At 39.9% G+C, this 64475-nt stretch overlaps 1 protein-coding gene across 2 annotated transcripts; it reads left to right on the top strand.

The window, feature by feature from the left end:
- Nucleotides 1-33600: 33600 nt before the first annotated feature.
- FST (follistatin) lies at nucleotides 33601-38750 on the top strand (the record flags this gene model as incomplete). 2 transcript variants are annotated; one of them, XM_084233340.1, is made up of 6 exons in its annotated part: nucleotides 33601-33819; nucleotides 35665-35856; nucleotides 36281-36499; nucleotides 36824-37048; nucleotides 37694-37924; nucleotides 38668-38750. In XM_084233340.1, 6 exons carry the CDS (start codon nucleotides 33735-33737, stop codon nucleotides 38748-38750), a joined length of 1035 nt encoding a protein of 344 aa, XP_084089466.1. The 2 variants fall into 2 exon arrangements, with proteins under 2 accessions (XP_084089466.1, XP_084089465.1); XM_084233339.1 differs by having other exon boundaries at nucleotides 33735-33819; nucleotides 37697-37924.
- Nucleotides 38751-64475: the final 25725 nt, after the last annotated feature.

Here is a 64475-nt window from a genome sequence, read left to right on the forward strand (position 1 = left end):
AAAAAGCTTCTGTAAAGCAAACAGCAAAATTAAAAAATAGCCTACAGAAGGGAAGAAAATGTTTGCAAGCCATCTACCTGAGAAAGGTTAATATCCAAAATATATTGGAAAAGCACAAAATCAATAGCAAAAAATGAGCAACCCGATTTAAAAAAAAATGGACAGAGGATTGGAAAATTTTTTTTTTAAAAGATACACAAGTAGTAAACATATACATGGAAAGATGCTCAACATCACTAATCATGAGGAAATACAAATCAAAACCACAATGAGATAATCACATCACACCTGTTAGAATGGCTATCATCAAAAAGATAAGAGATAACAAGTGTTGATAAGCATGTGGAATAAAAGGAACCCTTGGTAACTGTTGGTGGGAATATAAATTGGTATAGTCACAATGGAAAATAGTATGGCAATTCCTCATAAAGTTACATTTAAAACTGCCATATGATCCAGCAGCCCACGTCTGAGTGTATATCCACAGGAAACAAAATCAAGATCTTGGAGACATACTTGCACTTCCATGTTCATTGTAGCCAAGATATAAAAACAATCTGAAGTTCTATCTACAGATAAATGGATGGATGGATGGATGTATATATGTAGGTGAAGATAATTCAGTCATGAGAAAAAAGGAAATGCTACCATTTATGACAAGTTTAGACCTTGAGTACATTATATTAGGTGAAATAAGTCAGACAGAAAAAGACAAATACTGTGTGATCTCACTTATATATGGAACCTTAAAGAGTCAAGCTCATAGCAACAGAGTTGAATAGTGGTTGCCAGGGGCTGGGGAGTAGAAGAAATGGGGAGATGTTGGTCCAAAGGTACAAACTTTCACTTCTAAGATGAGTAAGTTCTGGGGCTCTACTGTGTAGCATGGTGCCTCTACTATGGCCCCCATTTCATAAAATATGTGTATATACATGTGTACTGAATTATCTTGTCATACATCTTAGGTTTACCTATTATACATAAAATTGTACACCAATAAAACTGAGAAAAAGAAAAAAAACTTATTCTGTCAAAGAGTTCTAATCAAGGTGAGCTCCTTCCCAACATCCTTAAAAGCTATTAGAGGCTCTCAACAGTATGTTTCAATATAGAGAATACAGTCAGAGCACAACATAGCAGACTTTCATGGAAGAAGTTCTCCATGGTACCATTTTGAGAGTCTCTGGGTTAGAACATACTTGAAATACTGACTTGCAGGGTGAAACAATTCAGAGTCCTAGGTATAAGGTGTTTATAGTCATGCTGTAGTATGTAAGTTCAAAACATAAAAGGGAGAAAACTATACTAAAATTTCATTCCTGGGGGGCTCAGAGATTAACAAACTAGGGCCATCATTGTCTGTAGGTTCCTCAAACTCGAGAATTCTTATGCAAAACAGCAGAAGTTTGCAGCAATGGGAATAACTTATCCGGAGGCTGGAGATTTGTGTTGACACCAGATCCAGAACATATCAAATATCCATAATCTGTAATATGTGAAAGTTTCAGGGCCATTGGTAGGGCTTCCCCAGCACATGGTATGGTTGGGATTCCAAGGTTTTAATTCAACATGAAAAACCATGTACCTTCCAGCAAGCAAATTCCTTTGGAGGGCCTTCCCAGTGGCGCAGCAGGTTAAGTACAGTGCTATGAAGTTGTCCCCAGCCTCTGCAACATAGGTTTGATCCCCGGGTGGCCAGGGAGATGCCCACATGGAGGGGCAGACCTCTCCTGTCTTGCCCGCTACTCCCCTCAGCAGTATATTTCAGTAAGTCTGCCTGTTCTGTTCCCCACTCTGTCTCTGGTGAATCCTCTCACCCCCCACACCTCTGGACTGTACCCCAGTTCTTTTATAAAAATAAATACATCTTTAAAAATAATTTCTTTGGAGATGGCTTATTCTTAAAGGGGAATCACTAGAACACCAGTGCAAACACCACCAGGGTCATGGTCCTGAGACTCAGAGAACAGCATGCATATAGATCACTGCACTTCTTTCTGCTCATGAGTCACCTTATTCTTGGTCACATTCTTTTTTTTTTTCCCCTGAGATTTATTTATTCATGCGTACAAGAACCGGGGTTTTGGACAGATGCGAGGGAGGGTAAGAGGATTCACCAGAGACAGACCTGGGAACAGAACAGGCAGACTAACTGAAATACACTGCTGAGGCAGGGGTGAGCCAGGAGAGGTCTGCTGCACCATGTGGAATTCTTGCTGGCCAGGATCCGACTGAGCTGCAGAGCTTGCGCACAGCTTCACAGAGCTGCACTCAACAGCCTGTGCCACCAGGGGAGGCCCATTGGTCACATTCTTAAGGCTGGTATATCCTAATCTCCCACTTCTCTTGGGACCCAAAACCTAAGAAAAGTTCTACAAGTATAAAGGAAGAATACACACTCTGGGCTACAGTAGTATAGATAATTTGCATACAAAAATAATATGAATAATAATAGCTACCATGTATTAAACTTTCATTGTTATGGGTGTTGTGCTTGACATATTTTAGTATAGTCTAATTGAATGTTTACAGTTCTCTGAAGAGAGTTGTTTTCAGTGCTACCAAGAAGTATCAGAGGGACGATTCCAATCCCAGCCTGAGTGTAAAACCTCCTCTTCCTAGTGAACTCTAATGTTTCAGTTCAGGGGAGCCATTGAAGCACATAGTATGACTTGATACAGGAAATAATGGGAAGAAAAGAAAGGCCAAGGTCCGGGACCTAGGGAAAAGCAGAAGACTAGATGAAACAAAATCACAGAAGTGAAGCTACAAGGTCAACTGGCGATTTTGGAGCACTCACAATCAAGAGAATGGGACGTGTAGGTGACCAAGTGAATGGACTGGTAGGTTTTCGGAAGATAAGGGAAAGTGGAAACATAGTCAAGGAGATACAGCACAAAGAGAAGTTGGTGAGTGTCCCAGGGCTGGCTTCCAACATGACAGGCATACTTGGCTTGACAAACCGGAAAGTGCCTGAAAGAAGAAAGCCTGGATGGAGATGAAAGGAAAGAAACAGACACACCCACCTGCTGGAAAACAGAAATGGACCTACAGCAACAGCAGCTGATACCCCGCATTTTCAAGCGGGCTGAGCTCTAACACAAAGGAGTGACAGATTGTCAGCAACTGTTTTCAAAAGAAAGGCTGTGATCACAAGGCCCAGGACATATCTGGATCTACACCACATGTCAACTGGGGCCAGCACAAATGAAAAGCGTCTACCCCTAGGGGCTCAGTTAAGGGAGTTTATCTCGGAGAATTCTTTGTTTTTCATGCATTCTTATGGGTTAGCGTTGCATTTCCAAAAGAAGGTTTTTGAGTTTCCCATTCTTCTGGTGGGTGAGTTTAGCCTTAGAGCTACTGACCAGAGCAACACTAACTCTTTGAGGAACTGGCCCTGGGCAGAATCACAGAGACAGAATCTCAGCTTCAATCTTTCACTCCACCACCTGTCTCTCTCCTTCACCTTGACATCGTCTTTCCTCCCCTTTAGGTCCCTATCCTGTGTTCTCAACAGTTTTGTTCTCAGATTCTTTCAATTTTTCATTTCAGTGATTCTAGAACTTCACTGAGTCTAAGAATCACCCTGTGTCAACCATCTCTCCTCCCAGAGATTCTGTCCAAAATGGTCTGGGTCTTGAGTGGAGGGCTCTCAAGTCAGTGATTTAGCAGTGTTTAGCACTTCCTCAGGTGATTCTAATACAGGGGGCTCCCAAGTACCTTAGGGCATTTGTTGGTGATGAAGCATGTGTTGATACTGGTTTAGGTTTTAACAAAGAACTCTTGACCGAAAGTATGTAGAATTGAAGGTATGGTGGAATGTTAGCTAGAAAATGGATATTGGAAAAGCAGAAGATCCTCTCTGGTGCTCTCTTGTTTGATACCATGTATCCTATAAACAAGACTCAAATCAAACCCAGCACACACTTATAGCTACTCAGCTCACACTTTGGGTCAACACTTAAAACTCCCTTCTCATGATGCCAGTACATATTTCTTTCCTGAGTATCAGGATAAATTTATAGAATCATCTGAATACTTCCAAACAATTCACATGAGAATGTAATTATACAGAAAAAAGAATTTATTGGGTTTAAATTTAAAGGTATTGCCATTCTTTTCAAAGTCGCAGTCAAAACCAAGCATCAAAGCTTCACCACATAGTAAATTATCATGTCTCTATTCTTCATAGGTTTGATTATTCTACCTACATTTTTTTCTATTTATTTTAATAATGTGATTTTGGGTGATAACATCTTTCATACGTATTCATAACTACCTGGAAAACACAGGCCTTACTAACATGAGTTAATAATCAAAAAGAAAGAATAATAAAATAATAATACATATTCTGTGGATGACATTCTCCTCTGGAGCAGAATAAACTTTTTAAAAAATATTACTAATTTATAAAACCAGTCATGAATTATTAAACTGCTACCTCATTTGAATATAGTTAATTAATGCAAAGTAAAGTTGCCTGTTGTCATTTTTTTAAAAGATTTATTTTATTTATTTATGCATATAAGAACTGGAGTGTAAGCCAGAAGTACACAGGGTGAGAGGATTCACCAGAGACAGAGTGGAGAGCAAAACAGGTGGATCTACTGAAATACACTGCTGAGGGGAGCAGCAGGAGAGACAGGAGAGGTCTCAGCGCCATGTGGATTAGCTCCCTGGCGAGGGATCGAGGGATCGAGGGATCGAATTCATGCCACAGTAGCTAGCAATAGCTTGATAGTGCTGAGACTTTAACCCCTGAGCCACCAGGAAGGGTCCTGACTGCTGTCATTTTTAAATAATTTTTCAGTCGTATTCATTTCAAATAAATAAACTTGATGTCCTAATACCTGCCCCTTACTTTTTTTTTTTTTTTTTTTTTTTTTTTTTCGTATGTCTCTTTTTTTTTTTTTTTTTTTTTTATTTTTTTTTTTAATAAATTTTATTGTTATATTCCCCATACAATTGCAGCCCCCCATTCTGACCCCAATCCCTCCCCTCCCGCCCCCGCCCCCCTAAAAGTGTCTCTGGTTCATAGTTTTTTGTTGATTTTGATTTTCACTTTCTTATAGTTATTCATTTTCCTGGTCCATTATTTAAGTTTTCTAGATTCCTGCTATGAGTGAGACCATCCGGTATTTTTCTTTTTCTTTTTGGCTTATTTCGCTGAGCATGATCCCTTCCAGCGCCATCCATGTTGCAGCAAATTGCATGTGTTTATCTTTTTTGAATGCTGAGTAATATTCCATGGTATATATGTACCACATCTTCTTGATCCAGTCATCTATTTTTGGGCATTTGGGTTGTTTCCAAAGCTTAGCTATTACTTTTAAGAAAAGTTGTAAACATTAGTAGAACATATTCCTAGAACACACGGAGAATGATTTTTTTACAAATTCAGAGAGATGGGATTGTTTGGTCAAGTTAATAGGAAGGACAAAAGGTAAAGACTCTCTGAAAATTCTCTGTTCCTCCTTTTCATAGATTCCAAGGAGTTTGAACATGTAAAGTCTTTAAAGATGCTAAGATTCTCTAATAGTGATCTTATTTGAGAAGGGAAATTCTATGTAGTCTTCTCCTGCCAACATAGTACCAAGAAATCTTTAACATCTCTTTGAATTGAATTAGGGTTCATTCCTCATTCAACAAATATTTATTCATTACTTTCTATGTGCCAGAATGGTGCAAAAGAATCAACAACGCATTAATCAAACAAAATTGACTTCAACCTCATCCTCATTTTCAATTGGTTGGGAAAGAGATTGGCAATGTGATCAAACAAACTGTGAGACTAAATGTTCACAGCATTTTTAAAATGCTTTGTCCTCTTGAAGGTAAAATGAAATTCTACAATATGACTTTGTTTACGCATTGAATGCTTATAAGGCCATACCAAAAACTTCAAGTCATTTGCTGTAGAGAAAAACCACCTATGTATCCTTGGAGGTGTTATAAAAATGAGTTGAGACTGTTCTTCTAGCATTTGACAAGAACAATAAAGTATTATACAGTTATTCTTCCCAGTTCTCAAAAGTTTCCAACTTTCTTGGGGACTCGAAAGCACTTACCACCTGCTGCCATGTATCATGGCTCAGTATGCTGTTGTGATTCCATTTGCCTTTTATTGAGTGCCCAGTATAGGAGAACAGTATGGTGCAGTGGTGAGAGTAGGGTTTCTGAACCAGATTTCCAGAGTGGACCCCCATCTCTTCCTGAACTTAGCTTGTTTTCTTATTTATAAAAGAAAATTATAGTAGCCCTACCACATAGTATTGTGATGATTGAGAACACTACTATGAACTATCACTGCCAAGAAAAGTCTAAGAAAATATGGTGATTAAAGGTAATGTGTTACCCTGGTATGTGTTATCATAGAACTGGGAACAAAGGTAAGAACTAAGTAAATTCAAATAAAGTATGGATTTTTGTTAATAACAATGTATCAATATTTATTCAATAATTGTGACAAATATGCCATGCCTAACATGTAAGATGTTCTAATGGGAAATTGATTGCAGGGAATTTAGGACATTCTATACTATCTTCTCAACTTTTCTGTAAATCTAAATCTACTCTAAAATAAAGTTTACTTTAAATTAAAAATTAAAATTAGAAAAAATTTTAAAATGTTGCTGTAAAGCATAGAATAGTATATGGACTTATATATGCTATGCCATCTAAAATTACCTACAGATTCAGTGAGATCCTTATCAAAATTCCAATGGTTTTTTACAGAAATAAAAAATTTGTAATTCATATGAAAAATCACAGTCAAATCAATCTTGAGAAAGAACAACAAGCCTGAGGTATCAGACTTCCTGATTACAAAATACATTAGACAGTACAATAATGGTACTGACATAAAGACAGATACATCTATCAATGGAACCAAATAGAGAGCTCAGAAATAATCCCACACAGATATGGTCACTTGACATTCAACAAGTGTTTCAAGAATAAACAATGAGAAAAGGACATTCTCTACAACAAATGGTGCTGGGACAATTGAATATCCACATGCAAAAGAATGAAAGTTAACCTGACCTTTATCTTACACCGTACACAAAAAAAATCAACTCAAAATAAATTTAAAAGTTAAACAGAGTACCCAAACACTATAAAAGACTGCAAAACTCCTAGAAGGAGAAAAAAAAGTATAGGGGAAAAGATTCATGACAATGGTCTTAGTAATGATTTGACACCAAAAGATCAGGGAACAACAACAAACATACAAAAAAGTGAGACAACATCAAACTGAAAAGCTTCTACACAGCAAAAGCAACAACCAACAGTGAAAAGGCAAGCTGGGGATGGGAGAAAATATTTGCAAATCATCTATCTGATAAGGGGCTAAATATCCAAAATATACAAGGAACGTCTGACTCAAGTGAAAGAATAAAAGATCCATTTTTAATATTTTTTTTAAGATTTATTTATTTTTATACAAGAATTGGGGTACAGACCACAGATACGGGGAGTGAGAGGATTCACCAGAGACAGAGTGGGGAACAGAACAGACAAACTGACTGAAAAACACTGCTGAGGGGAGTAGCAGGTGAGACAGGAGAGGTCTGTCCCGCCATGTGGGTTTCTCCATGGCCGGCCAGAGTTCGAACTCATGCTGCAGAGGCTGCGGATTGCTTTATAGGTTGCGTCTTAACCCCTGCGCCACCAGGGGGGCCCCAAATTTTAATAATTTGAGGAAACTCCACACAGCTTTCTATAATGGTTAGACCAGTTGGCATTCTCATCAGCCGTGTAAGAGGATTCCTTTTCTCCACAACCTCACCAGCACTGATCGTTGCCAGTGTGAGGTGGTATGTCATTGTGGTTTTGATTTGCATTTCCCTGATTATAAGTGATGTTAAGCATTTTTTCATATACCTACTGGCCATTTGCATTTCCTCTTTGGAAAAGTGTCTTTTTAGTTCTTCTGCCCATTTTGACTGGGTTGTTTGCTTTGTTTTTGTTGAGTTGCGTAAGCTCATTGTAGATCTTTGATATCAGTCTCTTTTCAGTTGTATGAAGTGTATGAAGTGCAAATATTTTCTCCCAATTTGTGGGTTGTCTCTCCATTTTGGTTACTGTCTCTTTTGTTGTACAGAGCTTTTTAGTTTGATGTATTCCCAGCTGCTTATCTTTTCCTTCATTTTCTTTACTTCTGGGGATGAGTCCTCTAATATGTTTCTCAGATGTATGTCAGGGAGTGTTGTACCTATGTTTTCTTCTATGTATTTTATGTTTTCAAGTGGATTCCATGCCTAAGGATCTACCCAAAGGACACAAAAACACTAATTTGAAAGAAAATCTGAAGTCCTATGTTTATTGCAGCACTATTTACAATAGCTAAGATATGGAAACAACTTCAATGCCCAAAAACAGATGAATGGATCAAGAAGATGTGGTATACATATACACAATGGAATACTATTCAGCAATCAAAAAAGATTGCTGAATCAGGGCCAGGGACTAGGGGAAATAGCATTCTTAGCAACGTGGATGGGGCTAGGAGGGCTTATGCTCAGAGAAATAAGTCAGAAGCAACGTGGATGGGGCTAGAAGGGCTTATGCTCAGAGAAATAAGTCAGAAGGAAAAAGAAAAATATCAGATGGCTTCACTATAAGAGAAACACAGGGAAACCAAACAAAGGGTCAAAAAAAGGACAAAATTTCCAGGCAAGTTATAGACCTGAGGCATACAGCAGGGGAGGGGAGAAAAAAGGAGTCAAAACAAGGAAGGGAAGAGCACAAGGGACTTGGTGACAGTTCACAGGTGATGTGGTGGTGGCAGATTTATGGGGATTAGACCTGATGGAGAAATCAAATATTGTACAAAAAGGAACAACAATGTAAGAAAACTTTTTGAAAAGTTCAGTTTTTTAAAAAAAAGAATAAAAGAATAGCTTGATTTAAAAATGGGTTAAGGGCTTGTTTTCATAGATATTTCCCTAAAGAAGACATACAAATAGCCAATAGATATATGAAAAAATGTTCGGTGTCACTAATCACCAGCAAAACACAAATCAAAATCATAAGGAGATATCACATCACACCTGTTAGGATAGCTATTATAAAGGAAAAAAAGAAATATTAATGAGGATGTGGAGAAATTGCAGCCTTTGCACACTGTTGGTGAAAATGCAAAATGGTCCAGTCACTGTATGGAACAGTATAAATGTTCCTCAAAAATTAAATGCAGAGTCCAATGATCCTATTTCTGGGTATTTACCCAAAAGAATTGAAATCAGGATCTCAAAGAGATAGTAGATCTCCGATATTCACTGAGATATTAGCACTTGTATGCTCTTCCACTAATTGCAGCACTATTCACAATAGCCAAATTGTGGAAACAACCCAAATGTCCATCAGACAGAAGGATGGATAAAAAAAACTGTGGTATGTACATGCAATGGAATGTTACTATTCAGCATTTTACAAAGAAGGAAACTGCAATATACAGCAACATGGGTGAAACATTAAGGACAATATGCTAAGTCCATAAGCCAGTTCCAGAAAAATAAATACTACTTGACTTGATTTATATGCAGTATCTGAAATAAAGAAATGCAGGGGCATCCCTGGTGGTGCAAGGGGTTAAGACGCAGCACTATGAAGGTATTTGCAGCCACTGTAGCACAAATTTGATCCCTGGCCAGGGAGGTGACCCACATGTCGCGGCAGACTCTCCTGTTTCTCCCGCTGTTCCCCTAAGCAGTGTCTTTCAGTCGATCGGCCTGTTCTGTTACCCACTCTGTCTCTGGTGAATCCTCTCACTGACCCCATGCCTCTGGCCTGTACCCCAGTTCTTGTATGCATAAATAAATAAAATAAAATAAAATAAACAAATACATAGAATCAAAGAACAGAATGGTGGTTGCCAGGGGCTTGGAGGAGGGGGAAATTGGGAGTTACTTATGAGTGGGCACAAAGATTCAGTCAAGTTAGTTGAATAAGCACAAGATATCTGCTGTACAAATTCATGTCTAGAGTCAACAACAACTTATTGTATGCTTAAATTTTAGTTAAGAGGGCAGATCTCATGTTAAAATTTCTTTCTTTGAATGATTTTGTTTAACTTCATTAAAAATATATGTATATATGGTCCAAAGCAGGAATTCAATTAAAAGTAAATAGGAATAGTTAGTAATAGTAAAGGGAAATCAACAAAAACTTTCAAGTAAAAATGTTTAAATCTTATTCCCCAGATTTTTTGTTTTGTTTTCCTATTGTATTTAGGATTTTCTTTTTTTGTATATAACTTATTAAAACTTTATAGCTATAAACTATCATTCAATGTTTCAATTGTATTGTTCCAACATTATAACAGAAAAGGTTTAGATTGTAATGACTGTGCAGATTGTAATGTCTTCTGATCATAATCATATATGATGTGATGAGTTAAATAGGCAAGTTGAAATGTCAACAACACCTGTTTGAGAAAGGATGAACTTATTTCATTGGCTTTCTGTCTGTAGGGTGTTTTTGTTTATTTGTTTTTAATCCATGATCCTGTTTATATTACATGACCAGAGTAGGCAAATCCATCGTGGTTGCCTGGGGCCAGGGAGAGGGGGAAATAGGAAGTAACTGGTAAATATATGGGGTAATGGAAATTTCTGGAATTAGATAATGCTGATGATTGCACAGCATTGTGAATATATTAAAACCCATTGAATTTGTACTTTAGAAAGGTAAATTTTATGTTGCACAAATTTTATCTCAATTTAAAAACTGCAAAGAAAAAATACATCAAGTACTTAGGACAGGGTCTGGCCTTGAGTAAGCCCTCAATAAATGTTAAGTGTGATTAATACTAATATTTTCTGTTACTATTTTCTTCACTAAAATAAAGTATGTGTCTCTCAAGGGACTATGGTGACACTTTATGGGTGACGTGGTGATAAGAGATTTATGGGGATGACACACAAGGGGAGAAATCAACTATTGTACAAAAATAACAGTGTAAGAAAATTTAAAAAAAAGAATACGAACCCACAAAATAAAAAAAAAAATTCTCACCAACTTCTACATCCACTTCAGCCATTGGGAGCATGAAGCATATGTGGGCCATGGTTAATTACCACAGCTGTCATTTATATTGTATTTAAAGGTAGAGCTCAAAGTGGTTTCTGTCAACAGTACAATAAATTGACTAAAATTCTGTCTTGTCAAAAAGAAAAATAATAAAGTATGTGACTCCATTTTTGACATGTGACTACCAACAGTTTTTAAGCCAGGTCCTCCCTCTTCCCCTCCCACCCACATCTCGGCAAGCTGATAAGAAAGCCTGGGTGTTACCTCCTTTGGTGCCAGCAGGAGACTCAAACCACATGAGGTCCTGGCCCATGTGTGGGAATCCTCACATCAACCCCACTCCTTAACCACAATAAAAACTGGCCAGCTCCCTCCCTTGTTCCTCAGGACGTTTCAGACCAGCTCTCCCCAGAGACTTCAATTATACAATCAATAAGCCTTCCACATTCTCTTGGTGTGAGTGTGTATGTCATCATCAGTCTCCACATCCATACCAAATTTTGTGTTGAAGGAGTGGGGAGGGAAGGGAGTCCATCCTGTCTCTACAATCATCCTGGTTCTTATCATTCCATCACTCTGAGCTTGCACCCCCTTGTGACAACAGTAGATGGAGCTGAAGAAGTGTGCCCTCTTTACATAAAGAACATGTTCTCCAATTGGCCACAGACCCTACCACTCCCAATTACCTTACTCCTGCAATCATTTACTCTATCTGCCCATCCCTTCAGGGTTGCTTAGCAGTCAGTCATGAGTCTAAGAGAGAAAGTTGCCTAGAGACAAGCCGACAGTTGGGGTATGGTTTCTATTTACATTCTCAGAAAGAGGACTCCCTCCCCTTGCCCTGACTCTGAGAGTGTACCTTCATAGAGAATGCCGTGGTTATCCCTGGTCTGGAGTGACCCGCAGCTTCCAGCATTGCCCACTCTTTGTCCATCCCCTGTGGGCAAAACCTTGAGCAAGATGGTCATCGGCTCTATTTCAGCGCCTGAGGGCTTCACCTGTTTGTCTGCAGAATGCTTTGGGAGGCTGGGGGCCAGGGCCAGGACCCTTTGGGTCTTTCACAATGATGGGACAATGATATAAACCAACTTTACCTCAGCAAACATAATTGGGTGTATATCTAATTATGTATACCAGATAATCATTCACTTGGCTTGGTTGCTTTGAGTCCATTGCTGTTCAGGTCTTCACTCTCTGCCTTAATTGGACAATTCTTAAGGGATGAGATCACATCTATCTCTTTTGTTCCATTGTGGGTCAAAAGCACAGCCAAAGTAGCTATATATAATAAAATGAGTAGTCACATAAATATGAGCATGGGCAACCTTCAATCTTTCTTCAAATAATTTAATGCTTAGTGTTTATTCTATTCAATTTTTCCTCAGTATTGCTGAACTCCAAGACTAAGGGTTCTCTCATTTAACCAAGAAACTTCCAAATTTATCTTTTCTCCTTAGGCACCTAAGCATCCATAAAATGCTGCTTCATTTTACAGAGGACTAGGGATCTCACCAAAGACAGCAAAAGTTGCCTAACAAACATAATTTTTTTCTTTATAAAAATAATATACTGATTATTAAAAGTAAAAAAAAAAAAAACCTAAAAGAAGAAAGGCAACTACCTCCTTAATTCTCCAAAGTCAAAATGTATCACCTAATGAATGAGATGTCTCTTTTTCCATACACACTAAATGCTCCATAGGTATAAATTATATACTTTTTTCTAAATTTTCTACCCATAAATCAATCATATTATATCAACTACTCTACTTAGTAAATAATAGAAATCTTCTGCCTAGACTTCACCTCTTTTAATTTTGATCAAATTGTATAAACTTATTTGGGAAAAATAACAGTTTTGATAAGAAGTTAAATGTGGAATATAGTAAAGAAAACAAGAGTCTAAAAGTCACATCTGTTTTATAGACACACTTTTTTTCCTCAATAAAGCAAAGGGGACAAGTTCTGTGGTTTCAGAGACAATTCTCAAATGCACAGAACTTGGTTTTTGAACTTAAACTTAATCCTGACCCACTTTGCTTGCACATTTTTGATACTATTGGCTCAATGTACTTTCTTAGCCTAACTCAGACTCTTACACCAGATTCTTCACAAGTAGGTATCTTGACAAGAAAATTTTCCGTAACTCCTAAAATAATGATGAAACCAGCCTGTGAGATTTGGTGGCAGACATTACTAAAGCTATGAAATCTGCTCTCCACTACCAGTTGAATTTGGGTACATCTATTTGTGCATTGTGCTAGACAAAACCATGCTTCTAAAAGCCAGAATCAGTCTATGCCCAGCATTCTCTTAAAAATAAAGCCAACACAGAAGGCAGTAGCATGCAACACTGGTGCAATCATGCAGAACTTCTGTGTATTCAGTGACTGTACTTCTAAACCCAAAGCACAAGAATATACATGTGATTCCATGGAATTATGTCCTAGATGTTGCAAAATCATACCAAAGCTAAAAGTAATCCAAAGTCTGAGGTGGTATTCCCATCCTCACAAAGGAAGCTTCTAGAAATTCACTGTGGAGAACTAAATGCAAATTCTATCTTCTAGGTAGCTTGCTGTTCAGAGATGTATGGACAGCCTAAAAGAAACTAAGAAAAAAAAAAAAGACACTAGTTCAAAAAAGCTACCTTCTGGATTATACAAAGCAAAATAAGCCAGAAGGAGAAAGACAAATACTGGATGGTGTCACTGACATGTGGAATATAGAGAAACCCCCCCCAAAAAAAAATCAGATAAACTCAAACTTAAGACTAACTTTGTTTGTCTTAAAGTTAAAGACAAACTTAAAAACTTGAAAGCTGACTACAGAACTGAGGCATGAGGGGGTGCGGTGAAGACAAAGTGGGGAGGAAGTCCAGGGACCATGGTGGATGACTACGGGTGCCTTGGTGATGGGTTAGCTTGGGTAACTACACATGAAGGGTGGCGGGGATCCAATAGCTCCAAAATACTAACAACTATGTAAACCACTGGTAACACAATAAAAAATTTTAAAACAAAAATAACAAAGATCTCTTTTGATGGACATTATCCCAAAAAGATCTGGTACCAAGCTGTCAACTAAAGGGAACCTTTTTGCCCTAAGATCCTCTCCAAAGGAAGAGCAACAGTAACTGGGACCCGGCCTGCTTCCCCCAGCAGTCTCCACAGCATGATTCATGCGTCACCATTAACATCAGTGGAAACACAAATGTGGCAAAAACAAAGGGCCAAAGTGTAGTCACTCCCAAAACTCACAGGCAAACCACAGAACTGAGGCAGCAGGGGGAGGAAGGAAGAGAGGTCAGAACAGGGGAGCGGTGAGCACAAGGGACTGTGGAGATGGATCACGGGTGCTGTGGTGGTGAGAGAACTCAGGGGACCACACTTGAGGGGAGAAATCAAATATTGTATAAAAATGAACAACAATGTAAGAAAAAATTTAAACTACATAAATAAATAACAAAATACAGTCCTTCCAAGAGTCCTAGGCTCTTCTCGTTGAATCTCCACCCCTAAACACGGGCGCCACGCCACAGGAACTGCACCACCACAAGCCAAAGGACTTCATGAGAAGCAGGATCAACAAAAGAAGTGGGAAGGAAGTGTAGACGCCCCATAACCCAGCGCAGCCTTCCCTGGGACTCCTGGGAAACCACAGCTGTGGGCAGACTGATGATACCTACTGGAGAGCTGGAGGAGCTGTCTGTGAACTGAGATTTCCTGCAGCCCCAGAAGTGAAGAGGGACTTGCCACCAGCCTTCCCAGACATCCTGTCTCCACGTGTTCTCCATCCACCGAGACTGAACTGTGCATCATTCATGAGGCAGCGTGGAGCCCCACACACAAGAAGACTAAGGGCGTCGGTGGCAGCATGTCCTGCTACCAAAGACAAAAGTAAGTCCTTTGACATGAACCACAGACGCAGGCCACTGACAGGTCTCGCTCCTGAGTTTTGAATTCTCATTGTAGACCAAAGATGATTGATAGCGAGGGTGCTGTGGCTAATGGACTTGTGACTGGATTTCCGTCCCTTTTCCAGTACACGTTTCTGATTCCCTTGATTATCTTAGGACTTCACAAACCTTATTCTTCCTGAAATCCCCTCTCCTTTCTAAGGCACCTCAGCTAACCAGTGGTTTCACTGAGCGGTCTGTGGGCTCCCTTTCATTTTTGAACATGTAGCGTGTAAGCTTTCATTGTTCAGCTACCTGAGCATTTCTCTTTTCCCCATCACTCTGCCCCCGCCGCCTCCCCCAGACGGTGCTCGTCTATCAAGATGAAAACAACACTATGACACTCGGAACAAACTTCTCCTGTAGACGCACACAGGGACCTTCTGTGCACAGTCTGCGCTCGTCCCTCATGCAATAGAGATTCAACGGGCAGATAGGAGATCCAGACTGCAGATCAGGGGGGAGACTGACTTCTGCCCTTCGTTTGGGCCAAAGAATACTTATCTCCTTATTTCCAGCTTCTTCTCAAGTTGCAGATAGACCTGGGGAGATGTAAATATGTAAGTAAAACCCAAGACCATAGTCACAGGTTATCCCTTTAAAAATGCCAGCACTTTTCAGTTGCCTTATCACAGGCTGATTCAACTCCTTATTCATAAAAGGCAAATAACAAGAAAAGGCAGCTCAGTGTGCCCGGAGGACCGCAGGACTTACCACTATATACTGATCTTTTTGTTCTGACACATTGGTGTGTGGGATTGGGCTGTTTGCAAAGTTTCTATGTCTCCCTTTCTAGCAGCCCCAGGCTATCCTCCATCCAGAGCTCTGCTGAAGAAATCCTTTCTGGGGCAGACATAACATAGGAAACTTCACCAGTTCTTGGTGGTGTTTAATATGTATTGAACACCCACAACTGGACGAGGCACCCGATTGATGTATAGCTTGCATCTTATTAGAAATTTCTTAGGGAAAAAACAATTCTTTGGCTGAAAGCTAAAAGCTGTTTCGCTATTGTAAGGGCAAAAATAATACACATTCCTCAAATATCTCTACTTGCTTCCCATAATACAATGCAATTTTCTACATCTTTTAAAAAATAGTCATTAACATAATGTATTCCATGAACACATCTCTATGGTACTGCTTTAAACAATCAGCTAAGTCCACTAGTAGCTACAGCTGAAAGAGTCACCACGTTAAAACATTTTTAAAGATTTTTTTTTCAGAAAATGTGTAATATAATCAGAAATAAGAATCATTTTCAACAAACACAATGTTGGTCCTTGTCTGAGTTGTCTGCCTTTCTCTTCCTCAGAAGCCAAGGTTGGGGCCTCTGAAGAGCTCCACTATAAAGGCCAAGTCTATTCCTTTTCCTGAGAGAGTCTTAACAGGGAAAGAGGCACAGAGTAGCCATAGCCCTACCATTCTTGACATAGAACTTGACAAAAGTTCTGGGCTTCCCCTCACCCAGAAGGCTTATGTCCGATCCCCCCAAATCTTCTTCATTAACCACCGGATCTGGAACCCTGCTGGAAACTCAATCTGAAGAGAACTCTGAACCCTGACTGCTTCCTACCAGCCCTCTTAGAGAGCTAGACTCCACATGTTGTCCAGGATTCCGAAAATTAAGAAGAATTTCCAGAATCTTTGTTGATGAGATTCTGCCTACCCAATCTGCCTGGTATTGAAGATCCTCTGAACCACTGTTTTTGTACATAGAAAAAAAATCTGGATGGATATACACCAAAGCATTAATAATCATTGTCTCTGGGTGGTAAGGAAACACATGATTTCAATTTTCTCCTTTACTATATTTTCCAAATGTTCTTCAGTGACATATATTACTTTTGTTCTCAGGGGGAGGAGGGGGAAGTTTTTGTGTTTTCCTTAAAGTTACCAGAGCATACCATTACCTTTCCTTTGCGTTTCTGCTTCAGTAAATTCTTTTTCTCTTTTTCAAAATCTAGCCTGTTGAAAAAAGAGCTTTCTCTCTACAAAGGAGGCCAAAATCTAAAGAATGGAGTGGAAGAGAAAACATTTTTAAAGGTTTTAATATCTTTCATAACATAAAAAAACAAGGCTTTGAAACTAAATCCTTTATAACATAGAAAAATGGAAGGTAGAAAAGAAGAAAATGGAAAGTAAGTGATTTATTAAAGATAAAAGGAATCAGATTTCCATGGCACCATAAAAATTAGAAAATAAAAATTGAAGTTCAAATTATAAAATAGACCTACTACCATTGTTGACAAAGAACTTAACAAAAGTTCAATTTCTCCTGACCGGGGATCCATACACCCCAACCCCCATATTATCTTCATAGATCGTCAGCTCTGACACCCTGCTAGAAACTCATTCTACAGGCTGAGAATGAACCCTGAACCCTCAGAGTTTCCTGCCAGCCTTTCTTCCCAGAGCTAGACTCTGCATTGTCATTCCACACCTTACAGACCTAAAGAGAATAGAAATGGGGCCTCCCTAGTGGTGCAGGGGTTAAAGACAGCACTATCAAGCTATCACCAGCCACCTCAGCATGAGTTCGATTCCCAGTAGGCCAAGAAGCAACCCACATGGCACGGCAGACCTCTCCTGTCTTGCCCGCTGCTCCCCTCAGCAGTGTATTTCTTCGGTCTGCCTGCTCTGCTCCCCACTCTGGCTCCGGTGAATTCTCTCACCCTCCCGTGCTTCTGACTGTACCCAGTATAAATAAATACTTGTATAAATAAATAAGTAAATCTTTATTTTTTTATAGATTTTAATACAGCTTCTCTTTCATTAGCTTGTTAGTTACACATTCTTTTCTTTCTTTCTCTCTTTCTTTCTCTCTCTTTCTTTCTTTCTTTCTCTCTCTTTCTCTCTTTCTTTCTCTCTCTCTTTCTTTCTTTCTTTCTTTCTTTCTTTCTTTCTTTCTTTCTTTCTTTCTTTCTTTCTTTCTTTCTTTCTTTCTTTCTTTCTTTCTCTCTCTCTCTCTCTCTCTTTCTTTCTTTCTATTTTTATATTCCCCATACAATTGCCACCCCCTTATTTTGACCCCAATCCTTCCTTTACCCACCCCCCATAATGTGTCTCTGGTTCATAGTTGTTTGTTGATTTTGATTTTTTCTTTCTTATATTTTTTTTCCTGGTCCCTTATTTAGGTTTTCTAGATTCTTGCTATGAGTAAGACAACCCGGTATTTTTCGCTTTCTTTCTGGCTTGTTTCGCTGAGCATGATCCCTTCCAGCGCCATCCATGTTGCTGCAAATTGCATGTGTTTATCTTTTTTGAATGCTGAGTAGTATTCCATGGTGTATATGTACCACATCTTCTTGATCCAGTCATCTGTTTTTGGGCATTTGGGTTGTTTCCAAAGCTTAGCTATTGTAAACAGTGCTGCTATAAACATAGGGGTGCAGGTGTTCTTTGGAATTGATGTTTCTGTGTCCTTTGGGTAAATACCTAGGAGTGGAATTGCTGGATCATATGGAAGCTCTATCTTTAGTAGGTTGAGGAATCTCCACACAGCTTTCCATAGTGGTTGGACCAGTTTGCACTCCCACAAACAATGCAGGAGAGTTCCTTTTTCTCCATATCCTCGCCAACATTTGTTGTTGCTAGTTTTTTTAATATGTGCCATTCTCACTGGTGTGAGATGGTATCTCATTGTAGTTTTGATTTGCATTTCCCTGATTGCAAGTGATGTTGAACATTTTTTCATAAGCCTGTTGGCCATTTGTATTTCCTCTTCGGAGAAGTTTCTTTTTAGCTCTTCTGCCCATTTTTTGACTGGATTATTTTCTTTGTTTTTGTTGAGTCTCATCAGCTCTTTGTAGATTTTTGTGATCAGTCCTTTATCATTAGTGTTGGGTGCAAGAACACTGCCTGTTCTGTTCCCCGCTCTGGCTCTGGTGAATTCTCTCACCCTCCCGCACTTCTGACTGTACCCAGTGCTTGTATAAATAAATAAGTAAATCTTTAAAAAAAAAAAAAAAGAAGAAGAAGAAAAGAAAAAAGTGCACAATGAGTTACCACTTTATACCTATTAAAATGGCTATAATCCAGAAACCAGTTAATAACAAGTGTTGGTGAGAATTAGAATACCTACACATTGCTGGGGAAGTAAAATGGGAACAATTTCCAAAATACTGATTGAAAAAGTGTGGTAGCATCTCAAAAAGTTACACATGGAGTTATCATATGATCCAGTAATTCCACTTCTAAGTACATATATACACAAGATAAATGAAAATATGTCATACAAAAATTTGTATGTGTATGTCCACAGTAGTAGTATTCATAATAGCTAAAATGTGGAATCAACCCAAATATTTATCAACTGATGAATAGATAAGCAAAATGTAGTACATCCATGCAATAACTTATTATTCAGTCATAAAAAAGGAACACAATATCAATACATGTTACAGTATGAGTGAACCTTGGAAACATTATGTTAAGTGAAAAAAATTCAGATACAAAAAGCTCCATAGTGTATGATATCATTTGTATGAAATATCCAGAATAGGCAAATCCCCAAGGAGTGATGTGAAGGGACAGGAGAAAGGAGAAATGTGACCACCACTGGGTATAGAGTTATTTTTAGACTGATAAAAATGTTCTGGAATTAGCTGATATTTGTTCTGGAATTAGATGATATTTGTACAACTTGTGACTATACTACAAACCACTAAGCTATACACATTAAAAGAGTGAATTTTATGATAAGTAAATTGTACTTCAATGAAGTTATCATGTCTTAAAAATTGGATTAGAAATAAACATAAAATTGTTATTTCTAATTTATGATATTTTCTAGCTCTGCCCATTAGAATCTCCTAGAGCTATCCATTGCCACTCTGGCAGTAGTGAATACCCTTAGCACCAAGATTTTTTTTTTAATTGTGTTCTTTTTATTTGCGGTAACATCAGCTTGTAACACTTTATAGGATTTAGGGTAATAAATTCACACCTCTTCAGATGAATGTTAACCACACCACACCCACCACCAAAGTACCCATAATCCTCCATTGTAAATTCATTGGGGTCCCCCCTTTTTTGTTTCCCACACTCCACTCTTCCCCTCAATTATACAGTCAGATTTTCTCAGGTTTGTTTTGGTTCATTTTGTATGTTCCTTTGTTTTATGTATTTATATTCCACATATGAATGAAATCATCCAATATTTTTCTTTCCTCTGACTTATTTTGCCTAGTGTAATCCCCTCCAGTTCCATCCATGTTGTTGCAAATGGCAAGACTTATCTTTTCCATTGCTGAGTAGTATTTCATTGTGTATATATACCACATCTTATTCATCCTACTTTCTGTCCTTGGCCACTTAGGTTGTTTGCTTAGCTTGGTTATTGCAAATTGTGTTTCAGTGAACACAGGAGTGCCGCTATGCCTTCCGATAGCATTTTTGCGTTTTTCCAGCAGACACCTACCAGTAGAATTGTCGGATAACATGGCAAGTCTATTTTAATATTTTGAGAACCTCCGTATTGTTTTCCATTGTGGATGGACCAGTCAACAGTGTATCAGGATTTCTTTATTTCCACATCCTGGCCAACACTCATTTTTTTCTGGGCTTTTTTTGTGTCAGTCATTCTCAGAGGTGTAACCACATTCTCATTGTGGATTTTGATTTGCATTTCCCTGATAATAACTGATGAGCATTTTTATGTGTCTTTTGATTATCTGTATGGTTTCTTTAGATAATTGTATATTTAGCTCTTCTGACCTTTTGGGGGGGCTTTTGTTTTCTTCTGACCTTTTGGGGGGGCTTTTGTTTTCTTACTGTTGTTTCCTTACTGTTTCTTACTGTTGAGTTGAATAGAGTTCTTTTAGATATTGGATATTAGTCTCTTGTCAGATGTATGATGTGCAAATAACGTTGTTTCTTGTTTTTTTTGACATGGGTCATTCTTACAGGTATGGGGTACTTATATCATTATAGTCTTTTTTTTTTAAAGATTTATTTATTTATTTATACAAGCACTGGGTACAGTCAGAAGCAGGGGAGGGTGAGAGAATTCACCAGAGCCAGAGCAGGGAGCAGAGCAGGCAGAAGGACTGAAGTGCGCTGCTGAGGGGAGCAGCGGGCAGCAGGAGAGGTCTGCACGCCATGTGGGACCCTCCTCCAGTGGCCGGGGAGCAGCCAGGGATCGAACTGGCGCTGCAGAGGCTCCGCGGGCAGCTTCGCAACCCAGCACTCAACCGCTGCGCCACCAGGGAGGCCCATCATTGTAGTTTGGATTTGCATTTCCCTAATGATAAGTGATGGTGAGCATTTTTTCATGGCCCGTTCACCATCTGTATATCTTTCTTGGAGAAGTGTCTATTTAGTTATTCTGCCCATTTTTTTATTGGGTTCTTTATTTTCTTTTTGATGAATTGTATGAGTTCTTTGTCAATCTAGGAGATTAGCCCCTTGCCAGATAGGTGTATTTTCACTTTAATGAATGTTTCTTTCACTGTGTGGAAGCTTTTTAGTTTGCCACAGTCTCACTAATTTATTTTTTTCTTTTTCCCCCTTAGTGTTGCAGTCAAATACCCAAAGACATCATTGAAGCCAAGGTCACAGAATATTTTGCTTGTACTTTCTTCCATGTATTTTTTTGGTTTCAGGTCATACATGTAAGTCTTTAATCCATTCTGAATTAATTTTGTATATGATGTGAGACAATGAACTACTTTCATTTTCATATGACTATCCAATTTACCTAACACTAGTTGTTAAAGACACTTTGCTTTCTCCATTGTATACTCTTGGCTCATTTGTCAAAAATCACCCATTTAAATAAATGTGAGCACTCAGATTTTGACCTCTCCTACCAATCCCTAATTTAAAAAATAGATACATGGGGTTTCTTGAAGAATGGCTATGCCTGGAGAGCAACAATATAAGACTAGTTTAGGACAATTTGTGCCATAAAGCAAACAAACATTCCAAAATTAATAGGATTGTATGCGCGGAAACAAGCTACTTTAAAGAGACTTGCACTAGTCAAAATTATAATGATTTAAGCAATAAAAGAACAATGATTTCACTTGATGGAAAATCACTACAACTATGAGAATCCTTGAATCCGTACAGTATTCTTTGAGGACCAGTCTGTGAGAAAGAAAAAAACCAGAAACTATTTGTCAGTATCACTTGAAATAATTATTCAACCAACACTTTATTTTGAAAACATGTAAAGACAAAAAAATAAGAATTTATTTTGCCTTTTCATTCTAAAGAGGTTTCAAAATCATCAATAGGCCCACTTATAAATATGCATATTTTATTGTATCTTTTACATTTTATATAAAAAAATAAAAGTTAAAATATATCTAAAGTTAAAGCTTTGGATGAAAAACAAATACAAGGTTTGTGAGACAGGAGCACATTTGGAGACCTATGAGGTTACAGAGGAATGAAGGCAAATGGTACAGGATAGGCAAAGTGGCTGTGGGAAAATATCTAGGAGCATAGATGGTTGCAATTGCATAGTATTCCATAAAAATGATTCTGTCAAAATCACTTGAAACCAAGGGGAATTTATTCCTCTATTAATGTATGTAATTACCTCCTGTATTACCCTTGATCACTTTTATCTTTTAGTTTAAGGATGATACACATGGGTGGATGACATACCTCCATAGGGTACCCCAAACAGATATTGCTAAGTGATTATAACCCTAGCATCCTTTGCAGCTTTCATTAAATCAAATTTACCTATTTGTCATTCCTGTCCCATAATCCTAAGAGGAATATCTAGAAAGTCTATGTTTTATAGAAAATACTAGATAGTTTAATGGCCTCATTGGTTCCTTAAATCTGTTAGCAGCATTTTGCTTCTTCTCCATTTTAGTGTGGGCTCCCAATAAAGTAAAGCCTGAAAAAAAAAGCCTAAATCCAAGTTTTTTATTGGTGAGTCTGATTCACTGGTCTATAGTGAGGGAGAGGTGTGAGAAAAATACAATTATGCCTTATTAAGTAGCCACCTTTAATTGTGACTTCCTACCTGGAAGTTTTCTAGGACCATAAATCAGGTGGAGGAAAGGAGAATATTTTAGCTCTGAGTTCTCATTATCAGATCAATTATTTTGTAGAATGACCTACCTTCTGGATTTGTCTGATTGTTACCCTGTGATGTACTTCTTCTAGCTGTTGAATTGTCTGTAAATGGTTCAGTTAGAGGTAACATCTTGATAACATTCAATATACACTTTTTTGGTTAGAATTCATCATGATTGATGTTATTTCTTTGCATCCCATCATGTAAGGAAGAACCTATAGCTGGCTAATCCACCATAATGATGCAAAGATTGACCTACGGGATTAGGGTGAAGATGGCTGGCTCCTTCAATTATTGTGGCTTCCTCCTTAAACTAGTAGGTCAGCTGATTTCTTTAGCACCATCTAATGCCAATTGTCATTAATCATTCACCCAATGATTTCAGTATCAATTGGTATTCAGTTAATTCTGAACATATAATATGTACTGTTTTACATAAGAACAAATGTTAGCAGCAGCTGTAGATGGATTTCCTATCTTTTACTCTCTCCATCTCCCACCAAAGACCTCCATCCTAGAAAGCAATGCTTTCTGGAGACCAAGATTGGTTTACATGTGACAAAGATTCCCACAAAGTTGCATAACTTAAGAGAGAGCTTAGGTTCCTTTCATCCTATGCTCATGTAAGTTTTATACCTTGTGTTGCTGCTGATTTTTTTAGATTTATTGCTTGGAAAATACAAAGGAGAGTGTGTATTTTCTTGGATATTGGTATATGAAACAAGCACCCATTCTTTTTCATTTATTTGGTTAGTTCATTCCATACCTATGTAGATCTGGCTATTTCCAGGGCCAGAAAGAAAGACCAACCATATGACCTATAATAAATGTATTCATAGAGATGTCCTGACCATTTAGGCATTCAAAATTACTTGAACTGGGGCCTTCCTGGTGGCACAAGTGGTTAAGACACAACCTATGAAGCTATCTGCAGCCTCTGCAGCACAAGTTCCATTCCCGGCCAGGAAGCTACCCACATGACTCAGGAGACCTCTCCTGACTCACCTGCTGCTCCCTTCAGCAGTGCATTTCAGTCAGTCTGCCTGTTCTGTTCCCCACTCCGTCTCTGGTGCATCCTCTCACCCCCCACACCACTGGCCTGTACCCCAGTTCTTGCATGTATAAATAAATAAATCTTACAAAAAATTACTTGAACCACACATGTTTCTTAAACACAAGTCCCAAACAGAAACCTGTCCCTCCTCCTTTATTACCTGTGTCAGAAATTGATACCATCACTCACTCACTTACTCATACCCAACAGTTCTCTTTGCCTCTTTCCCTTCCTCACCCCATACATTTGATCAATCCACTTCATCTATCGATTTTACCTCTTAATCATGTGTTGATTCAATCCTTCTCTTCAACTCATATGCTGTACCATAGTAGAGTTCTGCTATTGGAATGGCAGTAGCCATTTATCCAGTGCTAGAACTTTCCAAATCTTTCTGTTGCTACAGTTTAGGCAGAGAGAGTGCTTCTAAGTAAAACATAACTTATGCCTCCCCTATTTATAATATTCACATGAATTTCCCCTGGAAGGCAAATAGACCCAATGTTTTGTGAGAGCTTATGTAATTTGCACCATCAACTTCTGCCCCCTCAATGTCCACTCTTCTCAGAGCTCTGTACTTTGGTCATTACTAAACTTCTTTTGGTTCTTCAAGTTAATCATCCTCTTTTGCTTTGTGGTCTTTAGAGATATTCTTCCACTATCTCCCTCAGGTACCACCTTCTGCCAGTTAACCTGTCTTCAAATGTGAAAGTCTCAGCTATATGTCATTTCAGTAGTAAGCCTTTCCCTGACCATCTTCATCACACTTTACAGTACATACTTATTTGATAACTGCCTTCTCTGTTACCCCCAAAACTACAAGAAAGCAGCAACTAGATTTGTCTTGTTTATTTCTCTATCCCCATCACAGATTCTAGAGAACTTAATAGAGTTTAATATATATTTGTTGAAATTACATTGAAAACTAAGACACAGAAAAACTACACATTATTTGAATAACCATAGAAGAATATTATATATATTGTTTATATTACAGTAGTAACTCTAAAACTGTTTCTTATGCTCATTATTCCTTGAAAAACCTAAAATGTGACCCCTACTTAAAGGCTGGGCTATAAAGTTCTCCTGGATCAGCTTTGTCCTGTCTTTTATGGAGGGATCTAGTAAATGATTATAATAATACCTATCTGGAAAGGTAGTTAATATAGTATATTTCATGAGCTTGACATAAATAGATACTCTCTCAAGACAGTTGCAGTAATGATGATACTGCTTATTTTGTAAGATGCCGTAGTATATTAAATCATTCCAGAGAGGACACTCAGATTGAGGTCTGAAGGGCCCTTGAAAAGGAAATAGATTGATTGTATATATGGGCCAAATAATTAGTGACTGGGGCCTTCAAAATCAAGAGTCTTAATCTGGATCCATGGAACACTAAAAGATACACACATTGATTTCAGAATATCTCTTAACTCTTAAAATGAATGCAGGCCTCCCTGGTGGCACAGGGGTTAAAGTCTCAGTGCTATCAAGCTATCACCACCAGCCACTGTGGCATGAGTTCGATCCCTGGCCAGGTTGCTAACACACATGGCTCAGCCACCTCTCCTGTCTCACCTGCTGGTCCCCTCAACAGTGTATTCATTAGATCTGCCTGCTCTGCTCCCCACTCCCTCTCAGGTGAATCCTCTCACCCTCCTCACTTTTAGCCTACATCCCAGTTCTTATATGCACAAATAAAAATAAATCTTTAAAAATAATAAAAATAAAATGAATGCAAAATTTTATGTGGATATCTATGTGTTTGTGCCTGTGCACTATTCTGGGGAGATGGTTCATATCTTTCAATAGTTTCTCAGAGGATTGTGAGTAAGAAAAAATTAGAAATCACTCCCTAAAGATTTCTTCAGGAAACCTGGTGCTCTGGCAAAAGTGAAAATGTTGACAGTGTGATGGTTGTGTCATCTGGCTTGCCAAAGCAATGTTTTCTGCTAAAGCAAAGATTAGAAGTCTTGGGGCCAAAATGATCTCAACTTAATGGTTCTTCTACACTGTGTTTCCATCTGCCCAGCATGTGAACCATTAACACATGGTTCCTGATGATGAATCTTATAGTTATTTTTTAGGAAATTGCACTGAGAAGAATCATTTATCTAATGTATTGGAAAATAAAAAATAGTAACTCCTATAAATACTGACAATTTTGTCTTGCTAAAGAGTTACCATTTATGGAAGATTAAGCACACATTGACCAAGACTGTCCCCAATTCATTCATCTGCGGGTATTCATAGTCTATACATATTCCTATTCAAGTCAAAAAAAAATAGCAAAGCTCGTCATGTGTTGAAATAATTTATTTCAACACTTAATGCATCATCTGTCCCGTATTTCCACATGTTGTGTCATCACCATTTGACCTCAACCCATTGTTAAATATTTAATAGCACTGTTGGATAAACAACACAAAGTATAGTTTACTTTTGAATGTAGCATTTACATGAAAAAAAAAAAAATAAGCCAATACACTGTGCAAAAGGTACAAGTTTACGATATGGTATTTTCCTTGCCAGGGAACAAAAGTGAGATCAATGAGGAAAGGAAACTACAAGAGGAATGAATGAATCAGGGAGAATAATGACAAATGAAAAAATGCCACAACTCTCCAATAAAGAATAAAGGCAGGAAGTGACTGCCACCCAAATGTTGGCACAATGGGAAATGCATATTTCCACCTCTGAATATGTAAACACAATGATGGATTGTTTTGAGTAGGAATCTATTCACATGAAAATGATGGACCATTTAACAAAACATGAACCAATAGAGGATCATTTTTAACACTCATTGAGTATAAATCTCATGGTAAGAGGACTGGCTATGGTCTAAAAGAAACACTAAAGGAATGCACACAAGAGATTTTGATGATTTAGTCCATCTGATGAGTTACGCTACTCTTGGAAAGTGTGCTCCACACATTCTTTTTGACTGACCAAAGGCAATCAGCCTTAACGACATATGAAGACAAGTATAGTCCTGCACCATTTATAACTCATTGAGTGACCTGCGATAGAGCTGAAAACTATGTATAATCTGACTTTAATTTTCCAGTGACAGTCAAAATACAAAATGGATCCATAAATCACAGTTGAAAGAACCTAAAGAAAACTTAAATAAATGGAAAACTATACCATGCTCATGGTTTCAAAGACTCAATATGGTTTCAAAGACTCAATTTTCCCCAAATTTATCTATCCAAATCATAATTCCATCAAGCTATTTGTGTCAAATTCAGCAAGTGGATTTTAAAAGCTATAAGGAAAAGCAACTGGAATATCCATAGTAATCTTGGGGGGAAAAACACTGTTTGCAGAATTGCAATACTTGATTTCATTACTAACTATAAAATCACAGTAATCAAGCTAATATGGTATTGGTATAGGATCACCAAACAGATCAATGAAATAGAATCGAGAACCCCAGAAATAGAGATCTCTTGTGAAGTCACTTGATTTTTCACAAAGGTTCAAAAGCAAAGTGGATTTGGAATGAATTTCCCTTTGAGGAAACATGACTGACTAAAAACTTATAGGAGGATGCAATAGGATTTCTGTCTGCCTATGAACTTTGAATCTATCATAAGCCTAATATTCCACTCTTTGGACATATTAGACATCAGAAATGAGACAGAACTCACATCAAATTTTAAAAATATTTGAATTGTTGAATAGGCAAACACTTTAGAAAAGAACTATTAGATGTGCACAGGTACCAACAGCATACCAACTCACCTTTAGCCAAAGAGCAATCCAGAAAGGTAGCTCTTTCTTTGATTGACACATTGTTTCAGTCATAAAGTAGAGGAAGACAACAAATTGTTCTCCTCACATTTACCATGCATAGAAAGTATAAATGGGAGCCTTCCTGGTGGCACAGGGGTTAAAGTCTCAGCGCTATCAAGCTATAGCCAGACACTGCAGCATGAGTTTGATCCCCTGTAGGCCAGGGAGCTAATCCACGTGGCGCAGAAGAACTCTCCAGTCTCGCCCACTGCTTCCCTCAGTAGATCTACCTGTTCTGCTTCCCACTCTCTCACCCTCCCACACCTCTGATTTACACCTCAATCTTGTATGCATAAATAAATAAATCTTTTTTTAAAAAAAAAGTGTAAATGGAATCATGTTAAAAGTGCTAAAGGTTACATACTAAAGTTTTTAGTCACATACAAATATAATCAGTTGTATTACCAGTGACCTAAAATATAGTAAACTATTTAGAAGGTTCTATTAATCCGATATAGTATCTCTATCCTGAATATAATTTGGATTTTTTACTATGGTTTACTTTGGTGATTTAATTATATTAAACTTGAATACACTGATATGGTTAATTTAAATGACTACATGGCACACATCTTAAATGACTTCTGGAGGCCCTCCATGGTGGTCTAGGGGTTAAGTCTCAGCACTATCATCACTACAGCCTGAGTTCAAACCCTGGCCAGGGAGCTAACCCACATGTGGCACAGCAGACCTCTCCTGTCTCCCCCACTGCTCCCCTTAGCAGTGCATTTCAGTCAATCTGCCTGTTCTGCTTCCTGCTCTGTCTCTGGTGAATCCTTTTACCTCCTCTTCCTCTCCACCTCTGGCCTATACTCCAGTTCTTCTATGCATAACTAAATAAATAAATCTTAAAAAAAATATTAAATTACTCTTTGGAAACCCAAAGTATTTTTTACACTGGTGCAGAAAACAAAAGGCAATAAAAATGTTACACAGCTACACAGATGTAGTATCAAAAAGAAAGCATTGTCCACGATTAACTCTGCTTAATCAAAGCAACAATAAAAAAGAGAAAGCTTAGCGATCAATTAATTGCTTCCTCAGTACTACATAAAGACATATATCCTAATATCTTTTTTAAAAACTTGATCACCTCGTGGTTTGGACATCTTGGATAAACATTGCTTTTATGTACTCACATTTCTTAACTTCTTAGTTCTGCAACAATTCAGCCAATACAAAACTATTACCCCCCACCCCACCTCAAATCCTCATTCTAGCCTATGAAGTTGCACAATTCCAAAGACCATGACGCATTAAGTGACTGTTTTTGTACCTAGAAGAACAAAATTTTATTTTAAGATCATTTCAGCCTATTTGTCAAGTACTTAAATTCTGTTATTTAGTCAAGATTGATTATTTGTATTTGAAATTTTAATATTTGTTCTGCAAGACACTTAACTCCAAAAAATTGACTTAATTTTAAGATGAAAAAAGTAAAAGTTGCTCAGTTCATGACTTTCAAAGTTGCCATATATAACTTCATCCTACCCCCAAGCCCATATTCTCTTTTTAAAGGCTGAAATTTAACCAGATCAATTCTGGTCTCAAAGAGCGATTTCAAATTATTTTACATAGTTATTTGGGAGCTAGATTAGTACAATTACTAAACTTTAATATTTTAAATTTATAAACTTCAGAAGGAAGATAGCTTTTGAAGCTGACCAAAAAAAAAAAAAAAGAGAGAGAGAGAACAGCAGTCTTTTTGTGTGCTGCCCAGAAAGTCAGTTACAAAGTAGTCCTATTGTGTTTCTCATAATTTACATTTACTTTTTTGGCAAAGCAGAAAGGAAAAAGTAAGAAGGCAAACTTGAAGGCATACAACAAAAATGAAAGAAGGCATTTTTATTTTAAAATGTCCCCTTGACATTTAAACATCTACAAACCCAATATTTAACATTTACAGGAGAGAAAGCAGTAAAAGAAATAGCAGCTGTTTTTCAATGATGTCACTGAACAGGTGTGATAGCCTTTCATACAGCAGACACTGGCCTGATCATTTGCTGATGCCCAAAGGAGGCCCCTATGGAACCAATATTGACCTGTGTCTGGTATCCTCTGATTGGCCAGAAAATAACCTAGGCAAACAGAGTCCTAATGACTGATCTGTGCCGATTTGGAGCAGACATTCTCCCAAACAGATCAATACTATCCAAGGTGCAGTTGAAAAACAGGATGAGCTTGTATCATTAAACAAACTCCAAGCTGCTTATTCACAAAGGCAAAAAGCAACATAGGACTTGTGTGTTCCACAGTGTGTTTGCAGTGACCTCAACCCTGACCCACAGGGCTGCCCTCTCTGGGGCGAGAAGTGATCCAGTGCTGGGTCTGCTTCTGGGACTGGAGCACTCCTGTGAGTGGTGGCATTTTTTACAATGAGTCTTACTGTGTCTGCTTTGCCCTGGTCTAGATGATTACATGATGCCAAAGCAACGAGTAAATGCAGTCGATTTCATCAAATAACTGCTCTGAGTATTTGGGGTAATGTAGATAAAAAGTAAAATAGAAACAAATTTTTTTTTAAACTTTTTACCCATCATACTGAAATTTTGTGGACACACCTGCGTTCAATTAATTTAGAAAGCTTTTTGTGACAGCAATTGTTTCTATATATTAACTAAAAATAACTATCTGGATAAATCAAATTTTTTTTGCTCAAACATCCAAAGAAATGTATTAAATATTGCCCCTATTCTAATTTTCATTTAGTAACAGAGCTTCCTCTTCCCACCCAAAAGAAACATTGTGTATACCTCTATGGTCTTTTTTTATAGCGACATATTATGTGTACACATGTAAATGAACTAGACTTAAATGTCATAAGAACACCAAAGTTACATCACGACTTTTGTTGCTATACGGTTATAAAATTTGAGGAAGTTACTGTCTTTAAAACACTCTTCCTGAAAATAAACCGTGAATTGAACTGTGTCCCTCTATTCCTCTAGGCAAGATGACTTCAAACATGACTGGGCAGAAGAAAAACTTAAACCTTTTGTATGGTCCTAGGATGAAATTTTTAAGGGGAAAATAAACCAGCTTCAGAAGCTGCAACACATTCCAGACCGATACCTGTTTTTAAGCAGGGGGGGGGGATATGAAATTATATAATTATGTTTGAGCCTTAACATTTTTAGTGACTACTGATAGCACTGTCATGAGACCCGATCCTATCCTACCTAATATCTTTCATGCATTTGCAAAACTTATTTTCCAAACCTCGCTAAAACAGAAGCTGTGTCTCTTTTTGCTACTAAAAAAAAAAACAAATTTGTCTCCCCCTCTCCCCCAAATCCGAGTAACAAAAATTGTTAGCTTTCCCCTTCCTTAAACTAAGTTTTCCGGGGGGGGTGAGGTTGGGGAGGGGGGCGCACTCGACGGATAGCAAAAGTTTCCCTGCAGCGCATTACTGCACAAGCACTATCTCCATCTCCCCGAATAAAGAAGAAATAAATTCAACTTTGGAACTCTGCCATGGAGTGGCGGCTCCTGCAGAGGGGACCGCTTACTATTAATTGTTAATGTCGTCTGCCATTAGAGGGCACTAAACAACTCCACATTATTGCTTCATTGGAGGGAAGAGAGAAAGCCAGACGGGAACAGAAAGCGGGGAGGGGCGGGGGAGAGTCAGGGCAGAGTCAGAGCCGAGCGAGGGAAAGACCGGAGGGGTGGGTGGGTGCGCGGGAGGGAGAGAAAGATGGGCGAGAGAAAAAGAATGAATTTGGTAAGATTAAGGATGTGGAGCCCCCGGAGCCGTCTGAAGTGAGCAAAAAGCCAGCCGCCCCCCACCCCCGGGCCGCCCGCGCCCCTCCCTTGCGTGCTCACGACGGTAATTATAAAGCGAAAAGCAGCGGCGAGGTCACCCGTTTTTACCAGCCTGCTGCACCGAGTGCGCGCGGTGCAGGTGCGGCGGCCGCGGGGCTTTGTGATTCATGCCCACTTTCAAAGGGGGGCTTGGGCCCGTCTGAGAGGCACCCAAACAACTGTCTTCTAATATTAGCACGGCTGTATTTCGGGATCTATTATAGTCTGTCCAGACAGATCCCATTGTAATGGGATCTTTTATTAAAAGATTAGCACTATCTCCTGCAGTTGGTGGAAAAAAATCTGTTATCACTGAGTTATTTGCAGTTGTGGAGGGGGTGGGAGGGGGGGTGTGGAAGATGGGGTAGGAGGGCGAGAGGAGGGGTGGGGGGCTACAGACTGGCAGGGGGGAGGTTTGACCCGAGGTGGGGGCGAGGAGGGGCGGGTTTGCAATCCGTAGGAGAACAAATCTAGTGACCTGCGAATGTCCAAGAATTTTGTCTGCATACTTCGCTGTCTGTTGACCTTCGGGCTCCAGAAGCGAAAAGAATAGACATTTAAATGGCAGCTTTGGAATAAACAATATAGCATTTTCCGTGAAGTAATCGTTTTATATAAAAGGAAATATCGCCTCCTCAGTTTCATTCAGCGGTGCCAAAAATGTTATAAATGAGAGACCCGCCAACTTTCAGCGAAGAAAGCCAGGCACTGTGCTTAATAAACTGAGGCTACAGAAGTTCATTATCGATGTTGCAATCTTTTTTATTCCGCGAACCGACAGTGTGAGTGTGTGTGTGTGTGTGTGTGTGTGTGTGTGTGTGTGTGTGTGGAGAGAGAGAGAGAGAGAGAGACCAGGAGACCAGGCTGCGAGAGAGACAGACACACAGGACAGGACAGAAACTGGGGAGTCTCCGAACCGGAGAGGGGGGGCAGACCGCCTACGTCGGCGCCCCCGCTCGGGGCTCCGACTACAGACGCGACGAAGTGAAAAGGGAGAAAAGAAAGGGACTGGGCGAGACGGTGATGGGGCGGGGGGGTGTGGGGGGCGATCAGGCCTGAGGTGTTAAACATTTTTGTTCGCTTCTCACTCTTCCAGACGAAGGGCCGCGCCTCGGCCCCGCTTAGCCAGGGTGGAAGGAGCTGGTGCCGGGGTTCTCGCCACAACTCCGTGCAGGGGGTGACCGCCAAGGCATGCACAGACCCAGACACAAAACCTCGCCGGGTCCCGCGCCCAGGCTGTGGGGGACTAAAACTGCAGCGCGCCCCGGCTTAGCCGGCGCGTTCCGACCCGGCCCGGAGCGGGATAACTCGGCCGCCCCGGGCTGTCTGGGCGGTTGCAAAGTCTTTCTGGAGCTGAGGAACTGCAGCGCGGAGACAAACTCCCGGGGTCCCCCCCCCACACCCCCGCTCCGCCCGCCGCCTCCTCCAGCGCCCCCCTCGCGCGCGCGCACGCGCGCACACACACTCACACACTCACACACACACACACCGGCGGCGTGCAGGACCAGAAGTGGGTGTTCTTCCCCACTCCCCACCCCCGAAGCGCAGCCCCCACCCCCCGCCCCGGTCGCCTTCCCCCTCCCTCCCGCTCCTACGCAAATAAGAACTCGGCGATTCCCCTCCTGCCGCTTTGATTTCGGGCACCTCCAGCAGATAATTGGGAAGGGTTTCCAGAAGGTGGGAAATGTCACCTGATTCACACTGAACTTTTAAAAGCTCCCCACCCCCAAGGAGCCGCGCACACCCGCGCTCGCCGCCGCCCTCCCACGGCCCCACACCCTGGGAGACCGCCCACCGCACACCGCGGAGACCCCCGTCTAGATTTAAAGCGCGGCTGCGCCCGGCTTCTGACGTCCATTGAATCGCGCGGGCGGCCGGCGGCGAGCGCGGGGCTGCGCCGGGATCGCTGCGCCTCCGCCGCTCGCCTCTGCGACGCGCGCCGCTCTCCGAGCCACCCGCTCCCCGCGCCCGCGCCCCGCGCCCCGCGCCCCGCGCCCGCGCCCCGCGCTCCTCGCCCCGCGTCCCGCGCCGGCCCCCAGGATGGCCCGGCCCCGGCACCCGCCCGGCGGGCTCTGCCTCCTGCTGCTCCTGCTCTGCCAGTTCCTGGAGGACCGCGGCGCCCAGGGTAAGCGAGCGCGGCGCGCGGGGAGCTCGGCGGAGGGCAGGGGCTGGGACTTTGCTGGGGGCTCCACTTGGGCTGTGCGGAGAGTGGGGCTCGCGGATGTTGGACCAACTTGGGACTCCGGGATGGAGACGAGCGGGAAGGCGGCAGGCACTGACACTTTGGGACTGGGAGCCGAGTTCCGAGCGCGGTTATCCTTAAAAAGGGAAGGGAGCGAGCTGGAGTTGCTCTCGGTAGTTAGGGTTAGATGCTCCAAGTTCTGGACAGGATGAGTTTGGAGGTTCTCTCTCCTGTTTGGCTCTGAAGAAGGGGACAAGCATCAGTAGCCTGGAGATTTCACTTGACCCTTGTGCAGTATAACATCGCTGCCTCCCACATCTTTTGGGTAGTTTGAAAAATGACCGGAGGCTGGGGGAGGGGAGGTATAATGAAATTTCTTAGGTGCCTGGGGGACGTGGTTTCAGAAACTTTGCCCAAACTTGGAAATGTGGGTGCTGAAAATTTTAGAGGGAAGGAGCTTTCTGCCTAGTGGATACTTCTACCAGCCCCCTCCCCCCAACCCCTGGGAAAAAAAAAAAAAAACTACCCCGCAGTGTTTTGAATAGTGTACAATTTTTCCCCTTTGCTTTATTCTCCTGTTAACTTTCTGTTGAACTGTGAGGCGTCCACAATCGATTTAAATTCTGAGATGCGTTAAGAGCGTATTTCTAAAGTTCTTTTTTTAAATGAAATGTATTCATTTCAATTAGTCTTTGGGTAGAATTTTTCATAAGAGCTGCTTGCAATTATTAAAGACACATTGATGATTCAAGAGAAATCTTCCTGACCAAGCCCCGAACATTAAAAAGAGGGAGAAATTGCTTGCAAAGATTTCGTGTAGGTATGAAATAGGTATATGCTACCATGAAATGGCAGGACGCTGCCTCCTCTGCTTTTTCCACCCCCTGCACTTCTCTTGAGATAGACGTGTAACTTTCCCTGCTTCTGCGTTAAACATTTCAAGTGCATTGTAAGCTGTCCTCCTGGCTACTACTGCCCCCGGCCGTCTACACCGCACTGCGCTCGGTTGCCCACCTTTTGGAGCGAGGCGCAGCCTGGGTGCCCAGAACGTGGGCGCCGGGAAAGCAATCCTTGGAGATTTCGAAAGATCCCGGTGGCCGCGGGCGTCCTCTGGGTCTGGCGGATTGCAAAACGGGCCCGTCGGGCTGGCTGCGCCTCGAGGCCGCGCGGGGCAGCTCCGGGCAGGGCCGGGTTGCTTTTTTTGCTTTCATTTTTCACAAGTGCCGTTTTTTGCTTGATCTGTTCCTGCGTGTGTGTCTGTCTCGGGCGCGCTCTCTCTCTCTCTCTCTCTCTCTCTCTCTCTCAAGTTCTCCTACTTTCTTAACCCTTGTCACAAATAATACCCGCACCGCCTACGTGAAATGAACATGTAAAAACATCCGTCGCATCCTGTTTTTGTCAGGTTCTTTAATCTGCTCTTCCAGTCGCTGCAGGTTATGAAATGGGACGAATAAAAGTAAACAGTCTAGTAAAAGTCAATGCAAGCTGCACGTGTTGTGTCTGGGTCACTGGAAACTGACATCGATAGGGCTGGGGCGCTCTGGCTTCTAGCTCCAGCCTCCCTCCCTCTCGCCCACCTCTCACCTCCCCAGTCTGGGTCCCTCCCCCATCTTTCCTTCAACTTTCACTCCCTTCGGATTTATTTAATTTTTGCTTCTCTCCCCCTCCCTTTGCTTCAATTTTGCTCCTTACCCACCCAGCCGGGTCTCTTTCCTTCAGGCGTGGGAAGCCTCTTCCTCCTCCAGGGCGCACTCACCCACACACCTTCCCACCCCTGTCTCCTCGCAGCTGGGAATTGCTGGCTCCGCCAAGCAAAGAACGGCCGCTGCCAGGTCCTGTACAAGACAGAGCTTAGTAAGGAGGAGTGCTGCAGCACGGGCCGCCTGAGCACCTCCTGGACTGAGGAGGATGTCAATGACAACACCCTCTTCAAGTGGATGATTTTCAATGGGGGCGCCCCCAACTGCATCCCCTGTAAAGGTAGGACTCTTCCTCCCCAATTTTCAGGCCCTCAGTAGAGGGCGTCTTTCCCTCAACTTACCCACTGCCCAGCTGGAGTTTGGACTAGGAGAGCTTTGTTCATGGGTCCCCTCTTAGCTCCCCCAGCCCTGGTAAGCCATTATTAAGTCAAATCCTGTCTGTTACACACTGCAGTCAAAACAAAATCTGCACAAGTTCCTGGACTTCTTCGCCAGGTATTGGTGGTGAAGCCAGCCAAACCTCTCTCTGGGAGATTTTGGCTGAGAAACAACCCACTGTCCCTCCTCAACTTCTAGGAGAGGGCCTGGGCCCCTGGGCCTATAACTCTCTGTCTACATGATTGCACAAGCTACCTGCAGCCCTCCTAGCTGATCTGCATGCTGTCTGGCCCTGCTTTTAATCCATACCTCTATCCAATTTGTAGAAACATGCGAAAATGTGGACTGTGGACCTGGGAAAAAATGCCGAATGAACAAGAAGAACAAACCCCGCTGTGTCTGTGCTCCAGATTGTTCCAACATCACCTGGAAGGGTCCAGTCTGTGGACTAGATGGGAAAACTTACCGTAATGAATGTGCACTCCTCAAGGCCAGATGTAAAGAGCAGCCAGAACTGGAAGTCCAGTACCAGGGCAAGTGTAAAAGTAAGTCCTACTGTTCTTGAGCAAGACAATCCTGGCTTTACACATAAGCCAGACCCTATTGAAGGCCACTGGGGGGTGGGGTGGGGGTTTACTATACTGTGAATGAGCCTAAAAGAAGACGTCCAAGTAAAGATACCTTTAAAACTAAAAACGCAATACAGAAGGGGCAACCCAAAGTAATAGATTGTTACTTGGACACCACAGGATTCTGAAAGTGCTTTTTAAAAGCTGACTGCTTCAGTTGCATGATTTCCTCGATAGTATCCAGTACTCTCTCAAGAACCAGAAGGTGCCTGTTAATGTGTGTTTCCCTCTTTGTTTCAGAGACTTGCCGGGATGTTTTCTGCCCTGGCAGCTCCACCTGTGTGGTAGACCAGACTAATAATGCCTACTGTGTGACATGTAACCGGATTTGCCCAGAGCCCACCTCCTCTGAACAGTATCTCTGTGGAAATGATGGGGTGACCTACTCCAGCGCCTGTCACCTGAGAAAGGCTACGTGTCTGCTGGGCAGATCCATTGGATTAGCCTATGAGGGAAAGTGTATCAGTAGGTATTCTGGATTGAGAAAGGAAAAGGGAAAACAGCATGGGAAAGGCTAGTTCTCGGGTTAAAACTGTGGGGTTAACCAATAAATAAGCCCCAAACCTCCCAAACCCATAGTTTTCCCCCCAAAAGAGAAATACTCCCTAGCTTGGGTAAACTGTCGTGACCACAGCATTCCTTACAGAAACTGTTGTCTTCTAGAAGTGTTGACATATATATATTCAAATGCCAGCAAGAAACAGGAAACAATTTTCCATCTTAGAAAACTTAGAACTCATTCAATTTTACACATTTTTTTAAGTGCTAGACTTGCTGGAAGCAAGAAGTAATTACTTAACAGTTCCTAAAATCTGTTATCAGATTCTGATAACTGATGGAATTCTTTCTTTTATAAAAGGCCTCACTTGTAATCAAATACATATTTAACTCAAGGATAATGTGAACTCCTCTTCTAGGAGAAAATGCAATTTTCTTGCATTCATATCATATGGAGGAAACTGGCTGTGTCTGGGTATTTGAGTTTCAGTTTCATTCCAATCCTTTTCCCCATTAGTGAGTAACTTGTATGTTTGTATTTATTGATCGGAGACTAGAGAAAGGAAGAAAAGGGGGAATCAACTTACTCATCACAGGTGTATTATATCCTAGAAGCAAAGTCCTGTGAAGATATCCAGTGCACTGGCGGAAAAAAGTGTTTATGGGATTTCAAGGTTGGCAGGGGCCGGTGTTCCCTCTGCGACGAGCTGTGCCCTGAGAGTAAGTCTGAGGAGCCTGTCTGTGCCAGTGACAATGCCACTTACGCCAGCGAGTGTGCCATGAAGGAGGCTGCCTGCTCCTCAGGTGTGCTGTTAGAAGTAAAGCACTCCGGATCTTGCAACTGTAAGTGTGATCTTTAACCTTGCTGCAATGTAAGGCTTTCCCAGGCCAGCCCTAGGGAATGGAGACGGAAAAAGCACGCAAACCTCCCAAATAAGCCATTTTCCGTTTATGTTAGATACCTGCTATATTCCACCAGCAATCAGTGATCCACGGAAAAAATCCCCCCAGAATGTTTTCTGGCTTTTTAGGACTTGTCCAGTCATCATCGATGGGGTTACCTCTGAAAATCTATTTCCAGTCATTTGCCCCTAATTCTTTTGCTTTAGTAATGTGCTTTGCTATTTGCTTTATTAACACTGAAATCTAAACTAACTGCATCAACAGTTGTTGTTTTTTTTTTTTTTCTTTTACAAAGACAGCTCTATGTTATCACACACAGGCTGCTGCTTTTCGCAGTTGCCCCTACTAACTCTGAATTAAGGACCCAAAGCAGTTATACCTAGAACACAAGAGCGCTTTTTATCTGATTTCAGGAATCTGCCCGTAAAACCTGAGCCATTGATTCTTCAGAACTTTCTGCAGTTTTTGACTTCATAGATTATGTTTTTTAAAAAAAAATTTTTTAAACTTATTGTGTAACAGCAGATGCCAAAAAAAAAAAAAAAGCATCTTACTGCAAGTCACATAAAAATGCAACGCTGTATTATGGCTGTATCAGAGGGCTTTGAAAACGTACACTGAGCTGCTTCTGCGCTGTTGTTGTCCATATTTAAACAACAGCTCCCCTGTATTCCCCCATCTAGCCATTTCGGAAGACACCGAGGAAGAGGAGGAAGATGAAGACCAGGACTACAGCTTTCCTATATCTTCCATTCTAGAGTGGTAAACCCTCCACCAATGTCAGTGTTGACATAGCCTTTGGGCAAAAAAACAAAAACAAAAACAAACGAAAAAAAAAAAAAAGAAAAAGAAAGAAAGAAAAAGAAAAAATGTATTGTCCATACTGTAAATAAGTGTATGCTTATTTATTTGGGGGGAAAACTATACATGAAGGACCTTTGTCCTAAAGCTCTCTCCCAGGTCACCTTGTTACTCATTGGACATGGAGAGGCGGTCATTGTGAGGTCTACTGGATGAGGCCCATAGTTGAGACTTGTAGACATTTATTTATACTGTGTCATGTTTTATAATTTATACATAAAATGTCTGGTTGACTGTACACCTTGTTTTTGAAGAAATTTATTCGTGAAAGGAAGAGCAGTTGTTATTTATTGTGAGGTCTCTTGCTTGTAAAGTAAAAGCTTTTTTTCCTTGTAAACCATTTAAGTTCATTCCTTACTATTCACTCACTCATCTGTCTCCCTTCATTGCACTGTTGTTAGATCCTTTTCCACTTTAACAAACTTGCATGTCAGTTTCTGTCATGTTTATTTATTGGATTCTCCGCTGCCTGTTCTGTACATACATGATCCCTCGGGTTTTGTTTACAAGGAATCTTGACTGACCAAAAGGCATTATAACTGATTCAAATACAAGGTACAAAGGATACATCTTTGAGGAAACTCCTCCTTCGGTTCTCTCGTGATGAAGACATTTGTGAGAGAGGGGTTGTAGCAGTGTTAGAGTTCTAGAAATGTACTTTTAAGATGTTACAGATCCAAAGAAATTGAAAGAAGGGGTGTCAGGAGAATGAAGGAAGGGGATGATGCCACACATTCAACTTTTTGTTAGATGTTTCCTTTAAGCTAGTCTACTCCTGTACCTTTTCAATTCTTTTTCAACCAATGTGTCACGAAAAGTTATTATATCAAAGCTTTATCAGTTCAAGTTTCTTGCTTTTCATAATACTTTTTTCTGATGCAATTTTATATTTTCAAACATGGCAAGTTAAATATAAATTCATTTAAATATATAGTTTTGTACTTTTCTACCATGTAAATGTGCAATGTATATAAAAGTTATAATGTGTATTTGTAAATAAATGATGAGTGGAAAAATAAAAAAATTTTAAAAAGCCAATGGTCTCAACTGCTGATGATAGAAAAGAAGGTGTTTGGGTTTTCGAGTAAAAATGTGTATGATCCATTTGCTGAGAATGAGAGTTACCATTGAAATTAAATGACTAGACCAGTAGAAACTCCAAAACAGGGTAAATTATAAATCACCTCCATGGAGAAAGATAAAGGGATCTGAGGTCTCTGGCAACACATTTGGAGGAATGACACCCTACCTGCCTAGTGAGCCCCCTGGGAAATAGAAGGGGGCTGCTCTCTACAATGCAGCAAGCCTAAAGTGTCCTCCTTAAAAACAACTTGGCTGTCCTTGTTTACAAACTCATTTCCATATCCAAGGGCACTTTTTATCCTACTTTCCTCATCTAAATAAAGTAGATCTTAGATCTTTAAAAAACAAGACAAATCACAAGGAAAAGTGAAAATAGACTAATACTTGACAAACACACTCTAGAAATCAGAATGTCAACTACAAAATAGGCATTATAGTGTTAGAATTCTAGTGACTTAGTGAGGTGATGATAGGGTAGGGATGGATTTTCACAATGATGCTCATGGGTCATGGAGATTAAATAATGACACTCTGAAGCTAGACAGCCAAGTCACCTTGAGAGCCTCAGATTGGCATTCGGGACATCAGTTGACAATCTCTGTGGATACTTTGTAATTCATATTGATAGAATACCAGATAGTCACAATTTTCTAATCTATTGCATGCTGATTTATTGCCTAAATATATTAAAAAATAATCCAAAAAAATTAAGTTAGAAACCAGTGTCATCTCAATCAAAAACTATGTCAAAGAAATAGGAGATAGAGAAGAGAATGGGACTGTGTGGGGTAAAGAGCAAAGAACAGTCAATATTGCCAACTTGCTAAACAAATATGTTCTTTCTTTCAAGGACCATGACCCAAGCTCTTTTTAAAAGTTCACCCCTTCTGTGAAAACTTCTTTAATATAAGTAATTTTAAAATGAAGGTTGTTGGCTCTCAACCATAGTCACCATCTGAGAAATTAGGTGGAGGCAGAGGAGGGGTCCTCTTGGGTAGGCTGAGTTGGTATGATTACTAGTGTGTCAGGGTTTTTCCAGTTGTCATCCCTGGGTTTCCAGAGAAAGAACAGCAGAAGACAAATAGGCTGCCATCGGCCACAAAAAAACAAGAGTCGTAACTTCTCCAGTGCCCGGGAGCTACTGGCTTGCCACTAGGGATGAACTGTAGGGAAAGGAAAGAGAGCTGACAGATTTGGTTTCACAGCCCTTCCTGAAATTGATTTGTTACTTTGTCTGGGATGCTAACTGGGGATTGATGGGCAAAGTAAAAACATGAAATTTAAGGGACACTAATGTGTGTTAGCAAGGGAGAGTGATAAAATCAACAGTTTGTCTTTGAAATAACATCTAGATTATTTGCAAATTTTGTTTCATATTTGTCAGCATCATGCCTCTCAAACACCAAACAGAATCTCTTTTTTTCTTCTTGGAGTTTCCTACCTTTCCAATATTCTGCATTAGGCAAGTGAGTACCAAAAAATATAACTCTTTTAAAATTAAAATTAGCTACTATCACTAGGCTATTGATAGAATTTCAACTATAACTCAAAAATGTCTAATTCACTTATAATGTAATTAATACAAGCAGTACTAGTTATTATAATATTTTTAATTAGTATGACTACTTCCTAGTCACCATTAGGTATTACAAAATACCTACTAATAATGAAAAAAATCAGTGGTCTACTTTTCATCATATGTCTACTTAAATTAAGATTTATGTATGCATATGGGGTTGGTTCCCAGGGTATGGCAAAAGTAACCTGGCATAATTGGCAGCATTCTCAAACTTGGCAGCTAAATGAACTACCTGACCTCAGACTGGAAACTGTATCCAAAGGGGAAATAACATTATTAGGCCAATTAACAAAATTGGAATAAAGTATTAATGTCAAATTTACTGACATTGATTATCACTGTGGTTATGTAAGAGAATATACCATAAAAAAAGAGAATATTGCCATATTTAGGAGATACACAATGAAGCATTTAGGGAAAAGAAAAAAAAATTAAGGTAAAGAGACCATAACATGTATAACTGACTCTTAAATGATTTAGAAAGAAAAAATACAGATTTATATAGGTTTTTTTCCTTAAATATTCAAAGAGAAAACACACAAATGATAAAAGAAGTATCAACAAGTGAATGTTGATACTTGCAATTGATCTATTAACCTGAAATTTGGCCAGGAAAAAAAAAGTTTAAAAATGTTAAGTCATTCCCAAGGGGAGGTACACGATAGAATCTCTCTCTCATTCTCTAGGAAAGCATTCTCATTCCCTAGGAAATATCAGAGTAGTTAAAAAATTCATCTCGTATCACCAAAAAAAAAAAAAAAAAAAAAAAAAACTAGAAAATTATTCCAAAGACTCAAATGGGCAATGAGAAAATTCCTGACACCCAAGCCATACTCAAAATAAGAAAGTCTTTCTGTAATGATCTTAAAATATAGTGATTAGGGGCCTCCCTGGTGGTGCAAGGGGTTAAGGTGCAACCTATGAAGCTATCTGCAGCATGAGTTCAAGCCCCAGCCAGGGAGCTACCCATATGGCGCAGCAGACCTCCCCTGACTCAACCGCTGCTCCCCTCAGCAGTGTATTTCGGTGGATATGCCTGTTCAGTTCCCCACTCTGTCTCTGGTGAATCCTCTCACCCCCCACACCTCTGGCCTGTACCCCAGTTCTTGTATGCATAAATAAATAAATCTTTTAAAAAAATGTAGTGATTAGTAGCTTCACTAAAACACTCCAAAAACCCAAAACCTCCCATCTCCTCTCTGCTTGCTATATATTAATTTGCTACTGGGGATAAGTAGTTAACCTCTCAGTGCCTTAGTTTTCCCATATAAGTAATCAATGAAGTGTCTCCTAACATTACTGTGAGAATTAAGAGACTCAATGTGTACAGTTCTTACTTAGTTCTGTGAATGGCACACAAAAACCAATCAGTAAACAATGTCCTCTAGGATTATAATCATTGTTACTAATTAAAGAAAAACAAAGATGAATTTGTGTCTCATCAAGCAAACTCTACCTTGAACATGCAATGGATAAGAATTGTACTAATCAAGACTAGAAGCACAAGTGAAGAATTTTTAAATGGAATGTAGACATAATTTTAAAGTAGTTTAACCATGGTAGTATTTAACAAGACTCCACAAAGGTCTAGATGCTGTAGCAAATGTGTACATCTCTTAGTTCAAATATGTGTAAACATATTGTATCCCGTGAAAATTTAGAAAAGTTCATCTACCACCACCCTTTTCAAAGCCAATACATGTGCCTTTTGCCCTTTTTTTCACACACTCAACCCAATCCCTTGGTAGTAAACTAAATTAATTCAATCTTCTTAAATTTGATATGAATTCCTACATGAGGACTATAGGTTTATAAGATAGTAAAAAATTATTTCCAAATTGTCAAAAAGTGTAATGGTAATTTCACAATTATCAGATATAAAAAGATAGATAAATTAACAAATTAATTTATTAAAGAAGATTTTTCAAAATCTAGGTCCTAAAATGGATACATTTCTGTTCCTTCCATTCTACTTTCCATTCAGATCAGCACAAAGTCATTCTTCAGCCAAAAGCTGTCATGTAAATAGACTCCAGGCATGCTTGTCCTGTGTATTCATCAGACCTGCCCAGACATGTCCGAATCCCAGTTTCTATTTAGCTGGAATCCCCCCAGGAGTACTGGATGGTCCCTAGGGTTTGCCATCCTTGGACTTCAGCTATCTTGGCTGATGCCAAAAAGATTTCTGCCGCTGAGTCCTTCAGACACTTAAAAACATATTCTCTGGATTACACCAAATGTAGTCCTGGCAGAGTTATAATTTGTCATTTTTCTATTTTAAGATATGGTCAGGGAACCAACTGGTACTGTTGAGAGCCAGATATCCTCCCATCAAAAGTCTCTGGTATTCATTCCCTAAGGACTCAGGTCTCTGTCTAAAGCAGCCGTCTAAGATTTTCTTGAGAATTTGGGATAAGCAAAAGTTAGAGGCAACATTATGATCCTAGGGAGGTAAAGTGAATGAATTCATTGTTCTAGTTCTATGAAGAGATCTTGATAAAGCTCTATCTTTTTCAGCCCCAAAAATGAATAAATCAATTTAATTGAGAGGATATTTTCATGGTCATTGCACATTCCATAAGAAGTGGTGGTGATAAAAGACCAGATGAAGGCTAGTCTTGATAGTTTCTTGAGATTGCTATGGGTTTATGACCTCATGACAACGGGTAACAAAGGAGTTGGACTATTTAAAAAGTCAGCAATACCTAGAACTTCTGAGATAGGGTCTTTGTAGGAACAGTGTTCTAGAGGTCATTAAAATGGCCTAAGGGCAATTTATTTATCAAAAATATGGAAACAGGACACAGTCAATAAAACTCTCAAATATAAATAGTGCTACTCAAGGTGTGTTAGGGGGAAAAGGATATCCTAAAGCTAATTCCATACAGGCTTTGTGGACTCCACGCCCACCCCAGGCCAAAGCCAAAGACACTGGGAACTCCAAATCCCATCACCACCAAAGGGAAGGTGGCTGGGACCTGAGGGTGGGGTTAAGCAGCCAGGTTGATATAAGGCAGACACATGGGCTTTGGGGGGGGTCCCCCATTTTGGCTCTCCACCAGCTAGCAGAGTTCAGCCAGCTCTGAGAGTGCCTTTGGGTTTCGAGGTCGGCGGATCGTATAGGACGCATTAAAGACTTTATTTCCTTATTTTCTCCCTGAGTTGTACATTTTCCTTATTTCCTTTTCCCTTGTAAATAAACCTTTTATTAACCTTTTGTGTGTGCCTGTAGTAGAGTATTAATAAGTCCCTTTTAAGCGCAGGGGTGAGGACCCACAACCAGGTAACCCACTCAATATCGGGGCTGCCCTATTGTAACAGGGTGGTCCCCAGGAAAGGGGGAGGTTCCCTGCCCTACCCAAGGGAGGGTGGAGCTGAGCAGGGAGAGGAGAAGCTGCAGAAGAGACTGAGGAAGGAAGCAAGATGTAGCCAGGAGACCTGGAGGAGGCGCATGGAGCCTAGACACATGTGAAGAAACTGCATTTGTCTTTTGGTCGTGAACTGGGTGACACAGATATGAATGAGACCCGTGGAGAGGTGACAATGGCAGCTTTTATCTTGATGTTGATTTTGCTGTTTTCCGTCCGGGCTTGTCTGGTTGTTTCTGACCCTTTTCTGTGGGTCCCCACTGGAAGATGCTTTAGACTTGTGGCAGGCTTTGGGGCCTTGCTCTGGGCCGATCCCAGATGGATGGACTTTTACGCACGAGGGGACGGGTAACTTTGGGTGCTTCATTTAGAAACTAGACTCTTTGCCTTTCCTGTATTGTTTCCTAGTTTTATTAAAGTTCCTTCCCATTAAAGTCTCATATGTTTTGTGTTGATGCGGCGGATGGCAGAACCCTGCATAGAATAGGCAGGTTTGCGGGATTTGGGCTGCCCCTCTCCGCTGTCCTATAACACTATAACAAGTGCAGTGCCTAGTCTATTAGGAGCAGCTTTACCTGAGAACTTGTTAGAAATAACAATTCTCAAGCACTACCTCAGACCCTGAGCGTAAGGCCTAAAAATCTATATTTTTAAGAAGCTCTTCAACTGATTTTTCCCACATGCTAATCTTTGAGAAGTACTGCCCTTAGAATCATTGTAAAGTCTGAGTGAACCCCAGTTCCTGGTGTACCAGAGGCAGCTAGAACAATGGGTCTCTAGCACCATTCCAGAGAAGCCATGTTCAGCCATGATCCCCGGGTCTGACCCTCAGGATTCCCACACATAGTTGGCCTTATGCTGTAGGAGTACCCTTGGTGGTAGTAAAAGCACTTGGCCATAAACATTACAAGGCAGAATATTTTCCCTAATAGAATTTTCTCATCCTCCACTATCTTAAGTCCAATGAGACTTAAGTGGGGCTGGCTAGGAACTGTAAACTTGCCTCATCCATTCCTTCCAGGCTTATGTACTGAGCGGTGAGTTTATCAGGAAGAAACTTGAATTTTGAATAAAGAACAGTTACATTTGAACCCTCTTGTAAGTTGGTATTTGACTTATTTCCCTCCCCTGGCACTTAGCTACAACTTTTTCCTGGAGTTCTACATCACCTTCTTAGAGTAACACTTCAAGTTCACCCATGAATTAAGAACCCAAAACTGCTACTCATCTGATCCACCTCTTAAAAACAGGGACATCTAAGCAAATAGATGCCCTAGAAATACAGGGTTGAAGCAATTCTAAGTGAAATCCTCCAAGGATGGTATTCCCCAACCCTCTGGTGCAACAATGACCCAAATTTCATAGCCTGAACCAAGTGTGGAAGGGACTTTCTCTCCATTATTTGCCATTGTACCTGACCTGGACTCATTCCTATCTCAATCATCTCTCTCTCTCTCTCTCTGCCCCCCTCTCTCTTTTTTAAATGATTGCATTGTATGGTGTGTGAATTTTATTGAAATAAAGGTATTTCTTTAAATTACCCAGATAACTTCAGTGGAATAATTTCATCCTGTCACTGAATTTTAAAATTGGTTTAGTTTTATAAGAATCAGTCTATAGAAGATATAAATTATTTCTATTTCAACACATTCTAGTTACATACCCATATTTTCTATGTATTTCTGTACCCCTAAATATCAATTGTGATGGTGCTATGTATAAGCCAAACACAGAAATTACAACTCTACAAAAGTCAGTCTTTTTAGGGCAATAGGAATGAAACTGAATCTTTTCATGGATAAAAAATATATCACACTTTATCTTAGTTGTATTTCTATAGTAACTGCATTATTAACACAGAGATGATGTGAAAACGAGTCATAATTCTGTGAGAAATAAAAGATAACTTACCAATGTACATTTCTTTTGCATCACTAAGAGATTCCCAAACCAGGAAAAGGATAAAAATGCCAGTCCTTTACCACTTTTGTACTAAAAGTATTTGGCATCAAATTAAAAGAACAAGAAGAACCAAATTCATGTAAGAACTTTATCCAAAGAGAGAATAATTTTGGTCCCACCTGGCTATTAACACAAACAGTCTTGAGGCAATTAATAAATGTTATCACATGTTTTTATTGGTGAGCTGCCAATTTCTAGTAGCACAGAAGTTAAGTTTTTTTTTCTTTTTTTGGTGTAAAGTGACGCTGGAAAAGAGAATTATTAGTATAAAACTGTTTTATCTGTACACAGTCATATTTAGTTTTACTTGTTATACTTCCTGAAAGTGTAACATTGAAATGAAATGAAATGTTTGGAAATGAAACATTTGCAACTTTTTGGCAAATATATTTATACACCCTCATTCTTTCTGATAAGAGCAAATTATTTCTTTTTAAAAAAATTTTTTCACACCCCAAATAAATATGCTTTATTTTTCACTTAGGGACTAAGTAGAAAATTAGACCCCACCATCTGAATGCTAATTTTCTTTAATCAATTGAAATGATTTTCACAAATTACAGCTTTAAAATTGCAACTATCCCTTTCAGAGTGTGGAAGAAGGAGTTAAATTTCTTTTCTCATTAAGATCATCTTTCACAAAATCCCACAATCTTATCTTAGCCTTTTCCTTTGAAGTCAAAGGCATACATTTTTTTTCAGATTTTAATTTGTTCATTTAATTCCTCTGGGTGAGGGGAGGGAAACTTGAGAATTTATGCAAGCACTTTGTTGGTCATATGGAATATTAATTATACATCTCATGATATGATGTGCAACATACCTGACAAAGATACAGATGAATATATAATGAATTGTACCCAGAGGGACAACACCCAAAGGGGGGAGGGGAGGTCCTACACCTCTAAAACACAAACAGTGATGTAAACCAATGTATACTCAATAAAAATATTATTTTTAGGACCTCCCCAGTGGTGCAGTGGTTAAGCACTGGGTTGCGAAGCTGCCCGCACCTCTGCAGCACCGGTTCGATTCCTGGCTGCTCCCCGGCCACCAGAGGAGGGTCCCACATGGTGTGCAGACCTCTCCTGCCACCCGCTGCTACCCTCAGCAGTGTACTTCGGTCCTTCTGCCTGCTCTGCTCCCCGCTCTGGCTCTGGTGAATTCTCTCTCCCTCCCGTGCTTCTGACTGTACCCAGTGCTTGTATAAATAATAAATAAATAAATAAATAAATAAATAAATAAATAAATAAATAAATAAATCTTAAAAAACTGTAGTTCATGTCAACAGAAAAATTATTAAAATATATATATATATTATTTTTAAAAAAGAGAGAATCCTTTCTTAAAACTCCACCATAATTCACTTATGGTCCCCATGATCACTAAAGTTACTTGGGATTTAGTCAGAACAAGATAACTAGTAGTTTATCTCTTTAGAAATACAGCTACACATTTTGCTCTACCTTGGGATTTGCCCAAGGATCTGAATGCAAACAAGGCCAAGTGTGTTGACTATTCTGTTGGTGCCTCTACTCCACATCCGTTCTCCATCCTTCTTTCCATCATGCCATCTCTGGTGGATTAATCTTTTCCTTCCAGAATCCTGACTAACGCAGAAATTATCTAAGATTTCTTATTTCTTTAATTCACATAGGAAAAAGAAGGGGAAAAATATTCAGGGAAAGAATCATTTCTCTACCACAGCCTGATATCACTGTTTCCCAGTTGTCTGCCTCATGTCATAGCATTAGGAAAACTTTTACCTGACTCTGCTGCTAAACTGTGGGTGCTTACCTAAATACATCAAAATGTGCATTTATTCTTTTATACTTAATTCAGTAAATACAGCCATTTCATGCTCTCAGGTTGGGAATTATGAGCAAAGATAAGGAGCTTCCACTGAAAACCAAGTTTCTTTCTTTTTTTTTTTTATTGTATAGAATTAGAAAATTTATTTGGACCACATAGTTTCTAAAGTGCCTTGAGGTTCAAAGCATGAGACCCCTGGAGCAGTGTTCATATTCTGCAAAATGATGGAGATTTCTTCCACCCCATTGAGTCCATTAACTTTGACAGAAAACAGCTTATCAGAAATATGACCATCCTGCATCTTCTGAGTAATGCCCTTTGCACTGTGCCAGCCAGTTTTCAGCTGGAAATCTCAAGGTCAACCCCTGCCATCTACCCATAAGAGATGTGTCCCCAGTGCCTTCCCCTGACCCTGTCAGCTCCTGCCATTGCATTCCCTCTCATGGGATCCCTGGGAACCATCTAGTGCTAGACTAACCGCTGGCTACACAGGACAGAGATTCTCTTAAGTGCCTGCTTTGCTATCATCTAGTAGCAATTTGGACTTGGGGTGGAGCCTATCTCTAATTTCTTTTTTTTTTTATAAATTTTATTGTTATATTCCCCATACAATTGCAGCCCCCCCATTCTGACCCCAATCCCTCCCCTCCCGCCCCCGCCCCCCTAAAAGTGTCTCTGGTTCATAGTTTTTTGTTGATTTTGATTTTCACTTTCTTATAGTTATTCATTTTACTGGTCCCTTATTTAAGTTTTCTAGATTCCTGCTATGAGTGAGACCATCCGGTATTTTTCTTTTTCTTTTTGGCTTATTTCGCTGAGCATGATCCCTTCCAGCGCCATCCATGTTGCTGCAAATTGCATGTGTTTATCTTTTTTGAATGCTGAGTAATATTCCATGGTATATATGTACCACATCTTCTTGATCCAGTCATCTATTTTTGGGCATTTGGGTTGTTTCCAAAGCTTAGCTATTGTAAACAGTGCTGCTATAAACATAGGGGTGCAGGTGTTCTTTGGAATTGATGTTTCTGTGTCCTTTGGGTAAATACCTAGGAGTGGAATTGCTGGATCATATGGAAGCTCTATGTTTAGTAGGTCCAGAAATCTCCACACAGCTTTCCACAGTGGTTGGACCAGTTTGCACTCCCACCAACAGTGCAGAAGAGTTCCTTTTTCTCCACACCCTCACCAACATTTGTTGTTGCTAGTTCTTTTAATATGTGCCATTCTCACTGGTGTAAGATGGTATCTCATGGTAGTTTTGATTTGCATTTCCCTGATGACAAGTGATGTTGAACATTTTTTCATATGCCTGTTGGCCATTTGCATTTCCTCTTCAGAGAAGTTTCTTTTAAGCTCTTCTGCCCATTTTTTGACTGGATTATTTTCTTTGTTGTTGTTGAGTCTCATCAGCTCTTTGCAGATTTTTGTGATCAGTCCTTTATCATTAGTGTTGGGTGCAAAAATGTTCTCCCAGTTGGTGGGGTTTCTCTTTGTTTTTGTTATTGTCTCTTTTGCTGTGCAAAAGCTCTTTAATTTGGGCCTCCCCGGTGGCGCAGCGGTTGAGCGATGGGTTGCGAAGCTGCCCGCGGCCTCTGCGGCGCCGGTTCGATCCCCGGCTGCTTCCCGGCCACCGGAGGAGGGTCCCACATGGCGTGCAGACCTCTCCTGCCGCCCGCTGCTCCCCTCAGCAGTGTACCTCGGTCCTTCTGCCTGCTCTGCTCCCCGCTCTGGCTCTGGTGAATTCTCTCACCCTCCCGCGCTTCTGACTGTACCCAGTGCATGTATAAACAAAACAAACAAACAAACAAATAAAGAAAGAAAGAAAACATGCCTCTATAAAAAATAAAAAAAAAATAAAAAAAAAAAAAGCTCTTTAATTTGATGTAGTCCCAGCTGTTGAAAACCAAGTTTCTTGAGGCTACTTATTATATTTGCACACTATAGTTTTAGGGATAAAATCATCTATTCTACTACCCTCTGTCCAGACTTATCTCAAGAACTGTAGTACCAGTTTGTCTGAAAGTAGGAATTTTTTCAGTTGTTTTTGAAATAAGTTTACTATGAGCACTGTTTTATTTCCTTTGCATAATCAGGGAGAAAATTCTAGATTCAGAATGCACTACTTTTTTAAGCTAACAAAACATCCCATCTAGGGGCCTCCCTGGTGGTGTAAGGGGTTAAGACGCAGCACTATGAAGCTATTCACAGTCACTGCAGCATGAGTTCGATCCCTGTCCAGGGAGCTAACCCACATATGGCACAGTAGACCTCTCCTTTCTCACCCACTGCTCCCCCGAGCAGTATATTTCAGTCAATCTGCCTTTTCTGCTCCCCACTCTGCGTCTGGTGAATCCTCTCACCTCCCACACCTCTGACATAAATCCCAGTTCTTCTACACACAAAAAATAAAAATAAATTGTATAGCTGTGGTATAATTTAGTGTATTTGTAGACATTTAGGTTGTTTCCAATATTTTAACATTATAAATAATGTCTTAAATATCTGAAATAATATTCTAATGTATTCTAATTTGTACATATAATGTGTGTTATGGTATAGAATGGAATTGAAAGTATTGGTGTGAATATATATATATTTGTATATATGATTTGTATATATACATATGAATGTGTACACACAAAGAGATATAGTAATGAACATATATGTAAATCTCTCTTCAGGCACACATATACCTAGTGCATAATTCTTTCCAGCAAAAAGGCTAACCTTAGAGCTACAATGAGCACATATAGTATCAGATCTTCTTGTTTTTTTTTTTAAGATTTATTTATTCATGCATACAAGAACAGGGGTACAGGCCAAATATGCAGGAGGGTGAGAGGATTCACCAGAGACAGAGTGGGGAGCAGAACAGGCAGACTGACAGAAATACACTGCTGAGGGAAGCAGCGGATGAAACACGATAGGTCTGCCATGCCATGCAGGTATCTCCCTGGTGGCCGGGATCGAACCCTCACTGCAGAGGCTACGGATAGCTTCACAGCACTGCACTCAACCTCCTGTGCCACCGGGGAGGCCCATATGCACATTTTGGATGTACTGTTTGCTTGTGTTCACTTACATAGCAGGAAGAGAAAAAGTCACATGTCTGACAGCATTAAAGGTTAAAATGATTCAAATGTTAAATGTTAAATGATAACAAACAAACGATAAACTTAAGGTTGAGTAAGACCATCCTAAATCAGAACAGAGGCTCCAATCTTATTCAGAGATTACTATTATCTTAGAATGTGCTAGAGATGATTCCCCAGAATAAATAGCACTGACATATCATAGTGCTGAGATTTCTGAAGAATTTTGAACTACAACTCTGTGTGTGTGCGCGCGTGCATGCACGCGTGCGTGTGTGTGTGAAACATACAGAATACTCCTTTGGTGGCATTTTATTTTCTTGATGAGTCAATTAGTAATACATCATATACCACACTGGGTTTGCCTCCAAGTGCGGGGACATAATCTACTTCTTTACTTGAGCATGGTAAAAGTGAAGGGAAAAAAAGTGGTAATGTGCCTTTACCCCATCTTTTGGTGAACAATTTCAGTCTATTGCCATTGGTAAAGATGTTCTCCAAAAGTGCCAAGCATGAATCATTTTGCATGTGGCAATGCTTACAAAGAATGAGCAACTTCCAGGAATTAGCTGAAGAAAAACTGGCAGATAGCAGTCATTTATAGATGGGGATTATCTTTGATCTCACTGCAGCTGAGAAGAAATTACCAAAGGTTTTGAGCAGTGGTTAGAAGAACAGAAGACCAGGATCTTTTTTTGACTCAAGATATTCAAAGAGAATGGAATCAAAATCAACAATTCAATGCATAGAATGTAATTGAACATAATTATCTATTTACATTTAGCACTCCCCTTTCTATAAATGCATCCCTGTGCTAACAGAGTATGACTACATTAAAATAATTACATTTGACTACTTTATTGAATCATCATGGATCATTGATTCAATTCAAGTAACAAGTATTTTTTTTTTTTAAGATTTATTTATTTATGCAAGCGCTAGGTACAGTCAGAAGCGCAGGAGGGTGAGAGAATTCACCAGAGACAGAGCGGGGAGCAGAACAGGCAGTCTGATGAAATACACTGCTGAGGGGAGCAGCGGGCGGCAGGAAAGGTTTGCCATGCCATGTAGGACCCTCGCCAGCGGCCGGGGTAGAACAGGCACTGCAGAGGCTGCGGGCAGCTTCTCAGCCCAGCGTTCAACCACTGTGCCACCAGGGGAGGCCCAACAAGTATTTTTGAGAGTTAATCTCAAGCCCAGAACTTGGCTGAATGAATCAGGTATGTAAGAGAAATAAAAGTTTCTTCCCTTGAGTAGAGTTCGAGTTCACTAGTAAGATAAGACAGGAAGAAAACAACTGGAAAATAATACAAAGAGTATATCATTAGGAGCTAAGCCATTTAAAATGAAATACACAATGTGTTTTATTTAAATTCACCAAGTGCAGGAACAGTTTATGGCCAGAATAGGAGTTACATCAGTTCATTAAGTATGGACAGAATCAGGCATCAGAAAAAAAGGATGAAGATGTTTTAGAGAGGGTAACATCAAAAATGAAGACAGAGAAGTGAGGTAGAGCCTAGTGAGCACAACACAAAAATGAAAACAGCTTGGAGAAAAGCCATTCTAAAAGCAACGCATTATCAACCACACATTGTCTGAAACTAAATTAGTTATAAAGCTGCTATCTTCCAAGAATCCTTGTTCCCATTTATAACAAGGGTCATGCCATCCTGACTTTAGGTGATAAGCTTCTGGAGGGTTCAAGAAATAACTGCCTTAACTTCTACAGAATTTTATCTAAATACAATGAGATGAACAATGACTTCATCAGTATGATTAACAATTGCTAGGTTACCTTATAGTAAAAACAGTTCTCCAAAATGTTGTAATATGAGTTGAAATGCACCCAGCATTACTTAAGATGTGTGAAAGATGATGCATTTCTTTATTTTAAAAGTTCTCTTCTTGTCCTTGAGTCCCCACTGCCCTGATAATTAAAGAAAAACATAGTGTCTAGTTAAAATTAACTCTTCTCTCTAGTTAAAAGTCTCCCTATCCATCATTTTTACATTTCTTACTGCTGGAAGAGTCTTGGCTTCTCTTCTTCCTTGTCAAGATTTTTTTAAAAAAAGATTTATTTATTTATGCATATAAGAACTGGGGTACAGGCCAGAGGTATGTGGGGGGGTGAGAGGATTCACAAGAGACAGAGTGGGGAGCAGAACAGGTGCATCTACTGAAACACACTGGTGAGAGGAGTAGTGGGTGAGATAGGAGAGGTCTGCTATGCCATGTGGGTCACCTCCCTGGCAGGGGATCAAACTTATGCTGCAGTGTGCCTTTTTCAGTCTAGAATGTTATCTATCACATATTGGTTAGATATAACCAAAAGACACCATCAGCTTTAAAATATAGTTACAGAAAATTTATTTAGTATGTGCTTATTTAGTAATTATTAGCTTCATCTAGTCAATGAATTACCCAATAAAATCACTGAGAAACAAATATCTTGCAGATCCTGTCTCAGGAAGCCTTAGATGGCTTCCGCATTCATGACACACAAAACATCTCAAGGATTAAGACAACTGTAGTAAAGGACTCTACTCTTCCATTATGTACAAAGATCCTTAAAGCCTTTAACCTCAAGAGATTATGCAGAAAATGAGCATACAGTTTCCCCAGCAGAAATTCAGTTTGGGTAACTAACTCCAGGAGAATATGAAGCAGAAAGAAAGGAGTAAGAATAACCAAGGAAGACATGCTGAAGTTGTGCAATTATACTGAGAATTAAGATGTAGTTAGGTATATTTCTCCTCAAAAGAGTGGTTACAGTTCTGAAAGGCATCTTTCTTTTCTTTTTTTTGTAACGATTTATTTATTTATGCATATAAGAATTGGGGTACAGGCCAGAGATGCAGGGGGTGAGAGGACTCACCAGAGACAGAGTAGGCAACAGAACAGGAAGACTGACTGAAACACACTGCTGAGGGGAGCAGCAGCCAAGACAGGAGAGATCTGCTGTGCCATGAGGGGTCCGGGATGGAACTTGTGCTGCAGAAGCTGCGGATAGCTTCAGAGTGCTGCATCTTAACCCCTTGCACCACCAGAAAGGCCCCTGAAAGTCATCTTTCAAAGGAAGTGATTATGCAGACTTGATTTGCAAATAATCTATTACTTTATGGAGTAGGAATATGGAATGTAAAGATTACTTTTTTTTATAAAAACCTTTGAAGGAAATTATCTCAAATGGTGACTGAGACAAAAAAAAGTGACAAAAATAAATACGTATTTCAAGCATAATACATATGTGGCTGTGTAGCCTGAGATAAGTAAAGGGACTATCTTCTGCATTCTTCAGTTGAAAAAATCATGAAATTGTATCAGGGTGGGCCCAGGAAAAGGGGAGGTTCCATGTTCCCTGTCCCACCCAAGGAAAGGTGGAGCTGAGCAGGGAGGAGGAGAAGCTGAAGAGGAGATTGGAAAAGGAAGATAGGAGGATGGGGGAGCAAGGAGATCTGGAGGAGGCACAAGGAACAGAGAGACATGGAATTTTCTGTGCCTGGGTTGTTGAGAAAAGAGAAAGAGGTCTATGCATGACAAGAGGGGGTTAATTTCATTTTTGCTCTAAAGCTAAAAAAGTGAGTTTCTCATGTAGAGGGAATACTTTCACTGAATGACTCCCAAGCTGCAGTTTTTTTATTTTTTAATTCTTTAAGGTCATTAGTAAGAACAGTGATCACATCTTTGTTTAGAGATTGAGTAAAGAATTTTGGAAAAAGGGAGAGCCCCTTATTTTCCAAGGCCTCAACTAACCTTAGTTCTATACACAAATAACCATATTTAGAAGTAGGAAACATTTTCATGTCTTTTAAAAATTTTTAAAGACCCACAAAATTATGGTATTACTTTCGTTAAAAAAAAAAAAAGATTTATTCATTTATATATACAAGAACTGGGGTATAGGCCAGAGGTGCAGGGGTTGAGAGCATTCACCAGAGACAGAGTGGGGAGCAGAACAGGCGGATCCACTGAAATCCACTGCAAAGGGGAGCAGTGGGTGAGACAGGAGAGGTCTGCTGTGCCATGTGGGTTAGTTCTCTGGCCCAGGATAGAACTCATGTTGCAGTAGCTGTGTAACAGGGTGGTCCCCAGGAAAGGGGGAGGTTCCAGGTTCCCTGCCCCACCCAAGGGAGGGTGGAGCTGAGCAGGGAGAGAAGAAGCTGCAGAGGAGACTGAGGAAGGAAGCAGGATGGAGCCAGAAGGAGACCTGGAGGAGGTGCATGGAGCCTAGAGACATGTGAAGAAACTGCGCTTATCTTTTGGTTGTGGACTGGGTGAGACCCGTGGGGAGGTGACAATGGCTGCTTTTATCTTGATTTTGATTTTGCTGTTTTCCGTCCGGGCTTGTCTGGTTGTTTCTGACCCTTTTCTGTGGGTCCCCACCGGAAGATGCTTTAGACTTGTGGCAGGCTTTGGGGCCTTGCTCCGGGCTGATCCCATTTGGATGGAGTTTTACCCACGAGGGGACGGGTAACTTTGGGTGCTTGATTTAGAAACTAGATTCTTTGCCTTTCCTATATTGTTTCCTAGTTGTATTGAAGTTCCTTCCCATTAAAGTCTCATATGTTTTGTGTTGATGCGGTGGATGGCAGAACCCATTTAGAATAGGCAGGTTTGTGGGGTTTGGGCTGCCCTCTCCCTGTCCTGTAACAGCTGGTGATAGCTTGATAGTGCTATATCTTTAACCCCTGGGCCACCTGGGAAGCAAGCCCCTGTTACTACTTACTTACATGTGCCTCAGTCATGTAATATCCTTTGTCAGGAATCAAAAGAAATCATCCATTACCTCCTAGGTTCTTTTCTGACTGGACAAGTACTCAAAATGGGATCAGTGGGTCAGCAGAGGTAAAACAATCATCTTAATAACATATGTGTGGAGAATTTACATGGTCGTTAATACTAAAGAATAACTGAGAGTACCAGAAATATTTATGCTGTATTTTAGGACCAGGGACATCAAGGAAAGAGAACGGGAGATGTCCCGGGGCAAGCAAGAGGGAAGTGACTTCACCTTACTCAAAGTGAAGATGAGATTCTGGGATAAAGAGAACACGTTTACTGTTAAACCTAGAACTGAAGGATCTTCTTAAACTACATTCTTCTACATCATAAAACAGGGCAGAAGTTCAGGACACATTGGATCTCTCTTTCAATTAGGTAAGGAGAAAGGCTAGGGCAAGAACAGAAGCTCCAGGAGTCTTCAGAGCCCTCACTATTCTCTTGCAAAATAACCTGCATTCCTTAAAAAAAAAAAAAAAAAAAAGGGCAGTAGACCTCCCAAGGCTGATTGGGGCCTTGATTAACCTCTAGTTCCCCTAACAAGGTGATTAGAGCTCTCCTCTGCATCTATTGAGAAAAGTCTATCTGACTTTTTTGTGGGACTGACCCCATAACTGGAAATATTCAGTACTCAATCTGGATTTCAATGGAATATTTTTCTACTGTTCCAAGTCTCTTGTTTAAAAGGCCTGGCTTCAGAGACCTGGGTTGTTCAAAGAGAGAAAAATTTGGATGAGGAGAACTCACTGAAGATATTAGTGTGCATATGAACTACCATATCTGGAGGTGAAAAGATTGCATATTTCTGCATATTAAATCAATGCTTCTCACCCTTTCCTCCTTGGGCACCCTAAATTAGAGAGTAAACTTGTGAAGAATCTAAAGTCTTCTATAACCTTGAAATATTTTAGTCTTGCTTGATCTAAAAGATGATAAGAATTTTGCATTGTAGGGCCTCTTTGGTGGCCTAGGGGTTAAGTCTCAGCGTTATCACCTCAAAGGCCTAAATTCGTTCTGTTCCCTGGCTGCAGAGCTAACCCACATGGCGCAGCAGACCTCTCCTCTTGCCTACTGCACCCCTTAGCAGTGCATTTCAGTAAATCTGTCTGCTCTACTCCCCACTCTGTCTCTGGTGAATTCTCTCACCACCACCCCCACCTCTGGCCTACTAACCCCAGCTCTTCTATGCAAAAATAAATAAATAAAAAGAATATTGCATTATGTTCCATAATATAATTGCAATTCTGGTGTAATGAGATTTAAAATTGGTAGCCCTAGAGTGAAAATGATGCACCAAGAGAAATTTTGGCTACGTTTTTCTTGCAGTTTGAGTGTCTGGTGGAGAAAGGGCAGGAAGGGCAGAAAGTCAGTCTTGGTAGACATGTTTTGATGACATGTTGGAGTCAGTGAACAGGGTCCTTGGCTTACCTCTGAGAAAAGTTTCCCCAGAGCTCCCCTTTCAGTGGCACATGGCAAGTTTCCCCATGAGGCAGAGATGTTTAGTTATCTCCAAAAGAGCAGGTTTATTCTATTAAAAGAAAGGGAAGGGTAGGAGAGGGGAGGGGAGGGGAGGGGAGGAGAGGGGAGGGGAGGGGAGGGGAGGGGAGGGGAGGAGAGGGGAGGGGAGGAGAGGGGAGGGGAGGGGAGGGGAGGATGCTTGCACAGACACAAGTGGGCAGAAAGAGCTGCCTCTAAAAGGGACAGGTTTGTTAACAGTCACCTGTATAGAGGCAGGCGGGTGGGAGACCTGTGTCTTGCCAGCGTTCTTTTGGAGAGGAGTTCATTCCTTTGGTGAAATGTTATCTATTGTTAATTACTTCTAGGGTGTGACGAGGTTGATCCTGAAAGGACTGGTGATTATCTACAATGACCCTCAATCTCCATATTCCCACCTCTGGTCTAAACCTCTAATACTCTCTATTGCAGTCTGAAACTTGCCTAGCAGTTGGGGCCTAGGAATTTTGCATTTCTGTAGCTGGTTTAGCAACCAGGTTAATCATTTTTACTCCACCTCGAACTTCTGGTCTTGTAACACCTCCATTCTAAATGTTCTACTCTCAGCCTCCATCAATAACGCAATGGATAAAAACAGTCACTGACAGATCAGTTGCCCTTGTGAGATAAATAAAGCTCTGAGTGTGCCTAGACTGTCTCAGCAACTGATGAAAATCACAGAACATGGAAGGAAAACACTGATGAAGGTGTCATAGAATGCATTCAATCATACTGAACAGGAACAGAATTTGCCACTCCAAAATACATCTCTTTGGTATAAAAATATTTTCGGCTGGTCATTTTTAAGAAATAGCAGACATAGGAAAGGCTCTGAAAACAGTAAAAGTCATGCAATTATAAAAAATGTTTACAATGCTAAGGGAAATATCTATTTGTAAGGGGGAAGGGATATGTATCTGTCTCCCCTGCAGAAAGAGGGAAATGACCAAATCCCTTTATATTTTCTCTGTGGAGAAGGCAGCAATTCAAATCTGCATAAGAAGGCTACTCTTGTTTATTGTGCTTTCCTAGGTCCTGCTAACCTCTCTTTACTTCTTTTCCCCTCTCCCCCCATCCTTTGTCTTTAACTGAAAATGTTATTTTAATGGTGTCTTTGCACCATTTTGGAGATTACCCACTTTTCTTGGTTCCTTTCATGCATTCAAGGGGATGTACATATTAAGGGGGAGCAGAATACATGCTCCCAGAATGTATTACTTAGACATGAGGATTATTTTGAGCTAAAGACAATCGAAATCCAGCAGATTCAGGAAGATCTCTTTACCTTCCTTCCACTGCCTAAATTTACATTATAAAGGAGGCCTGTACCTGGAAGCAAAGGTCTCTAAAAATATCTTTCTAAGAAACTTACCTACCCAATACAGCAACTTGTTTTTTCTCCACAACTCCCTGCATTCTTTTCCTTTGTTCTTCCTAATTCCCCTGATTCTTTCCAAACTTTTGGAGGTTGTATAAGTTTACATTACCTGACAGTGATTTTGAACCAATGGTGCTTCCATACATAAAAATTAAATGTTTTTCTCCTGTTATTTTCCAATCAAAAGAAGTTGAACTGCAAAGGAAAATTTTTCCACCCCAACAACACTTAGCTGTTACTTAAAAATTACCAGTTCTTTACAACATTCAAGTCCTGAAAATTTAAACAGTATTTTAAAAGGTAAAATATGGACTGGTAAAGAAAATAGAACATAGTTGCTATGTTTTAAAACATAGTTACTAAAACAAAAGTTATATCCAAAAATCAGCTAAAGCTGAAATATATTTCAAAAGACTGTATTATAACCTTATTGATATTCCGTTAATACCGTACCTTTACTACAAATGCTTTGTAAAAATTTAAACGTATACAGATGCTCATTAGAAAATGGAAAAAGTACCAGATATTATAAATGTTAAGTTTAATTAAAATTAAGGTGTTTAATATGTATCTACTTTCCAGGTAATGCTATTCTTTAAAACATGTAATATTTCTCTCTTAACAAAGTCTCCTAATGTTTGAAATTATGAAAAAATAGAGTTAATGAAGCATTTAGTTCCAAATCATGACTTTTATCACTCTTCTTGTTCTGATAGAAGAAATATAGAAAGGAATAGGAATAATATAGAAAGGAAAGGAATAATTGACCAATTGATGAATATTAAATTATAACCTTATGGACATTTGCTATAAAGATCAGGACAATAAAATAACAATTTAAATATTATTATTTTTAATTTTTGGTAACTAAACAATCATAAAAAATTAGTTTTATGTTGTTGTAAACCAGTTACTCATCAAAAACTCTAAAATAATAAATCTTTTTGCAAGAGAATGTAGCTAGCGCTGACTGGAAAATGTGCTGAGTGACACTTTAAAGGCTTTTTTTCCTTTTGCAATTATTCATTCCTTGGGTTCCATGAAACTTGTGGGGTCAAAGAATAACCTATGATATTTAATTTTTTCCAGAAAACATAATGCTATAATATAAAATTATAGAAAAAAATAATCTACTTGTAGCAAAAAGGGACATTTTAAAAAGAACCATAAGTGGTTCTTACCATTAAAAAGCAACTCAATGTAGTAAATTACTGTATCTGAATATCCTGTTTTTTCACTGCATTTAAATTGCTAGAGCCTGAAAAAGTAAGTGATTCAAAGAGATATTTATCACATTCTCTAAAGTGATGGGAAGAATACACAGACACAATAGGGATTACAAGTCTCTTTGATGAAGTCTCCCTGATTTGAACCTGTTTTTTCCTCTTTCATGGAACAAGAGATAATCTCCCTGAAATAAATATTTTCCCCTTTGAAAAACGATTCAAACAAAAGATAATTGGGCAAAATTAGGCACCTAATACATAGTTGAGGTGGGAAATAACAAATAAACATAAACAGATAAAAACACTAAGATGGTATCTCTCCCCTCTGTTTTGAAGAAAAAAGGTAATGAGCAGAAAACCACTTGTAATTTATGAGCTGAAGTCTCCCTTTGACAGTCCATGGATCAATTAAATCCTCTTCAAATTAGTTTTGATGTGTTAATGTGTGAGTTCCCCACCTCCCTAAGTTTCCAAAGACCATTACTAGGTTTCTTCCTGGCTTTCCCCTGAATTGTTTCTAGAATTTTGTTGAATGTTAATGCAAGATCATTTCAAGCTATGTAAGTACAGAGAAAAATAACTTTAAAGCAATCATTCACTGCTTTGCTTTATTTTCTCGTACTATCTACTGTTTTCTAGTGAAGAAAAGGTTAAAAAGATCTGAATTATAATTTGTTTTTCTCTTCCATGGCTATATTTGTAATCATCAGCAATGTTTAGATTATCAAAATACAGCAGGTGGTTATATCCCAATTTTGAGAACTTGTAAAAAATACCTAGATTCTAAAAATTGTTAACCTTAACCTGTCACAAATACTTAACTCTAACACAGAGTGACTAACATGTGAAGAAAGAATATTTTAAATTTATGACTGGGTAATTCTTTTCACATATGATGGAATCCAAAACAATACCTCAGTTTTATCTGACAGGGAATTACTGTCACGTTTGCCTCCCCAATGCTTCCTGTTGGGGGTGAGTGGTCTATTCTTCAGCATGACAAAGTCTGATTTCTGAATGGCTGGTAGTGTCAAAGGGCCATTAGTATGCTAAGCCTTTTAGTGGCATGGGATAGCTCCATCCTGCTTTCCTCAATTGTTGCAATTGGGCCATGTGATTAACTGATGATTTCAAGGCAAGCTTTAGAAGCTTGATGTCTTCCAGAAATTAATATTCCTTCTGGTAATATAATCTATTGAGTCCTCTTGCTCAAGTTTTTAATGCCTGAGAGGATATACAGTCTTAGTGAACCCCTGAGCCACAAGAAAAGAGAAGACTCAGCAAATAAAACTGCTACCTTTTCTCATGAGTAGGTTTTAAGTGTTTAAATAGATAAGTCCAGTCTGTTTTGGAGAAACTGTTGATAGCATTTATCAAGGCTCTTCATTTTTAAATACTCTACAAAGAATGGTAACAATTATATTTTGACAGCAATTTTTCAAAACTAACTACGAAAGTGTTTGGAATACTTTTTTTGAATGGTCAACTCTTTATAACCCAGCACTGAAGTTTCTTTTTTATTTTTAAAAAATATTCTTTTCATGCTTAGTAATTGTGAGCAGTCATAGTATAGCAGAATATGAACAAAATCAGCATTTGAAAATTAAAGGAAGTGGACCAGGTCATTTTTCATTCTACACTAACTAGTTAGTTGTTTTATTATGCCTTATTCTCATTCTGCATTTAGCCTGCAAACCAATAAAGAAACTTCTGATATAGTACATTGAGCTACAGAGATGATTTGAAAGATGATATGCTTTGAATTAGTCAGTCATGGTTCCAAAGCAAGAGCTGGCCTGGGGAAAATAGGTGACAACACTGGTCAGTTTCTGGGTCTTGCAGGAATGCAGTCTATCCACTGCATGCAATTAGGTTAGAATGGGTGTAGCATGCATATTCAAATGCAGAGAGAACATACCTACCAAAGTCCAATATATGGTTTCTCAGTTTATTGACATTCACATTTGTCACAGATTTGCCTTTATTCATAATGGGTAAAAAACTGAAAAGTAAGAATATCTTGTTACTCTATGACCTAGTACAACAGGGAGTGCCTGACTTTTCAGTAAACTTGCCTGTCTCCTGTCCCCCACATACACACTCATAGCTAGACCACATATCACACATCCCTCCTTCTTGCAGTTAGGTGTAATTATGTGACTGAGTTTCAGTTAATAGGATACATTTAGCTAATAGGATGTGCTTCACTGCCAGACCTGGCCCATAAAAATCTCCCATGTATGATCTTTTATGCCTTTTCTCCACCTGCCATTCTGACTCAGAGCATGGTGATTTTGAAAACTGATCATGAAGAAGGTAGAGCCACCAGAGAATGAACCTCAATTCCAGAAATAGTGCTTAGGAGTGTATAATACTGTAATAAAATAGAAATAAAAAATATACAGTGGAATAAAATAATAGAATAATAAGCTATGAGAATTTATAATAAATCATTAGCCAGCTTTAACAAGTATCAACATTTTGCCATTTTTGGTTCTTATGCACATGCTTTTTAAAAAGGTTTATTTATTTGGCATACAAGAGCTGGGATACAAGCCAGAGGTGTGGGGGGGTGAGAGGATTCACCAGAGACAGAGTGGGGAGCAGAACAGGCAGATCTACTGAAATACACTGCTGAGGGGAGCAGCAGGTGAGTCCAGAGAGGTCTGCTGCGCCATGTGGGTTAGCTCCCTGGCCAGGGATCAACTTATGCTGCAGTGGCTGGTGATAGCTTGATAGTGCTGTCTTTAACCTCTGCGCCACCAAGGAGGCCCACATTTTTTTTTTGAGATGGCCTTGGCTTACAACAATTTACAACAGTATCTTTGATTTCAAGAACACACATTTAAAAAAAAGTAATATATCTCTCACATGTTTAAGCATTTAGATTTGCAATTGGATGCACTGGATTTCATGTCTTGTCTTTGTCACTTTCTAGCAATAACCAGCTTGTTCAAGTTACTTTGTCCTCTGTTAAGTGCTGTAGGGAAGCAAAAATCTGCCATGTTCAATTTATGGGCGGCAGATTGGTCGGCAAATTGGGGTAATTATCTGTTCCTTTCTCATCTTGGCACTATTCTACTCCCTGTGAAGCCTCTTCCTTCCTGGTATTAATTCTTGATCAGCATCCCTTGCTATGCATCTGCTATGGGACAAATCCTGGGGTGGGGGAACACAATGATCCAATTTGTGAGTCCTCACCCAGGCTTAGGGATATAAGAAAAGACCCAAAGCAGATTTATACAGGAAGTGAGGAAAGAGAGAGGAGAAGAAAACATAATGGCGGCATATGGCAGGATGCTGTTTGCTCTACCAACAGGTAGGGTCAGCTGAACAGAGATGAGTGTGCAAGCGCAAGGAAAGAAGAGAACATGGCTTGTCTGTGTCCTGTCTTTTAAAGGTTACCTTGATTGCTCTGCTCCACCCTGTTAAGGGAATCAGGGGGTGGAGCCTGGAAAGCTCCACCTTTTATTATCAAATTGCCTACGAGCATCACCCACAGGCTGAGAGGTTGCTTCTCATGGTCCCTCTTTCAATTTTCCCCCAGTTTCAATTGTTGGTTTTCCCCATGGCAGATCCTGGATCACCCCATCTCTGGAGCTCAGGTAACACCACTTATTTCCTGTGGTGTTTGGCCCTGGTGTGAGAGCAGCTCCTGCTGATTCTGATATCTGAGTTGCTTTATGATCTCCCTTGTTTGGCTCCTCAACAATTCTATCACCTGTGTAAACAATTCCTTGAATTAAATTTCCTCTGTTTGAAATATCTATAGCAATTTCTCTTTTGCTGGCAAAACATTAACTGATGTATATGTCAGGGAAAATCTCACTGAAAAGGTGACATTTGATCAA

This window comes from Talpa europaea (assembly GCF_964194135.1).
Source record: "Talpa europaea genome assembly, chromosome: 5".
In the NCBI taxonomy this organism is placed as follows: Eukaryota; Metazoa; Chordata; class Mammalia; order Eulipotyphla; family Talpidae; genus Talpa; species Talpa europaea.